Consider the following 72089-nt stretch of genomic DNA (forward strand, 5'->3'; position numbering starts at 1 on the left):
AGCCTTTTTGGAGTTAAGCAAAGATTTTCAGACAATGGCACAAAGCGGTCAATTTCGGGCCTTTGATGATGTTCCCAAAGATGGAGAAGCAAACCAAATAGCCCGGGGCAAAAATGGAGCTGAATAAGGCTTAAAGGAATTTGTCAACTCTGGGGGGATCGATCCCCAGGGTGGGGGATCGATCCCCCAGGACTTAGCAACATTACAGGTTTTATTTAATTTTTGGGCTCATTTTGGGAACTGTTGGGCTTTAATGAGATTGTTACTTAAGGCCCAGTGAGCCATTAGATTAGGGTTAGTTTTAGTTTTTATTTAGGTAAAAGATTATTAGAGAAAGGAAAAAGAGTTTTATTTTATTTTTTTTTTCTGTATCGTAGTATCGTATTTTCTCTCTGGAAAAACACGCGAAGAAAGGGAAAAAGAAGAACAGGCTAGGGTTTGGAAGAAAAGTTCAGAGAAGATGAAGCAGATGATGGGGATTGTCCTGTCTTCGACTCCATCAACCATGAGTGGCTGATTCTTCTACTTAGGGTTGGATAAACCCTAAGCATGTAACCTATTCTCTCTCTCTTTTCATACTTTTTGGGGATTAATTTATGTAATTAGTGTATAGTCTTGAATATTATGAATTAAATTCTTCCAATTGATTATCTGTATTAACCTCATATTGTCTTATGTGTGGTTGATTGATAAACAAATTTTACACATGAATTCTTTGTTAATTGATTCTTGTGATGGCTATGCATGGTATTGCTTAGTTGTAATTGTGTTTCAAATTGATGAAAAATGCTTCCATTTGATAGATGGTACTACATGTTTAGGTTAATTTGTTGTCTAATTAGTTTTAAATTCATGTTTAATTAGTTTAATTTAAGTTTAATTAATTTAATTACAATTCAATTATTATGTAAGTAGACCATCCATACTTATGTTTGAATTCCATACTTTTTGTCACAATTACATTATCTTCTAGATTAATGTGTGTTAAATTTGTAACTTGGATTGATAAATCATACTTTGAATGGGTGAATTGCACTACACTTAGTTTAATTGTCATTAGGTAGTTGATTCATGCTTGAAATTGATGGTTTACACTTTTCATTGCACTTGTTAGCCACATATAGATTACATAGTATTATTTCCCCAATTAGTTGAAAGTGAGTAAGTTAGGGAATGTGCTTAGTGGTGAATCCTACACCCTAAGTCTCTTTCCAATCTCTTAAACTATATTTCTTTATTGCAATCATTTAGTTTAAAATTAGTTTTAATCACAAACAAAACCCTTTTGGCAATCACATAAGCACTAAAGTAGAATTCAATTCTGAAAAACCTATAATTGTTTAGATCTCTTGGGACGATCCCTGCTCACTTCATACTCCATAGTATAAGTGTTTAGTGGTTTTATAAATTTTAAAATATGGTGCCCACTTGACATTATTTCTAAACCTAAAGTGTTGTGCATTATTTTGTGCACACGCTCGGTCGCACCAGCTTTACCCATGCCTCAAACTCAAACATGAAATTGGTCCAAAACACAAAATTTTAAGCTATATAAGCATGCCCGCAAGTGTACTTTATATATTGAAACATGTTACAATGGCCTATGGCCTCATTACATAACATTTACTCCAATTCACATGCCAAACCTCAAAGGTTGATGAAAGTACATTTCAAATGCAAAACTTAGAATTTAAATACATATACTTGAACTTTAAAGTTAGTGGCCCTTGGCCTCATATCATACATATCGAATAGGTTCCAAATAGTGTATCCAAGTACACTTTACATACAATAAGGCAAAAAGGGTATGTTGAACCCAACTAAGTGTTACAACATCAATAATGAGACTTAAACATGTTAACACTTGCATGTAAACAAGAATGCTTTAAAAGGAACTTCAATTCTCTGAACCACCCAAGGCAAGAGCAATTCTCCAAGTCTTAAATCCTGTACCTGAACAAATCCCCCAGTAACTTCGGGGTAAGTAAACAAGTTTACTCATAGAGAATGAGCATGCATCGACTCGATTTCTTATAGATTTTTAGACTATCATGAAACAACTCAAAAGGGTCATGCCACCTAACGTCTATGTCAAAGGTTAGACTCATGGAGCATCCTAAGCTATCTTAAATCATTTCTAGCATAAAACACATCCTTTATGCAATTTAAACCATATAGAAGCATGCTATACGAAGCAACACAATATAGATTCTCAAAGTCACCAACTTGAAATCTAAAATGCAATAACAACTAAATACAAAAATTTAGTACAATTAGAATTTCTAAACCACACATCAATACATAGATTCTCTAAATTATCAACTTGAAATCTAAAAGTGTGAAAACAACTAAATATAACAATTTAGTATGGATGTACTTAACAACATCAAATTGCCAATAGCCAAAACCACAAGTCAGAATTAAACATAGCAATATTCCAAAGAAGGTGAGGTTAACTGAGCAAGCAAGCGCTATCATTCAGCATGATACACCTCCAAAGTTTAAGGATTCGGGTGCCCCGACAATCTCGTTTGTCATTAGAGACAATGAGATAGAAAAGGCCCTCCTTGACTTAGGATAAAGTGAAAATCTAATTCCTTACTCAGTATACTTGCAACTTGGCTTAGGAGAACTCAAATCCACTTCAGTTGTTTTGCAACTTGCAGATAGATCTGTAAAGCAACCTCGTGGTATCATTGAAGATGTACTCATCAAGGTGGACAATTTCTACTTCCCAGTAGACTTTATGGTTCTAGATACTGAACCAGTCTATAATCCAATAAAACATATTCCAGTAATCCTTGGTCGGCCTTTCTTAGCTACAGCTAATGCTTCAATTAATTGCCGAACTGGGGTGATGGGTATTTCTTTTGGGAATATGAAGGTAAAACTTAACATCTTTAATGCTTCTCAACATCCTTAAGGGGAATATGAGTGTTTCTCTTTTGACATCATTGATGAAATGGTTGAAGAATCTCTCCCATTTATTTTAAGTCAAGATCCTCTTGAAACTTGCTTGGCTCATTTTGACTTTGAAAATTATGATATTGATCAATCCATTTATGAAGTAAACACTTTACTTGAAGCCAATGTAATCTCAGACTTTCCTCCTTGGAAAGTGCCAAAGGAACCTCTTCCATTAATTTCCAGCACTCCTTTTGTCCCTTCATTGAAATCTCCACCTTAACTTGAGTTAAAGCCGTTTCCGGTCAATCTCAAGTATGTATTTCTTGGTGTAAACAAAACTCTTCCGGTCATCATTGCATCGGATCTTTTAAAAGATCAAGAAAACAACCTTCTAGCAGTGCTATAAGAGCACAAAGAAGCTATTGGTTGGTCGGTGGCTGATTTAAAAGGAATTGACCCTTCCATTTGCATGCACCGCATTCTTTTGGAGGAAGAAGCTAAACCTTCCCGAGAGGTACAGCATCAGTTAAATCCAAATATGAAGGAGGTTGTCATGAAAGAAGTAATCAAGCTATTAAATGGGGGAATCATTTACCCCATCTCGGATAGCAAGTGGGTAAGCCACACTCAAGTTGTTCCAAAAATGTCTAGCCTCACTGTTGTTGAAAATTCAGCAGGAGAACTCGTGCCACAACGTACTACCACTGGTTGGTGTGTGTGCATTGATTACGAAAAACTAAACTCTGCAACTAGGAAAGATCATTCCCACTCCCATTCATTGATTAAATCCTAGAGAGGTTAGCTGGTCAAAGTTACTATTATTTTCTTGATGGTTATTCTAGTTATAACCAAGTGGCTGTAGATCCTCAAGATCAAGTGAAGACAACCTTCACTTGTCCTTTTGGAACTTTCGCTTATCATTGCATGCCCTTTGGGTTATGTAATGCGCCGGCCGCTTTTCAAAGATGCATGATGTCCATATTTTTTGATATGGTAGAAAACTTTCTTGAAGTATTCATAGATGATTTTTCTATCTTTGGATCTTCTTTTGACTTTTGTCTCCATAATCTATCACTCGTCCTTCAAAGATGCAAAGAAACTAATCTAATTTTAAGTTAGGAAATGAGTCACTTCATAGTGCAAGAAGGGATTGTCCTGGGACATATTATCTCTAAAAAAGGAATTGAGGTCGATAAGGAAAAAGTTGAATTAATTCATAGCCTTCCTCTTCCCTCTTCAATGAGACAAATTCCAGCCTTCCTTGGTCATGTAGGCTTTTACCGCTGTTTCATCAAAGATTTTAGTAAAATCTCTCAGCCTTTGTGCCACCTTCTTGAAAGGACACTAAGTTTAACTTTGATGAAGCATGTTTGGAAGCTTTTAAGAAGCTCCGTTCGCTACTCTTTTCTGCCCCAATCATGAAACCACCAAACTGGTCTCTTTCCTTTGAGATCATGTGTGATGCATCCGATTATGCATTAGGTGCTGTTTTGGGCCAGTGTGTGGATAAAACTCCTCATGTTATTTACCATGCTAGCAAGACTCTATCAGATGCTCAAATAAATTATACAACAATTGAGAAAGAATTGCTAGCAGTTATCTATACCATGGATAAATTCCGTTCATATCTTCTTGGATCCAAGGTCATCGTTTTCACGGATCATGCCGCGTTAAGACATCTACTTGCAAAGAAAGAGACCAAACCTCGACTCATTCGTTGGATACTCTTACTTCAAGAGTTCAATATTGAGATTAAGGACAAGAAAGGAACTGATAATGTAGTTGTAAACCATCTTTCTAGGCTTCTTATTGAGAACACTTCTAATTTTTATCCAGTTCATGACTCATTCCTGGATAAGCAACTGTTCCATATTTCTCATGAGTCGCTTCCTTGGTTTGCTGACATTGTCAACTATCTTGTGGTTGGAAAAATTCCATCAAAATGGTCTAAGCAAGAGAAAGACTGGTTCTTCACTCGAATCAAAATTTTCTTTTGGGAAGACCCTGAATTGTTCAAGTATTGCCTGGATCAAATAATCCGGAGATGTATTCCTGAATTCAAAGTCCAAAACATTTTGAAATTCTGCCACACTCTTGAATGTGGAGGACATTTCAGTGCCAAAAAGACTTCATCTAAAGTCCTTCAGAGTAGATTTTATTAGACTTCATTATTCAGGGATGCTTACAACTTTTGTAAGTCTTTTACGTGATGTCAAAATCTTGGGGCCATGTCTAAAAGTGACATGATGCCATTGAACTCCATTTTAATTATCGAAATCTTTGATGTCTGGGGGATAGATTTTATGGGACCATTTCCATCTTCATATGGTTATTTTTACATTCTCCTAATAGTGGATTATGTATTTAAGTGGTAGAAACTGAGGCAAACATAACCAATGACCACACTGCAATGGTCCAGTTCATTCAAAAGAACATATTCAGTCGGTTTGGCACACCTCGAGCACTCTTGAGTGATGGAGGATCTCATTTCTGCAATCGTTATCTTCGATCTATTCTCCTTAAATACTCTATCAGTCATAAGGTTGTCACGCCTTACCATCCTCAATCGAGTGGTCAAGTGGAAGTTTCCAGTTGAGAAATCAATAATATTCTTGAAAAAACGGTTCGACCAGATTGCAAAGATTGGTCATTAAGACTAAACGATGCACTTTGGGCCTACCGAACTGCGTTTAAGATGCCAATTGGCATGTCACCATACCGAATTGTTTACGGTAAGGTATGTCATCTTCTAGTTGACTTAGAGAATCGTGCATTTTGGGCCATAAAACGATTTAATTTTAATCTTGATTAGGCCGAATCTAATAGAAAATTATAGCTCAATGAGCTAAAAGAAATCCGGAATGAGGCTTATGAAAATGCAAAAATTTATAAAGCAAAGGCCAAAGCATTCCATGATAAACATATCATTAAGAAGTCTTTTGCTTCAGGTCAAAAAGTTTGGTTTTTCAATTCTAGATTGTAACTTTTCCCAGGGAAGCTTCGATCACGCTGGGAAGGTCCTTTTCTAATCACTTCTGTATTCTCTTATGGTGCAGTTGAGCTAAAAAACCCAAAGAATGGGAATCTTTTTATGGTCAATGGTCAGCGGCTTAAGCCTTACATTGATAACTTAGTCCCGGTCGGATATGTGGATTCTATTATCTTGACGGATCTAATTTATGAGGACTAAAAGGATTCCCATAATGTCTAGCTATCGACGTTAAATTTAGCATTCCAAGGAAGCAATTCTTTCTATTCTAAGCTTCCTTCTCTATTTGTTATCATAAACCAAAAATTCTCTACGAATGGCTAAATAGAATTCCCACTTCGCATTCTTCAAGAATCATTTACATGTCCATTCAAGTGGTCATAATGGGTCTCTATAGTCATTCAAAGGTTTGGTAACATTTTTGGGTGTCTTTAATCAACAATTCATAAAAGCTATAGCAGCACTCGCATCCAGAAGCCATCCCTTGCGTCCGAATGCCAATCATAGCCTCATCTGGCGTCTGGACACCACCACCTGGAAGCACTGGCATCCGGACGCCACCACCTGATACTTCTCGCGTCCGAATGCCAATCTACCACCTTCAGCCTCCAGTGCACCACGATCACTCATTTAGCGCCTCGCTACAGTTCGCGTCCGGACGCCATGGTTTGCATCCGGACATGAAAGCCCATGAAACATCCCGAGCCCATCTCAGGTTTTATAAATTTCAATCTCTCATTCCCCTCATTCACAACCGACACCTCCCACTTCCTAACCCTACCTTTCAAATCCATATCATAATCATATTTCACTCTCTCCATCTCCATTTATCTTCCATCCATCATCTATAATTATCTTCTTCCATCATAATCTTTCAATCAAAGAGGGCAAATTTTCAAACTCCAAATTAAGGTAAATTATTTTCTCTTCTATATTTCAACTATTGATTATTTCATAGAGATTAGAACTTGATTTTGTGGGGGATTAGTTTATTTATTGAGAAATTGGAGTGCTTCAATTCTAGATTCATGCTTGTTGGATTCAAATAGTCTAATCTTCACAAGTGTTCTTTACTTTTCAGTCTTGCACACCACATGTTCGATAAAAGTTCTTAACCAACTTTTTTCACTCAAATGGCTTTTTCTTCCGCTTCTAAGCGACCTCGCACTTCCGAGGAGTCTTCTGAGGACAATCCTACCCTGGATTAGACTGATTGGCCCATTGAATATGAAACTGAATTCACAATTGAGCATGAATTTCAAGACCATTTGGAAACGGTTTGGTCTGTTTTAGAGCTAAAAAATCGTGGTCTTGAAGCTTTATTTAAGCCATACGCTCGTGTTTTCTTTCCACGGACTGTTCGGCAATTCTATGCCAACATGTCACACTCCTGTGCTGAGCTAAATGTGATACGGACAACAATTGATGGCACGCCCTTCGCATTCACCATTACTGACATTGCCGAAGCTTGGGACGTTCCTATGACTTCTCCCTTGAATGATGATTATGAGTCCATTTATGGTGTTTGTCCGAACACAATTACTTTGGCAGACATTGTGCGTGAAATTTGTCACAACAGCTTCACATATCGTCGTACAACAAGCACCAATAAATCCTACATCAAATCCTACATCCCATGCTGGATTTGGTTCTTAGACTCTGTTATTACTCAAAGAAAAGGTGCTTTTCTAACTACCCTTTATGCTGTAGAAAGAGGTTTTTGGTTTTGCGTTCCACAGCTCATTTGGGATCAAATCCTAAAACTTTATCGTGATCTCATTGTCAAACAACTGGATAATGCTTTGACATGGGCATTTCCATTTCCTTATTTGATCATGAAAATGTTAAAGAAAAAGGGACTCAAAGTGTGCCAGAATAAGGAGAAAATGGAGGATGTGTATCTCTATAATCTCACTAAATGAAAGAAGAGTCGTTCTCAATTGAAAAAGGGTAGACAGCAACGCATTGGAGATGAGTTCAATTGGGGTGATGTGAATATTCCTCTGGAGGCTGAGCATGATGACCCTGTGCCTGCTAGTCTAATGCCACCTGCAATGACTAGGGCAGAGTATGACTCTCTTAGCACCCGGCTTGATGCTCTTCAGCTGTAGGTAGGTAACATGAAGGGAAATCTTACGAATTTTCGTAAGGAAACAAGGGAAGGACAACAACTTCTACAGGCTATGATGTAGTCACTTATTGACCGTGGTGGTGTCGCTCTGGGTCCATCTCCTTCCACCTTTATGGAGGATTGAGCATTGCGTTGCTCTTTATTTTTATTTAGTTCATACTATTTCATTCTGTTTTATGTGTTTTGAATAATTTTAGGATTTGGGCCATGTTTAGCATGACAATTGTGGGTGCACTTTTTGATGTGCATATATTTTGATTTTCTTTCCCAGTTTTAAATAAAGCATGACGTGGTACTTTATATTTATATCTTTATCTATGTCGATGCTTTTATGCTTGGTGTATAGTTTTCTGAGCAAATTATCAGATCCAAGTTTGGGGGAAGAAATTTCATTGTTTCATTACCACTGGTTGCACTGAAGTTATCATATTGCACTCAGTAGTCTCTCTCCTTTTACATCTCTTGGCATGCTTAATTTCTATACTTGTTTTCATACATTGAGGACAATGTATAATTTAAGTTTGGGGGTGTTGAGAGCTGGCAAATTGTCATTGTTTATTTATGGTTAAAAAAATATATATATATATAAAATAAAAATAAAAAAATGTGTTTAGGCAAATGACTTTTGGCGTTGTTGGAACTAAGTTTGGGGGGGGGGGGGGGGTTAATGTGATTAATATTACTTGTATGCTTATATAGGATATCAAGGAATGATTAAAAGTTGTCAGCATAATTGTTCAAAATGAAAAATGTCCATTGCATAATTTAAATGTTTTATTTTGGAGTCTTTCATCTCTGAGTGACTTCACAATGCACATTGAGCACACCGAAAAATTGCATTTTCTTTCTTGTGGTTTTACTTAATTGACTCGCTGAATTAGTAAGTCGAATGAATGAAATAATCCATGGCATACATAAAAAAAAAAAATAAAAAAAAATAAATAAATAAATGATGAATAAAACTGCATTCTTTTAACATGTCAACTGATTAAAAAGGAAGATAAGGAAAGAATGTAAGACGTATGATTAGTTTGAGTTTGTAGCCTAGCTATTCTGAGTTATTACGCCCTTAGGAGTGTCTTTACACTTAACGCCCTAAGACCATCTGGTTTGGGAGTTGTTGGCTCAACGCTTGTTACATGGGCTGGTTAGAAAGCTTAAGGAACTTAGACATTGCATATGGTCATACATATAAAAATAAATAAATAAATGTGTTCAAATAAATGTATATCTTGGACTATGATTTCAAAAGATAGATTAAGGATGTGGAAGACTTTGAATAAGCCATAAAAGGGTTAAAAGTGTATTCTTAAAGAAAATGAAATTTTGGTTCACTTCTAAGGATCTTGAGATGAAATTCTATTATAAATAAGATGTTGAAGATCATGTATGTGGACTAGTCTGTTGATGCATAATATTGTTTAATATTGTTTAAATATTGTTTAATATTGTTTAATATTGTTTTGAGATGTCATTATATGCATAGTTGTTGTAGTCTTCTTGATAAAGTCTTTCCCCAAAGTCATATGTTTCAATGTACACTAAAATGAGCCTTGTTGCTTAGTGTTTGTGGGTATCATTTCTGGTAAACCCTCACGAGACTTCACTCGTCCTCTAGGGATACCTAGGGGTTTAAAAGGCTTGTTGCATATGCTAAATACAATCGTCAATTCCACAAAAGAAGAGAAGTCTGTGTTTTAATTTTGTTTTGCTAAAGGACTAGCAAAATATAAGTTTGGGCGTCTTATAAGCATCAAATATTTCATATTTAAGCGCCCTTAATTGCATTAGTTAAGCCCATTATTTGATCTGTTTATAGAGATTAACTACATTTTTTTATGTTTTTATAGGTCTTATTGCTAAAAATGAATAAGAATAAAGTTTTAAAGGGTTTTGAAGTACAAGTCATATCAGGTTTACATTTCAAGTGATCATCAAAGAGAAATAACATGAAGAGGTGATGGATGTAACCGGAGCTTAAGAGAGAAGTTGATGTCAGAGTAGTATGCCTGGTGTCTGGATGCCATCCTTCAGAGCTCGCATCCAGATGCCCATTTTAGTGTCCGGACGCCATACCATTAGGGCCTCGTGTCCGGACGCCAGTCTTCACGTCCGGACGCGAGACTACAGGCCCCCATTATCTTTAAGTCCGATTTTGTTTATCCTGAGATGTAGTTTCAAATTTTAAATGAAGGATTTTGTATTTTTGAACTTACGGGAAGATAAAGAGGGGGCAAAGGCTGAAGGAAGGGAGCTCCGTTTTTGTTTTGAAAAAGATACAGAGAGTCTGATACCCCTCGGATCCAAGACACGGGTTGATCAGGCTCAGACCCAAACCCGAGGGATATCAAACAATTAATATGAAACCGAACACAAAATACAAGATGAAATAAATAATAACAATAAGCTGGAAGAATACTAATTGAAATCCTCAAAATATAATTAATGAAATCTGATAAATCCAAACTCCAAAACTCCATAAGTTACAACTCGGGAATCCATCTAGTGGATCCCTTATTATTAAAAATCCCAATTGAAACTAAAATATCTAAAATAGAAACTAAAGGTAAACATAGAAAAGATTCCTACGTAGTCGGAGGACTGAACGTCTGTATCTGCTTTACACATCCAAGCTCTAACCCTGGAACTGACGAACACCTGAAAAATAAGAGAGTGGGTCAGGCCCACATCCAAGTCCTATTCTACTACGATCCAAACAGTAATCCAATACGGAAATACATCCTAGGAAGACTTAACAATATCCAGAGTAGTCCATATGTATATATATAGTACACATTATAGGACGCTCACTAGTTCAGTAGGTCTGTCTCAGCCTGAGTAGAGATACTATGCAAATCGCACAATAATGTGGTCATGTGTACCTAGACCTACCACGGAACAACACCTATATCCAGTTATCCATCCTAGGTGATATACGCGCCCTAACCATGGTACTAAGACTCAAGCTCATACCATGGTACCATATAATAAATATATAAAGTCCGTACTCCTCTTAATACAAAATACCATCCATCTGTGTAGTGGTCTAGTATACATATAATCATCCGTCCTGAAACCATATTAAGTCATTCAACTATTTTGTTGACATGACACAAGTAGGTAATGGACTTAACCTATATGGTTAATCTGTACCTTAATCCAAATTAGGTAGGACTTAGGGTTTGATCCAGTCCATACCTAGTATGTCACCGTCCCATACCGGTACATACAATCCTCCAGTTTACACGGTTGACCAAACAGTGACAAATGCATATCAATTATACTCCAGAATAAGCACACATACAAATCTAATAAGTGTAAGATAAAATTATATATCCAGTATATGATCTAGAAGTCACATTCTAGTCCTTTAAAATGTACAGTAAAATACAGCATCTAACTCATCTAAAACAGTACCATAACTTGATGCAATAAATAGTATAGTTAAACATCAATTAATTTCCATTTAAGCATACCTATATTTTTTCCAGAACATATAATATATGCTTATACAACAGTTGAACCATGAACAACAGTTTAAAATTATGCTAGAAACCAAAGTGCTTTATAGAAACAGTAAGCAATGTCAAGGTATAATTCAACCTTCCACATGCAGTGTATTAATTAACTGTAGATTTTTTCATGCCTCAAAATTAATACTAACATGCTTCCCAATCCTTTTACATCTCTAGAATAAATTTTATAAACCATCCACAGCCCTTGGAACCACCCAGAAACCTTCCTACAGGCCAAACTGAACCCAAAATCACGTAGAAACCAAAAACAGAGGTTAGAGCCGCCTCCCTCCACATTGGAGCCACCTCCACTGCATGTGGAGCCGCCTCCAATGCATGTGGAGCCAGCTCTACCTCTTGTGGAGGCGGCTCCACCCTTGGGGTGAGCCGGCTCTACTCCACTATGAGCCGTTGCGCGTAATCTGATCATCTTCTTCTCCTCCAGTGAAGTTCAGAGGCTCTGTACAATTTTTATAACTTATTCTAGAGTTCGATTGATGTTCTAGAGTTAATTATAAGCATGATCACATCCCACATACGTGAAAGATTTTCAGGTTTAAACATTAATACAAACAGACTTTCGAGTGAGAACTACTTCCAACCAACGACAGAATTATGCAACGATTTAAAAAATTGATACAAACATAATTTCAAGATGAATTATGATATTTAATTAATCCATTTTAACGTTGGTTTAATCCCTGAAGTCATCCTAAACATGCACAGATCACGAATTAAAGGGAAAGAGAATAATAGTGACTTGCCTATAGTTTCAGAATTTGAAACTGTAATACACTGTCTCTAAAGTTTTCAACAACATCCTAGATTGCCGTCCCACTCCTCCGGTGCTCTTGGTTCAACCCAGAAGCAACCCCGTTCCTTTCTCCTTAAAGCTCCCTTTTAAACTCTCAGAACTCTCTCTCTATTGTTCTCTGTGTATCTCTCTGTTTCACAGTCGTGACTATGAGGACTAGGGTTTTGTTTCTAACCCTAAACCAACGTAAAATATGCATATATATAGACTTTTAAATCCTAAACCCTAATCCTTATACAACTCGGCCCATTGAACAACCTAGGTTTAAAACAGTGCCAGCTACATGAACTTACGCAAATTTATACGCACAAGAAATATAATAACAATGACTTAAATAAAGAAATAAAACAAACAACCATTAACAACCAATTAATAATTAAAAATTAATTAAATAATTAAAACAAATAAATAATTAACAATTAACAAATAATTAACAATTAAACAAAATACATGCAATTTAATCAACACAATAATAAAAACAATTAATCCAATAAAAAGACAATTAAATCAAAAATAAAATACCAAAAATATCCTTTTAAAATTAGGGGTATTACAGAGAGAGGGGGATTTTTAGGGTTCTTGGAGGAGGCTTGCAAAGATGGTGAGAGAGGGAATTATATTCTCTTCTTCAATCCTGGAGGGTGTAGCCATATTCGTGAGAGGCTAAATCCCTTTTCTAGGGAGTTGATATAACCTAGACCAAGTAAACATGGTTTGATTTGTATTTCAATTTGGGGATTCTTAATGTATATATTAGTTTCATAAATTAGAAGTGGTTACATTGATTTGGTGTTCTTTACATTAAATTGATACATGTATTTATCGTATGAATATATATTTGCGTTGATTTGTTATCTTATCTTAGAAATCATATTGATACAAGTATTACACTTGTTTTCCTATAGTGACAATAAGAAAGAATTTATGGAATGGTTATATTGGCATGAAATTAAGCATTTATATAGGTTATACCTAAGAAAGATGGATCATACTACACCCTTAGATTAATGTAGTTAGGTAGATGGTCCATACCAACTGAAAATAGTCTATGATACTTAGTTGATTTCATGTGCTATAACATATTATTGAATGACCTTGATAGGCCATGCCTAGGGAAGATGGTTCATACCACAATCTAGTTAAGTGGATGAGCCATGCTAACCAAAGATGGGTTATGCTTAGTCCTAAATGTATGATCTTCTTGACGATGTTGTGGAAGTTTTATGCTCCTACACATCATTATATATATATAAGTGTCAATCCCCAAGTTGAGTGCAAATTCTATATGTTTATGAGGTTGAGGTGAAGTCAATTCCCTAACCTTTTCTTTATAAGTTCAATCCATCATATTTACATTATTTACTGTTTCTGAAAGTTAAATTCGTAGGTTAAGTGAAAACCAATCGATGTATCATTTCTTTTATCAAATAAAAGAAGTAGTTTTTATAATTCTGTTTACCATAAACTAGCAATCCTAGTGGTTCGACAACCCCCTACTCTAGCATTAATCTGCAATGATAAATGTGCTATTGTTATAAGTGATATTTTTAAGTGGTACACATTTGTGCGCATCAACTAGACCAAAATGGTCTGTTACTGCTGTTTTTATTCTTTTAAACAAAGTGCCGTCCATGGTTAATCTTCAGAGAAGAAAGGTTTGCTTGGTGCTGAGATGTACCCTTTGTCACAATGCTATTGACTCCACTGAGCATATTGTTATTAAATGTAGTTTTTCTAAACATTTTTGGAGCTGGTTAGGGGAGCTGTTACAATGGAATTTACTTCAGTTAGCTTTTGTTACAAGTACTGATGAACTTTTTAACTGGTTTAAAGCTAATTCTACTATGGGATTTCATAAGACTCTGTTTGCAGCTTCTCTTTGGGGTATTTGGCATGAAAGGAATGTTAGGCTTTATAGACATGATACTGATCTGGAAGTTGTTGTTAGAAGTTTAATGTTAGAAGTATTGGATATACACAATACTTCTATTTCTAATTTTATTTGTTAAATTCTATGTGTTTTCTCTTTGCTCAGGTTCTAAGTTTATCTCTTTGTCCTTAGCTCTAGTTTTTTCTAGATTAGGGTTTAGATGCTTGTATCCTTACTCTATTAGGTGCTTTTAAATTTTCTGGGGGAATGCCCTCTGTGCTCCTGTACACACTTTTCCTTTTCTTTTATACAACCACAATTATGAAAGAAAAAAAATTTGAAGTTCTAGGATTATATTAGATGAATTTTGATTGTATCTATCCTAGGGTTACATTTTATACAAGTCTTCTATGTGAATATTCTCTTGTATAGTTGTTGTTTCACTTAAGTAGAAAATTGAGATATAGTATCTTGTTATTGTTGTTACTATGATGTTCTAAGATTATTTTTGTTATGGATTGTGTTGTGATATTTGACTATGTTGTTGTTAAGTTAGGAATTTAATGATTTCAATGTTAGCATGATTAAGTTTCCTATGTTGATAGCTTAGTAGTTGTGTTGTTGTATACACCTTGTGAACTTGGCATTGTATATGCCATTATAGCTTGAGGACTTAGGGTATATCTTGTGTGAGTTTCAAAAATTAGATGTGTATGACAGTTGATTAATTGCATTGTTTACACTATGTGATAGTTGTAACCTTCTTGATTGATTTTGGAAATACAAGGGGTAAAGAAAACGTGAAATGGCTATGGTAAGGCCCTAGTGCAGGAGGTGCAAGTTCTTCCCAATATAGTACGCACTTTGGTAGTTCCATGAGGGTTGATAACCCAAAATAACTAATTTTCTTGCGTTATGATGTTCATAACCGGACGCTACTCCTAAGTTTTCCACATTGTTGATTTTGCATTCATTTACAAGTTGACATTACTATTGAAGTTGTAGCTTGTTATTTTCATTGGAAGTTCCAATATTGTTGTACATTTTACCTTTATGAATTGCTTTCAAATTGTTTCATATATAGCTTAGGATGATCCCTTAGCTTCCCATTGAGACAAGACGTTAGGAGGCATGATCCACATGTGTTTCGTTTATATTACGTTGCAAAGAACCGTTGAAACTTTATGGTATACGCATGCGCTTCATCCTATGGAGTAACGTGTTTACTCACCCTAGTTGAATTTGGTTTTTCAAGAAAGGAGACCTTGTTTTTGGATGCTCACCATCCCTAACTTGGCTTGGTTGCATGTAGATTACTCTTGTGTACATTTGACATGCAAGTGTTAGTATGTTTTAACTAGCTTTGTCGTTGTAATTGTATAACTTGTTTAGAAGCATAGCTTGCTTCCTTTTGGGTGTGTAATGTATAGTTAAGTGACTTGTTTTGATTCTACTTTAACATATGTGTAATTAGGCCAAGGGCCAACACTTCAATGTATTGAAATTATTTCATTTTGTAGCATATTTTTATCTCTTGGGTATTGCATTCACTTGGGGGCAGTTACGTTATTTAACTTTACTTTTTAATCTTGGTTTAGACCATAGGTGATCTTAGAATTGAAATTGAATAGGGGATTTTTCACAAAAATTTTCCCAAAAATTTCCTTTTTTACCCTTGAATTTCAGACCATTTCGAAAATTGGGTTTTTTGGGCCAGTTTCCGCCATTCTGGTCAGGTGGAAGTGGTTCACCTTCCTTGGAACCGGTTTAAGGGTGATTTAGGGTCCAACATAGGCACTCTACCTAGGTTGAACCGGTTCAGGAAATCCTGAACTGATTTAGGTTCCACAGAGTTTTTTTTTTTTTTTTTCCTTCAAAATCTCAACTTTGACCTTCCGACTTTAAACAGCCATATCTTTTTCGTTTTAACTCCGAATTAGTCCGTTCTTGAGTCTAAACTGACCGTGTTGAGATAGGCTTTCTAATGGTGCTAATTTTAGTTTTAGATTCTACTCATAACTTAAGATATCCTCATTTTAGTGAGAGAGTGTCAGAATTCAGTTTGAACTGGGATAGGGTTCCATGGAATTTCTCTTCTTTTAGCCTTAGGACCTCATATGAGGTTACCAAAGGATGTTGTTGGGTATTTTTTTTATCTCATTTGACTTGTTGGAAGTCAACTTTAGCTTCCACATTCGTTTCTTTTAAATCTCATGGCTTATCGGGAAGTCACTTTGGCGTCTTAAAAATGATATTCATCTCTAAAGACCGCATCTATTTTATTGCTTCCGCGTTTGGAATCTGTTTTCAGGTCAGTCTTCGGGTTACTCGCTAGCGCACCAAGTTCAGAGAATTCGGGCCGTCACAAGTGGTATCAGAGCTTGAGGTTCGAAAACCTTAGGACGACGGGTTTGGGTTCATTTCATACTTCTCGTTGACATGCTTTGATATGTTCACATGTTTACGTGCTTATGTGCTTAAGTTTTTAAAGCTTTTATTGCATGACTCAATATGATTCAGGTGTTTATGTGTTTTGCCATGCGAGGTATTATCTGTGTATTCATTAGTGTGTTGTATTGGGTCGTGAGCACTTGAATTTGATTAACGACTCACGTCAACATTAATTGATTTTCTTAGTGCTTATTTATCTTTGACTTAGACGGATTAGTGAGGTGTGAGTGAGGCATGCGAGCTTCTCAATTTTTGGTCTTCATGCATTGTCAGGTGCATTTTGTAATAGAGCATCTTAGTTGATTACTTGTTTGTGCTTTGTGCGCTTACTATTTGTTTAGGATGATTTGATTTTAAATTATTAAGCATGACGTATGATGTATGCAAGATTGGACTTGTATATACATAACTGTTGTTGTGCATTTGACATGTCATGGGATTGGTCATTGAAGGTGTAATGACCCGGTCATTTTCTTCCTTTTCCCTTTTTCTTCAAATTTTGCGGATAAATTTTTTTTTCATTATCTTTTTCTTTTCGGGTTCGATTTCCCACCTCTTAGTGTCATCTCGAGTGCTCGGAAATGTTTTCTGAGACTCTTTCCTTTGGATTGACAACTTCCTTTGAGGACTGAGTCATTTCCACATTTTTTTGTTTTTTGACACTATTCATTTTTCGTCTTTTCCTTATTTCGTCCTCTTCTCGTTTTTCACTTTTACTTGCACAACATCATTTTTTGTGCTCAGATTTGATTCCGATTTTGCATACGTTCATGATATTTAAATTCCATAACATCTACATTTTTACTTTTGTAGAAATACATATTAAATGCCTACTTTCTTTGTAAAAGCCATGAAAACAAGACTTTTTGCAGTTATCCATAACTTGAGGGGTTTTTAGGTAATTAAGTAACGTAATTATTTTTCGTCTTAGGGACCATTTTGTAATTAAATTTGGAAGATATTTTTAAAAAGGACCTTTTTGTAATTTTTGAAAAGTGTGACAAATGTCACACTCTCATTGGTCCACTTGTTGACATTTGTGTGGAAACACTTTAATGCATTGGATGATGACATTTGGAGGGTGAGGATTCACCCATTTGTTGTCTTAGGATTGGTGCACTTGTTGGCATGGATGGTTGACAAGTGTAGGGTTAATATTTAATCTTGGAAGCTTACTTGGATTCATGACAAGTGTAGGACTCACATTTAGTCTTGCATTAGTGTGTGTGTGAGAGGTAGTGCAAGAGCACCTAGTGAGTGGAGAAGCCCACCAATTTAGTTTAGGGTTTATACATTTTAATTCATTCATCACTTTCCTCTCAAGAACCCTAAGGAAGCCACCATTGGAGAAAAGCTTGACTAGTAGCTTTGACTTCATTTTTGGTGCCCTTTCACTCACCTTAGAACTTTGAACTTTGAATACTTTTTGTTCCCCTCATCCTCCTCTTCAAAACCCTTGAAGGATCTAGCCTAACTCCTAGTTTTGCTTTGGTATCTAGAAATTCAATTCTCTAGTGAGGTATTGATCTATTATTTTGAAGTATTTTTATGTCATTATTGAGTGTTTTATATGCATGAAAGAGAAGGACTTGTATTTTGCCCTTAAACAGTTTTAACTTGAAATTAATCTTGTCAAATTAAATATAGAATATGAAAATATACTCAATTAGCTTTCATTTAGTTTTGGTTTCATGTAATTTGGATTTAAAATGAATTAGTTATGAATTTTTGAAGTTGCAAGCTAGTTGCTGGAAATTTGAAGCTTTTCCTTTTCAGTCCGGAAATGAATTTTTTATATGGAGCTGTGGTGCTTCAATTGCCTTGAAATTTTTACTGGAACTTCCCCCATAGGTTTTACACTACTCAGAATTTTTTTAAGATTTTAGAGCATTTTAAATTTTTTTAAAAATCCGAAACTATCTGCTGTCCATGTTTTTATTGTAGCTGGAAAACATATTTTTAGATGATTTATTTCACTAACCTTTTGACATTGGATCGTGGCTTAAATTACCAGTTTTACACTCTCATATGTTTACTTCCAAAATAAATTAGGTTTGCCCAATTTGGATGTCAAATGAATTTTTCATGAATTTTCAATGTTGGAAGCTACAAGCTGAAAATGTGTTTTCTGGGCAAAAATTGTTTCAAAGTTGTGGGGAAAAACTGTTTCAATTGGGAAAATATTTTGTTAAACTAAATTGATATTATCAAATTACAGTGTTTAAGCTTTCATTGGGCTTTGGATTTATTCAATTTGGGTTAAAATTGAATTTTTTATGAATTTTACAAGTTGAAGGTAGCAAGCTGAAAAATCTGTTTTGTGGACCGAAAATTTGGGGCAATTTCATTTCGGTGGTAATTGGGATTTTCATTCCAATTAAGGTAGGGAATGTTTTAGGATTATTTGTGTGTTATATTGTATGTTTGCCATGATTATACAACATATATGTATGCCTTGTATCAAATCTAGAAAGTTAGTAATTTTTATTTCTTTGTACAAGATTTAAAATTTATGATGATGTATAACTTTGATTTAAATTGTAACATGCAAGGAAATTATGCTTAGATATGTTGGTTAACATATATTAAATTTGGATCATTTGATTAATAATTACAACTTTTATTTAATATTTATCTTTAGTGAAAGTTTAATTCACATGGTTGTATCAAGCATTAAATCAAGTTGTAATGTGGTATTTAAATAGGCCTTGGCATGTTCTCTAATATAGATTAAATTGAGGGCATTTGAAATTGTTTAAAAATCTAGAGAAAATTAATTAATCACTTAACTTGTCTTTCAATATATATTAAATTGAGGTTATTTGGATTAATTTGGAATTTAGAGAATTTAACTATTTATATTTAATTAAATTCTACTTTATTACTCCATGAATTTAATTGCATTTTGGAAATTGTTTCAATATTTAAATCATGGATTTGGATTTGATGTATGTTCACTTGATTACTTTTGAGCATTGGATAACATAGTTGTTACTTTTTTATTCATGAGAATATGTTTTTCCTTATTGAATATATTGTTGCTATGTGTAAGAAATTGCACACTTTGTATTTGACGTCTTACATGCCATAGTACTTGTGAATTTTGAGCATGTATTGTATAAGTTTCCAAAATTTGGATTGTGCTTGATAAATAGTTGATATCTTGTATATACATGTTGATATATATACGTTGTTGCACAATTTGTTGATTTTAGAAACTTGGGGATGTCGTTGTTTGGCTACGGCTAGGACTTGGTTCTAGTACGGGGGATTGTCCCTCTATACAGTCTAGTGCGCACATAGGGAGGTTACCTATGGGCTAGTAACCCTAAAGTAACTATGTTGTCGGTCTGATCCGGCATGACGTCCAAGTATCCACTTTGTTTGATTTTGTATTTCATTTCAAGTTGATAACTAGATGATATCGTAACTTGTTGTTCCTTATTTGATTTTCTATTTTGAGCTTAAGATGTAGCTTTGTGAAAGCACACTTCATGCGTTGTATTGGAAGTTCCATTATTGGTTAAATTGCATCGATATCATAATTTGTGTTTTGATGTTCAAATGTAGTTTAAGAATGACCTTATAGATTTATTTTGAATATAGACGTTAGGTGGCATGACCCACACTTGTTGTTTTCGTATTTTGGATTTCAAGTTGAAGACTTTGAGAATCTATATCTTGTTGCATTGTATAACATGTTTCCATGGTGTTTGAATTGCATGAACAATGTGATTATGATAGAAATGATTTAGGTAGCTTAGGATGCTCCCTGGGTCTCATCTTGACATAGACGTTAGGTGGCATGAGCCCCTTTAACATGTTTCACCATAAGGTGATAAAATTGTAAAAAGCTAGGTCGATGCATGCTCATCTCCTACGAGTAGCTTTATATTACTCACCCCTACGATAATGGGGCATATTTCAGGTACAGGACTCAGGATTTGAAGATTCCATTGCTCCTTGGATGGCTTACAGTTTCTATGTTTTTATTTTATGCAAGTGTTAGCATAAGATGCCTCTTTATCGCCCTATTTGTTTAAACTTGTATTCGTTGATTCGTATATGTAAAGTGTACGTAAGTGCACTCTTTTCAATGTATTTAACATGCATGAGATGAGGCCGGAGGCCAATGACATGTATCTCATTTTCTATACACTTTTGTTTTCAAAGTTTATTATGAAAATATTAGAAAATGTTAAGTCATTACTTCATAACTTTCGCATCGGGTGTTGGAATTTCATATCTTTTCTGCCCGGACTCAGAATCAGAGGATTCTTGAGTCTAATTTTATTCATTTTTTGTTATCCTTCCAATGGTGTGCACGGTGGCACCCTTTTCAGTGAGAAATGACCATTTTGCCCTTAGTTCATCTCTTTTGGGGTTAGGCATTCTTTCTTCATTTGTTTGGCTCATTTAAGTTCCGTGGCTTTATGGAGAGTCATTTTGGGGTCTTAGGGATGACGTACATCTCTTGATGTCATTTAGTTTCTTTCGCTTCCGCATTTCAGGTTCGTTATCGGGTCAACTTCCAGTTCATCACTAATGCACCGGGTTGAGAAATCCGGGTCGTTACTGGTGATATCAGAGCTCCTAGGTTTGAATACCTTGGACGACGGGTTTTAGGTGCATATCATGCTTATATTTCCATGCTCTATATGTTTATATGCTTCATGATAATATGTTTTGGTTTGATAACATGTTTATGTGCTTACGTGTTACATGTGGTATGTCGTTTGTTTAGCGTGATTTAATTATTATGTAAAGAGCGTGACATATGATGTATTCTAGATCAGATTTGTATATGCATAACTGTATTGTATATTTGGCATGACACGAGATTGGTCATTGAGGCTCGAGTTGAGGTTGATGGTGATTGTAGTCACGGTTGTATTGTAGTTTAGGTTGTTGTTGACCTAGAGTTGGTTTTGAGGTAGGTGGAGAGACACCTTTTGTTTAGGCTCTCGTGGAGTGAGCAATTGGCATAACCGTAGTACTGGATTTGTTAATTTTAGGCCATGGTTAGGTTTTGGACCTTTTGGGATCCTTGGTTGTTTTGGAAGGTTCCTCTGAGATTGCAATTTTCGTAGGTGGGTACGTTGTGGGCGGGTGCATGGCACTGTCATGCTACCGTATTGGCAAGCTACGAGTGCAGTTCGGATGAAATCAACGTTGGGTTTTGTTTCGACAGTTGTAGTCTTTTTGATCGATAATGATAATGGTTGTTTTGGGGATCAGTCGTAGTGATCAATTTGGTTGTCTAATTGTATGGCTAGAGTAGCCATTTCATTTAAGTTCTCCTTGCGTGATAACACTTTTGGGATCAAGTTGATTGATTGATGTTTTGGGTAGAGAGAGCATTACACTATTAGTGTCACTTGTGGTGTCACCTTTAGATTCAGAGATGGATTGTAAGAGTCTTGCCATTGTGGTAAGGGCTCACGTTTGTTTTGAGACAGGTTGTTGTTGCATTGGTTTTTGGAGTCAGTGTATGGCTAGGACTGGTCCTTCCTTTTTACCTAGGCACTCTAGGACACGATGTCCATAGGGTTCATTGTTGCATCACTTTTGTTTTCTGCAGTTTCATTTACTACCATGTTAGTAATATGATTTATGATATTGTGATGCATGAGTATGTGGAGGTCTATCCACGTTTGTCTTCTTGTTATGAGGCAATAGCATGCCTTTCTTATATGCTTTGAGATGCCATGTTGTTACTGCGTTTTAATGACATGCTTTTGTGTTTATGTGGAGACGTGCAGCATGTGCTTTTGATTTTCATCTATGTAAGTAGATTTTCTTTCTGGTAGTTGCATTCCTTGTCATATGCATGACTTTCAGGTTTGGTTTTCCCATTCGTTTCCCTTGGTCGCACGTAGTCTGTATGCGGGTTTCCACAATGGTTTTGTGCTGGTTCGTGTTAAGGACTTCACAAGGAGTGAGTCTCTTCCCTCCGTTGTGTTGTGTACTGTTTTGGGGTTGGTTGGTCCATGAGGATCATCGTTGTTGTCTTGAGTCCTTGGTGAGGATTTGATAGATCTTGGTCGACTTACTTCCATGTAGGGGGTGAAGTTGTTGACTTTGTTGTCTTTCATTTCAGAGATGGAGTCGTGGTGTTGTCCTTTTTAGGACTGGTGGTCCCCTTTCTTTCGTGTCTTCCCTTGGGGAGTTCCTGCTGTGGTTGTTGACGGTTGTGGTGCTCAAGTGAGTTGATTGGTATGAGATCATTTTATGGAGACTTATGTCTATATCTTTGAGGATTATTTGATTCGTGAGGTGAGCTCGATGCTCTTTTGAGAATGTCTTTTGGAGACTTGTTCCAGTTTTGGAGGCCTGGATGTGGTTGACTTTTAGGAGGAGTTTTGGAGGATCGTTGTTGGATATGGCTTGCTTGTGGAGTTTTCTCGTCCTAGTTATGGCTAGGCATAGTTTTGAGGAATTGTAGTTCCAGTGATTAATTGTGAATTGAAATTAAAGGATTTTGATTTAGCTTGGTGATGCCAAGCACGGTTTTGAGAGATTCATTTTGTGACTTTGGTTGTCAGGACTTGATGTGTGTACCACTTAGTGGACTTGTATTTCGAGGATTTGGTCACCCGTAGTAGGGATTGTGATCCGATGTTTGATTTCGGTGTGGTTTCGTAGTTGATCTGTTTCAGGATGATATCTGGGATTTCGGAGATGATGTTTTGTTTGTTAGGCTTTGGATTCGTGATTTAGGTTGTTAACAGGAGTATTTTGAGGCCTTGGTGTGGTTGATTTTGTTATATTGAGGACTTTGGACCTTAAGCTTAGCGGTGCCTGTGACATTGTTGTCAGAGTTTTGGGATTAGCTACCCCAACTCTCACAAGATGCCTAGTTCCCGTAGTGCTTTTGGTAATGATGATTCACGACATTGATGTCAATTATATTGAGAGGTTTCATGGGTAGACCTAGTGGGGGGCAGGTTATAAATTAGTGCCTTATACTGTCATGCTACCTTACTGACGAGTAAGTGTAGACGGGTTCTGGTCGCTATTCGTACTGCCACGTTGTCCTTGTTTTGTACTTTGATTTGATCTGTGATAATCTTGGAGTTCTTTTTGGGTTATATTTGGATCGGTATGATGGTTCATCAGGAGAAATGCTTAGGGTCCGTTTGGATGGCGATAACATTATATGTTATGGTTTGGTATGATATGAAAACAACCGTTTTGGTATTGGTATGTTTTTAGTAAAAATCGGATCCATGTTTGGTAACGATTGTTTTGTTTTTGATAATTGTATATCAGAAACATGATAACGCATTTGGTATTGTCATGCGTTTTAAGGAATCCGAAAACAAAACACGTTTGGGAATAGTGTTTTGTTATTAAAAATTCTGAATCAATAACAGAATACCTGTTTGGTAAAGACTGTTTTGTTTTGTTTTGAAAAATTATATATATGAATACAATTATAAGTTTATATGTAAAATAGTTCATTTTTCTTTATGATTTGAGATAATTTGTGGAAAAAAAAATTCTGCATTAGAGTTGGGAATTTTTTTTTTTTTTGTTAAATTTACATGTATAATGGCAACCAAACTACTTTGTAATAATGAATAAATCTGCATAAACATGATTAATGGCAACCAAATTACAAATCTAACTTTGTAATAATCTTTCAATGAGAGTAGATCTTTGCACTCCATTTATCTTTTTCTTTTGGCTTGCATTCCATTTAACTTTGTTTTGTTTCATATATATATATATATATATATATATTCATGATGAATGTGAGAGAGAGAGAGATCCTTGTAATTGAAACAAACAAGAAACAAAGCCAAAACGTTAATCGTCTTGAATTGGTCAGAGTCGAAATTTGGTGAACATTGAAGCTTGTGAATAGTTTTACTTCACTTAGATTAGTTTGAAATTTTGTAGTGGAGGTCCTTCAAATTGATAATATTTTTTTTTTTTTGTTTAGTCATAAGACCATTTCCTCTTTTGTTGAGTATTTATTTTGATAACGGACTTGTGAATATTTCATACAATATCCAACCATAAGCAGAATTGATAAATATGAATAAAGATTAAAAGCAAGCAATCAAGGAAGATCCCTCTTACAAGACTGAACAACATTCACATATATAATAATTGTATAGTTTTGCTTTATACATCACAATCTTAAGAACTTGAGTGTTGCACCATTCACATATATACTTCCGTATATAAGGAGCTAGACATTCCTTTAAAATAGTATGTGTGTACACACACACTTCATTACATTTACATAAAATGTACACATAACTGGAGATCACTAATATTCATTCCATAAAATGTACACCCACTTTTTTATACTTGCATAGGCCTCCATTTGATAAACTTAGAGATCACTAGCTTTCTGGAGTTGCAGCAACTGGAGAATGCTTCCTATCAATCCCACTGGTGCCACTGCCTACAACTTACTGCCATGTCCTTTAATGTAGTAGCAAAAAATGAATTTGAATGTAAAACAAGACATTACCTATAGTAGCAAAATATAAAGCAGAGTTAAATTCAATTATTATTATTTTTTAAAAAAAAAATCCGGCATGACTTCCCCTTAAAAATGGACATTTCCAAAATTTCAAAACACAATAAACCCAAGGGACACCGCCCACAAAATTAATTCAATAAAGGACACCACCCACAAAATTCATTTAATAAGGGACACCGCCCACAAAATTATTTCAACAAAGGACACCGCCTACAAAATTCATTTAACAAGGGACACTGCCCACAAAATTATTTCAACAAGGGACACCGCCCACAAAATTCAATTAACAAGGGACACCGTCCACAAATTTAATTCAAGCAAGATATATCTAACCTTCTTTCAGGCTAAGCTGCAAATTTGGAGTGTAAATGACCTCATGCAAAACAAAACACATGAAGAACATTAGAGAAAAACAAAATAACACACAGTAGGAATGAAATAATTAGAAATAGTAAACAAGATATATCTAACCTTTTTTCAGGCTAAGCTGCAAATTTGGAGTGTAAATGACCTCATGCAAAACAAAACACATGAACAACATTAGATAAAAACAAAATAACACACGGTAGGAATAAAATAATTAGAAGTAGTAAACAAGATATATCTAACCTTTTTTCAGGCTTAGTTGTAAATTTAAAGTATAAATGACCTCATGCAAAACCAAACACATGAATAACATTAGAGAAAAACAAAATAACACACGGTAGGAATGAAATAATTAGAAGTAGTAAATAAGATATATCTAACATTTTTTCAGGCTTAGTTGTAAATTTAAAGTGTAACTGACCTCATGCAAAACAAAAGACATGAACAACATTAGAGAAAAACAAAATAACACACGGTAGGAATGAAATAATTAGAAGTAGTAAATAAGATATATCTAACCTTTTTTCAAGCTTAGTTGTAAATTTAAAGTGTAAATGACCTCATGCAAAACAAAAGACATGAACAACATTAGAGAAAAACAAAATAACACACGGTAGGAATGAAATAATTAGTAGTAAACAAGATATATCTAACCTTTTTTTTTTTCTCTAATGTTGCAAATAGAGTGTAAATGACTTCAGTAGCAAATTTTACAAATACCCTAAAGCTCACTCCCAAAATGACAGAGAAGATAACACAACAGCAACTAATACGCAGTTCAAAATATACCATTTAAGTATATATTACATACCGAATGAAACACGGGAAATTAACTAAATACGTATTACATGTCATATATTACAAAAGATGGAAGTTTATCTAACTTCATCTTTTAATAACAACGATAATGAGCAACAAGAGGACAATCACAATAAATATGATTGTGATAGCAAGACATCCACAACCTAGGAAGAGCATGTACTTCTGTCTACATTGTTCATTTTGAATCATTGCAATGACTCTGTCCAAGTCAGATTGAACCTATTCTTCAACTTGTGCACCTTGGTGCAACTCATCCACCCACATAAATGCATTCATATGTGACTACAAGAAATATAAATTATACAATTAGGAAACAGTAACAGAAATAACACCTAAAAGTAATTGACCATAGCTCCCGAGCTGGACACCTATAGAATTGTCGACCATCATTTTTTGGAGTTCGAACCCTATACAGATGCATAGGACCTCTACCACATGCACATTGTGGTCTCTCACCTTCAAGCCTATACATAAGTGCGCCTACAAGTACTAAAGCATTTAATATTTGATATCCTAATATAATTAGTTATTACAGTTATCCATAAATAAGGAGCATCTGAGTTTAATTTACGTAATATAATTAGTTATTATAGTCATCCATATTTTAATTCTACACACTATTAGACAGTTTTATAATTAATGATTACAGTGCTCCCAAATTAGGTTGGCAATACCATCACGATAAATATCCATCTGTCGTATCTGTGTATTAGTAGCACTGACCACCTGAACATCGTCATCCACATCAGGTTCATTTTGTGAAGATTAAGGGGTTTCAGAATCAAAAATTTCATCAGATTCACCTTGGGATCTTATGAAATTATGCAATGTACAACAGGCAATGACAATAAGAACTTGAGTGTCAAAGTGATAAGGGGGCATTTGCTTCAATATAGCGAATCTCATCTTTACTAACCCAAAACATTGCTCTATGATATTCCTCAATGACGAGTACTTAAAATTGTACACCTCTTCTCTACCACATGGTCCTCTAGTATGTCTATGATATTCCTGCATATAGTAACGTTGACCTCGGTAAGGGGCCAAAAACCCCGGTTGATTGGCGTACCCAGAGTCGACTAAATAAAACTTACCTGTCATGTTAAGTATGTTAAGTATTAAAATTAACGTATTTGTAATGTTAAATGCACAAATATGGAAACTTAATATTTTTACCTTCGGGTGGTGATGGAAAATTGAAATCCTCATTCTGAATGCACTCATTTAAAATCTTCGAATCATTAGCAGACCCTTCCCACCCAGCTAGAATGTATGTGAATTTCATATCAAATGAACACACGGCCATGACATTTTGGGTCGTATCACCCTTTCTACCACGAAAGGGTATTTGTTGGTCAACTGGCACTACAGCATGGATACGAGTACCATCTATGGCTCCTACACAATTCTTAAAGTATGGGTAAAACTTTGGATTGTTCTTTATCTCTTTAGGAATTTCATTCAAATCCGGGGGAACAATAATCTTAGTCCCTAACTCACAAATTAACTTTAATACAGTATGAAAGTGATACGAAATTGTGGATGTAGAGTGTTGGAATCTTTCAGCAACGACACGATTCCTTTCATTGTGAGACACGGTAAGTAGGAAAATTGCAACTTGTTCTTCTACCATTAGAAATTTTGAATCTTTCAATCCTAACAATTTCAACTCACGACACAATGCCCTAAAGGTGTTGGGGTACATCCGAAAATTTTCATAAAACCTTTCTTCATGTCCATTTAAGACCTCGAATATGTAATCTTCCCCTTGTAACATGGAATCCCTACAACGTTGTTTATCAAAATGTTTATAATAGTACTCATATACGGCTGCGATCAATACAAGAATTTCCTCCTCATCATCATCATCATAAATGGTTAATATTGTCCTTATATCCATAGCTACTATCCTATTTAAGAATAAATAGAAGCAGTTATTGTAACAAAAATTAAGGAAAATGGAAAAGACATACCAAATCATACAATTATCCAGCAATGTAAAAGCAATAAATGTAGAACATAAATAGTTTTCCAGCATTAATTTAAAAGCAGTAGATAGAGTAATTAAATACAGTCTTCCAAGAATAATGTAAAAGCAGTAGATAAGAAAAATTCATTACAGTCATCCAACAGTAATGTAAAAACAGTTATAAAACAGTCATCCAAAAGCATATAAAAATAAGATACCGAAGAAATCATAGAGGTTGATTCATCACCCACCCAACCTTCCTTTCATCAGGAATGCGAAGAAATATGTCCCTCCACACCTTATCCTCACCGAACATCCTTATGATCTTAGCATAATGGGTATCATCAATCCCCACTAATGTGTTGACAATCTTAACGCACTCTTCAAGCTGGGAATCCATTTCTTTTTCTTTTTTACTGGGAGATGTCACTTCAGGCATTTTGGTAAATCAAGATGGTTGACAACTAGAAGATGATCTGCTATGGCTTTTGCAATTTTATTAGCTTTCGCGTTCCCAATATTAGTCAAACATTCCATCACTAAAGACATTATTTCGAAAAAAGTTTCTTTCTTCTATTTCTTAGCTACAGGTTTGGGAGTAGGACTGAGGTCAATAGGTCCTTCTACATTAGGTCGTTCTACATCAGTCACGCCCACATTGCCCTCAGTGTTATAAATTTGAGCTTCATGTGTTGCCACTTGAGGCATTGTTAGCACTTGGTGAGGTCTAGGTGGCTTTGTAGAAGGATGAACATGCTTGCCAGTAGCATATGTATTCCCAAAAATCCTTACCATCTGCTCATAATTCTTACACCCCTGTTTTTTTATTTTTTTTCCATGCTTGAGAACCTACACGTTATCAGCTTACAATTATTGTTCATCAAACCCTTTTAATACTAAATCACTAATTACTTACTATATGTATGGTAAGTAGACACGTATTGAAATACTAACCTTGCACAATCGAACCCATCTTTCAGCTTCCAACTCAATCATTCTAGTTTCACTGTTGTACCCTACACCAGTCTCAAATAATATTTGTTTGCAATCTTTGTACAATGCTCTTATATTTTTGAATTTTTGTCTACATTGGTCCTTCGTGTACTTCTTTCCAGTTTCCAATAACATTGCGTCCACAATAAGTGTCCACCCATTTGGATTAAAAGTCGTGCCTGTACGATTTCCTTTTCCAACCTCTTCCTCCATCAAGAGCATGAATTTCTCTTAATAGGCATCACACCAAATAGCAGCATCAGCCTGTTCAACAACTACAACATCCTCACCATTGTCACCATCAAGAGAATGAATGTCTCTTGATGGGTATTGCTCAACATTGTCATTGTTCATGTCCATCTGATTATTATTAAGTAATTGAACAGTTTAGTACATTGAATTGTGTTTTGACTCATAATTCAACACGTCAATGATAAGTAAAAAAGGTACTGTCTATAAAACACTTCAATAAGGGGCAAAAAAGAAGAAAAAATGAAGTAAAAATGTGATAAAAATTAGTCTCCTTCCATTTTCTTCAGTTCAAATTCTCACCATTTTCTTCATTTTCTTCAGTTCAAATTCTATTTATCAAAATCAATTAAATCAACCACATGATTTTCTTAAAAATCAGTCTCCTTCCTCAATTTCAAAGGCAATTTCTATATTAGCTAGGTGATTCAAATTGGATAAGTTTCCATTTCTCTAGTTGATGTTCTCCTAAAGGTTGAGAAGAGCAGTGATCTCGAAGGCCCATATCTGTTAAAGTATATGATTTCAAATCTTAAAACTCTCTCAACGTATCAGATTCAAGGTAATGCAACTTATTCAAGGTAATGCAACTTATAATCTCACATTTTATTGTGCCTGGTAATTGCATAAAATATGAGGATACAAAAATCTCACATCTAATTACAATATAATAAGGCCGGATAGGGATTGTATGACATAAAGTTAGGTATTTTATTTTTAATCTCATGCTTATTTCTAATTTTTTAATTTAATTGAATCAAACAATTTATATTTCTAAATATCTCATATGATCTCAGTTACTAATGAAGGCTAAATTTCCAAATAATTGGTTTGAATGATACTTTATAAATTTTAATAAGTTGCTGAAATAGGCTTTACTTTTTAGCTATAAAATTAAAATTGAGTTATGAAATTATGCACTCCCATTTCTATATACACAGAATTATTCATCACTTTGCAGAGAATAAAACTATATCTAAATCTGGATTATGCTACTATATTTGCTACTGAGAGAATATGGAATTGTGGAACTATAGTTATGGAACTAAATCTGGAATTTTGTTAGTGTATATATATATATAGAGAGAGAGAGAGAAAGAGCACCTGAAAGAAGCGCCCTTGACGAAATCGATACATAGAATGTATGACCTACCGACGCTTCGTTCCGCTTTGCTAACGCTCGGCTAAAAGTCTTGAACCTTAGCGCGTTCGCTTTCTTAGTAGCAAACAACAGAAATTTCCAGAGAAGAAGTGTCGATCTGTGGTTGCGAAAAACTCTAGAGTTTCAGATTCGGGTCACACTCCATTTAACAGAGAGACGATTGAGCTGAAAACCAAGTACGGGAGGATTGATCGATCTGTAGCCTAGCAACAAAGGTGTAATGAAAACGAAGAACAATCGGCTTCAGAAATCGCATCCAAAGGAGTTGCGCGATGAGAGAGAAAATGATGATGAAGAACAATCTAGGGTTTCAGATTCGGGGTCACACAAATACATAACAGAGAGACGATTGAGCTGAAAACCAAGTATGGGAGGATTGATTGATCTGTAGGAACGAAGGTGTAACGAAAACGAAGAACAATCGCCCATGAAATCGCCTCCAAAGGAGCTGCGCGATAAGAGAGAAAATGACGATGAAAAATGGCTCGGTTCTGATATACGATTTTTTATACTTGATATCACCACTACAGTTAAATGAGGATTGATATGGTTTTGGTTTGGGTTGGTATGGCCGTTGCAATAAACCATATCACACAATATCACTAATTCTTTGATATGGGTTTTGGCCCAAATTTCATAATGTTTTTACACTGTTCAATACCACATCAACCCACTCCAAACATGATATTGGCCCAAAAATGAAACCAAAACATGAAAACAATAACAGATATGGGCCTCCAAACAGGCCCTTACGGTTGTTGTCTTCCGTCCCTTTGTCTGGCGTTGGGTTCTGTGAGTGACCTTTGACTTATCGTGTGGCCGTGCAGTCATTTTTCTTTTGAGAGGTTGTCCAGTCGTAAGCACGTGGGTGCAAATGTCATTGGCTTGAGCGTTGTCTTTCAGCCTTGGGGTTGTTTTCGTTGCATATTGTTTGGGGTACTCGGAGATGTACTCCGTAGTTATTCTGGTTTCGCCTTTTTATTTTGTTGGGACTAGATTTCGGGGACGAAATCCCTTTAAGGTGGGAAGGTTGTAATGACCCGGTCATTTTCTTCCTTTTCCCCTTTTTCTTCAAATTTTGCGGATAAATTTTTTTTTCATTATTTTTTCCTTTTCGGGTTCGATTTCCCGCCTCTTAGTGTCATCTCGAGTGCTCGGAAATGGTTTCTAAGACTCTTTATTTTGGATTGACAACTTCCTTTGAGTACTGAGTCATTTCCACATTTTTTGTTTTTTGACACTATTCATTTTTCGTCTTTTCCTTATTTCGTCCTCTTCTCGTTTTTCACTTTTACTTGCACAACCTCATTTTTTGTGCTCGGATTTAATTCCGGTTTTGCATACGTTCATGATATTTAAATTCCATGACATCTACATTTTTACTTTTGTAGAAATGCTTATTAAATGCTTACTTTCTTTGTAAAAGCCATGAAAACAAGACTTTTTGCAATTATCCATAACTTGAGGGGTTTTGGATAATTAAGTAAAGTAATTATTTTTCGTCTTAGGGACCATTTTGTAATTAAATTTGGAAGATATTTTTAAAAAGGACCTTTTTGCAATTTTTGAAAAGTGTGACAAGTGTCACACTCTCATTGGTCCACTTATTGACATTTGTGTGGAAACACTTCAATGCATTGGATGATGACATTTGGAGGGTGAGGATTCACCCACTTGTTGTCTTAGGATTGTTGCACTTGTTGGCATGGATGGTTGACAAGTGTAGGGTTAATATTTAATCTTGGAAGTTTACTTGGATTCATGACAAGTGTAGGACTCACATTTAGTCTAGCATTACTGTGTGTGAGAGAGGTAGTGCAAGAGCACCTAGTGAGTGGAGAAGCCCACCAATTTAGTTTAGGGTTTACACATTTTAATTCATTCATCACTTTCCGCTCAAGAACCCTAAGGAAGCCACCATTGGAGAAAAGCTTGACTAGTAGCTTTGACTTCATTTTTGGTGCCCTTTCACTCACCTTAAAACTTTGAACTTTGAATACTTTTTGTTCCCCTCATCCTCCTCTTCAAAACCCTTGAAGGATCTAGCCTAACTCCTAGTTTTGCTTTAGTATCTAGAGATTCAATTCTCTAGTGAGGTATTGATCTATTATTTTGAAGTATTTTTATGTCATTATTGAATATTTTATATGCATGGAAGAGAAGGACTTGTATTTTGCCCTTAAACAGTTTTAACTTGAAATTAATCTTGTCAAATTAAATATAGAATATGAAAATATACTCAATTAGCTTTCATTTAGTTTTGGTTTCATGTAATTTGGATTTAAAATGAATTAGTTATGAATTTTTGAAGTTGCAAGCTAGTTGCTGGAAATTTGAAGCTTTTTCTTTTCAGTCCGGAAATGAATTTTTTATATGGAGCTGTGGTGCTTCAATTGCCTTGAAATTTTTACTGGAACTTCCCCCATAGGTTTTACACTACGCAGAATTTTTTTAAGATTTTAGAGCATTTTAAATTTTTTTAAAAATCCGAAACTATCTGCTGTCCATGTTTTTATTGCAGCTGGAAAACATATTTTTAGATGATTTATTTCACTAACCTTTTGACATTGGATCGTGGCTTAAATTACCAGTTTTACACTCTCATATGTTTACTTCCAAAATAAATTAGGTTTGCCCAATTTGGATGTCAAATGAATTTTTCATGAATTTTCAATGTTGGAAGCTACAAGCTGAAAATGTGTTTTCTGGGCAAAAATTGTTTCAAAGTTGTGGGGAAAAACTGTTTCAATTGGGAAAATATTTTGTTAAACTAAATTGATATTATCAAATTACAGTGTTTAAGCTTTCATTGGGCTTTGGATTTATTCAATTTGGGTTAAAATTGAATTTTTTATGAATTTTACAAGTTGAAGGTAGCAAGCTGAAAAATCTGTTTTGTGGACCGAAAATTTGGGGCAATTTCATTTCGGTGGTAATTGGGATTTTCATTCCAATTAAGGTAGGGAATGTTTTAGGATTATTTGTGTGTTATATTGTATGTTTGCCATGATTATACAACATATATGTATGCCTTGTATCAAATCTAGAAAGTTAGTAATTTTTATTTCTTTGTACAAGATTTAAAATTTATGATGATGTATAACTTTGATTTGAATTGTAACATGCAAGGAAATTATGCTTAGATATGTTGGTTAACATATATTAAATTTGGATCATTTGATTAATAATTACAACTTTTATTTAATATTTATCTTTAGTGAAAGTTTAATTCACATGGTTGTATCAAGCATTAAATCAAGTTGTAATATGGTATTTAAATAGGCCTTGGCATGTTCTCTAACATAGATTAAATTGAGGGCATTTGGAATTGTTTAAAAATCTAGAAGAAATTAATTAATTAGCTTGATTAATTTTGTTTCAAGTGTTTTAATCACTTAACTTGTCATTTATTGTTATATATATGATGACCATGATATGTCTTTCAATATATATTAAATTGAGATTATTTGGATTAACTTGGAATTTAGAGAATTTAACTATTTATGTTTAATTAAATTCTACTTTATTACTCCATGAATTTAATTGCATTTTGGAAATTGTTTCAATATTTAAATCATGGATTTGGATTTGATGTATGTTCACTTGATTACTTTTGAGCATTGGATAACATAATTGTTACTTTTATATTCATGAGAATATGTTTTTCCTTATTGAATATATTGTTACTATGTGTAAGGAATTGCACACTTTGTATTTGACGTCTTACATGCCATAGTACTTGTGAATTTTGAGCATGTATTATATAAGTTTCCAAAATTTGGATTGTGCTTCATAAATAGTTGATATCTTGTATATACATGTTGATATATATACGTTGTTGCACAATTTGTTGATTTTAGAAACTTGGGGATGTCGTTGTTTGGCTACGGCTAGGACTTGATTCTAGTATGGGGGATTGTCCTACTATACAGTCTAGTGTGCACATAGGGAGGTTACCCATGGGCTAGTAACCCTAAAGTAACTATGTTGTCGGTCTGATCCGGCATGACGGCCGAGTATCCACTTTGTTTGATTTTGTATTTCATTTCAAGTTGATAACTAGATGATATCGTAACTTGTTGTTCCTTATTTGATTTCCTAATTTGAGCTTAAGATGTAGCTTTGTGAAAGCACGCTTCATGCGTTGTATTGGAAGTTTCATTATTGGTTAAATTGCATCGATATCATAATTTGTGTTTTGATGTTCAAATGTAGTTTAAGAATGACCTTATAGATTTATTTTGAACATAGACGTTAGGTGGCATGACCCACACTTGTTGTTTTCGTATTTTGGATTTCAAGTTGAAGACTTTGAGAATCTATATCTTGTTACCTTGTATAACATGTTTCCCTGGTGTTTGAATTGCATGAACAATGTGATTATGATAGAAATGATCTAGGTAGCTTAGGATGCTCCCTGGGTCTCATCTTGACATAGACGTTAGGTGGCACGAGCCCTTTTAACATGTTTCACCATAAGGTGATAAAATTGTAAAAAGCTAGGTCGATGCATGCTCATCTCCTACGAATGGCTTTATGTTACTCACCCCTACGATAATGGGGCATATTTCAGGTACAGGACTCAGGATTTGAAGATTCCATTGCTCTTTGGATGGCTTACAGTTTCTATGTTTTTATTTTATGCAAGTGTTAGCATAAGATGCCTCTTTGTAGCCCTATTTGTTTAAACTTGTATTCGTTGATTCGTATATGTAAAGTGTACGTAAGTGCACTCTTTTCAATGTATTTAACATGTATGAGATGAGGCCGGAGGCCAATGACATGTATCTCGTTTTCTATGCACTTTTGTTTTCAAAGTTTATTATGAAAATATTAGAAAATGTTAAGTCATTGCTTCATAACTTTCGCATCGGGTGTTGGAATTTTATATCTTTTCTGCCCAGACTCAGAATCAGAGGATTCTTGAGTCTAATTTTGTTCATTTTTTGTTATCCTTCCAATGGTGTGCACGGTGGCACCCTTTTCAGTGAGAAATGACCATTTTGCCCTTAGTTCATCTCTTTTTGGGTTAGGTATTCTTGCTTCATTTGTTTGGCTCATTTGAGTTCCGTGGCTTCATGGAGAGTCATTTTGGGGTCTTAGGGATGACGTACATCTCTTGAGGTCATTTGGCTTCTTTCGCTTCTGCATTTCGGATTCGTTATCGGGTCAACTTCCGGTTCATCACTAATGCACCGGGTTAAGAAATCCGGGTCCTTACAGAAGGCATGAGTTGAGGTTTGGTGCATGGTGAGTTAGGCACTTGGTGTCATGAAGGATGTGTTTAGTTATTGCTTCAACACTTTTCCTTGAGGATTGTTAGTGATTGTTGTCACAGTTTCGTGTTAGTGTGGGTTGTTGTTGACCTAATAATGGTTTTAGGATAGGTGGAGAGACACCTTTTGTTTAGGCTCTTGTGAGGTGAGTCGTTAGGCGTAGCCTTAGTACTTTATGAATTATTTACGAGATCGATCGTTTAGGATTTTCGGTATCGGGAGAGATTGTAGGTTTTGAGCCATTACGAGGTATGGGTATCTTGGGCTCATTATTGTTAACTAGCTACGGGTGCAGTTTGGATGTAATTAGTGTTGGTTTTTGTTTTGATAGGCGTAGTTCTTTTCATTGATGATGATGGCGATGTGAGTTTTGAGGTTGTTAGAGGCATAGCGTCTCTTGAGTTTTATTTCGAGTGTCCTGTGTTGAGGCATTGATTAATGGTTGATTTGAGGTAAGTTGTAATAACTGATTTGATTGTTTGATGGTATAGCTAGAGTTGCTATTTCTTTTAAATTCTTCTTGCGTGAAGACGCTTTTGGGATTGAGTCGATTGATAGATGTTTCAGGTAGTGAGAGTATTGCATTGTTAGTGTCACTTATAGTATCACCTTGAGGTTTAGAGATGGATTGTTTAGGTATTACCATTGTGGTAAGGACTCACGTTTGTTTTGAGACGTGTTGATGATTTGGTGGTTTTTGGAGTTAGATCGTGGTTAGGACTGATCTTCCCTTTTTTCTTTTACACATTAGGACATGATGTCCTTAGGGTTCATTGTTGCATCATTTTATACAGTTTCGTTTACCACCTTGTTAGTATTTATGTTTGTGACATCATGATGCATGAGTAAGTGGATGTGTGTCCACATTTCTCCTCTTATCGTATGGCATTCGCATTCCTTATTTATATGCTTAGAGATGCCATGTTGTTGTTTTGCATTGGAGACATGTTCTATATATCATTAATTTTACTTATACGAGTAAGTTTACTTGTTATATGCATTGATAGCCATGTTTAGCGTTCCATTGTTTCATTTTCGCATGACATATGGTGTTTAGGCAGGACTTTCCTTTTGTTCATTTTGGGAGAGCACGAGTTAGTATCGTGTTTCTTTTGTTTGCATGTAGTGTCTTTACAGGCTTTTGCAGTGGTTTCGTAGTAGAATTCCTTGTTAGGGAGTTACCACATCTTGTTTTCATTTTGGCTTGTCCACTTCCCTAAGGTAGGAAGAATGCTTCGTTTTTCGTATTTGTCTTATTAACACTTGTGGGAGAATAAGGTTTCTCCTCTCTTCTTGGTTCGTGTTAGGGACTTTATAAGGAGTGAGTCTCTTTTCTTCATTGCATTGTGCATAGTTGTGGGTTGTTTGATCTATGGAGATCACCATAGCCGTTTTGAGTCTTTGGTAAGGATTTGATTAATTTTGGTCGACTTACTTCCACATAGGGGGTGAAGTCTTTGACCTTAGTATCTTTCATTCAAAGATGAAGTGGTGGTGTTGTCCTTGTTGGGACTGGTGGTTTTCGTTTCATGTTTTCCCTTGGGGAATTTTAGCTGTGGTTGCTAGTGAGTTATTGTGATCGGTGTGAATGGAGTTTTTGTGAGGTCATTTTATAGGGACTTGTGTCCACATCATTGAGGATTTGTTTGATTTGTTTAGTGAGCTTGATGTTTCTTTAAGGATGTCTTTTTGAGACTTGTTTCGAGTTAGAGTCTTGGGTGTGGTTGATTTTTAGGAGATATTTCGAAGGATCGCTATTGGATATGGCTTATTTATGGAGTTTTCTCGTTCTAGGTATGACTAGCCGTGGTTTTGATGAACCGTTATTTCGGTAGTTGTTTATGGATTGATGATGAGGATTGATAGGGATATAAATGCACTTGGAGGAAATTAGTTCCAGCTCAGTGTTGCCAAGCATGGATTTGGGAGATTCGATTTGTGATTGTTATCAGATAAAGGTGTTTGTATTCTAGTCTTGTCAAGAGATTTTTGATAAGGATTCTTATTGAGATTTTTACGTAATGCTTATGGTTAAGGAGATTGTTGAGATTTATGGAGTTGGTGATGGAAATCGAGGTGTTTGTTTTGTGAAGGTTCTTATATGAGAACAATATTTGGAGTTCGATCTGATGACAAGAATGACATGGTTATTAGGGACAGATTGATTAATATAGAAATGGGCCTGATCAGACATTTCTTCTCGAATCAATTATACTCTAATAGATTGTCCGGTCAATAATCAGTGATGGTTTCAATTGAGTAGTGGTAAGAGTATGAGGTAAGGTATTGTGGTAGTTTGACTTGATTGTTTCCCCCTTTTGAGGTGGTTGTGTTTTCAGAGATTGAGATTTTTCATTGAAGATGTTGTGATAAAGAATAGTCGTGTGCAGACTAAATGATTTGTGATTTTGATGGTTTTGTAGGATTTTATCCGATCGATTTTCGGATCATGTTTTTGAGACATGTAGTTGTGTATTTGTTTGTACCCTTGGTTATTTAGGTGATCTTTGATCCACGATATTTTGATTGTGATCTTGGGAAAGGTTTAGCCTTCCTTTGATATTTTTGGAGTTGATATGTTCGGGAGATAGATCTTTTTTGTCCTTGAGGATTGATTGTTTAGTCATGTGGTGGTATGACTTGATTTTCACGGGGTTGGATTGAAAGAATGTGGTGTCTCAGGATTCGATGTGCTAGATGATGATGTGGTACTTCTTTTCTTAGGTTGTGTTCACCTTTGGGGTTGTGTTCAGTGTTTGAGATTTCATGTGTAGTATGACCATGTGGCCATTATTCTTTTGAGGGTGTGTTATGTCATGAGCACGTGGGTGCAAATGACATAGGGATGGGGCCACTCTTGGCAGAGGTTGTTATGTACATTGTGTCATGAGCATGTGGGTGCAAGTTGCATTGGTTTGTGCATTTGTGTTGTATAGGATGCTCAGAGATGTACTTCGTAGTTATCCATAGTTGGCCTTCTGTTTTGTCGAGGCTGGATTTCGGGGACGAAATCCCTTTAAGGTGGGAAGGTTATGAAGATTGTGTCTTCTTTTTTACCTTTTTCGATTTTTTGTCATTCATTTTTTATTATTATTTATTATTTATTATATTTATTTAATTATTTGATTTATTCTTTTTTCGCATTGTCTTAGGGTTTTGTTGCGCTCGAGGTAGGCTTCGGTATTCGGAACTGATTTCCAGCACCATGTGCATTGCATTATATTATCTTTTACTATCCGCATATGTTTTAATTTTAATGAAAAGCATGCTCGTTTATTTTTAATTTCTGGGTATGGATGTATAGTTTCTTCAGAAACATTTTCGTTTTTCGGGATGTTTTGCGTAATTAAGTTTTTGAGATATTTTGTCTTAGGGACCTTTTTGCAATTATTCTTTGAGATATTTAGTGAAGGGACTAAGTTGCAAATTGAGAAAAGAGTGAGAAGTGGCATTCTCCCATTGGCCCATTTGTTGACTTTCCATTGGGTACACTTGGAAGCCTAAATTGGTGACAAGTGTAAGGCTTGGATTAAGCCCAGTGAGGAGGCCTAAGATCATGACAAGTGGAGGGTGGATGTGTGTGTGTAAGAGAGAGGTAGTGTTGGTGTAGTATATTTAACTACACAAAGTCATTTAGTTAGTGGATTTTCTTGTGAAAAAATTGTCTTCCTCACTTGACCACAATTGTTGAACCTTGAAACCTTAGAGCTTGTAGCTCACATTCAAGCCCTTTCCCTTGGGATTTTGGTCTTCCACCTTAAAGACAAAAGTTTCATCTCTTCCTCCTCTAGAACACGTTTGCTTGGTTTCACCATTTGATTTCGTTTGCCTTGGATTCTAGAGGAACAATCCTCTAGTGAGGTAAGGGTTGTCCTATATTTATACTCTTGTTGTTTCTTACTTCTTTTGTTGTTGATATACATTGTATACATGTAAATTGAAGTTCTAGGATTGTATTAGATAAATTTTGGTTGTATCTAACCTAGGGTTACATTTTATACAAGCCTTCTATGTGAATATTCTCTTGTATAGTTGTCGTTTCACTTAAGTAGAAGATTGAGATCTAGTATCTTCTTCTTCTTGTTACTATGATGTTCTAAGATTATTGTTGTCATGGATTGTGTTGTGATATTTTACTATGTTGTTGTTAAGTTAGGAATTTAATGATTTCCATGTTAGCATGATTAAGTTTCCTATGTTGATAGCCTAGTTGTTGTGTTGTTGTATACACCTTGTGAACTTGTCATTGTATATGCCATTATAGCTTGAGGACTTAGGGCATGTATTATGTGAGTTTTGAAAATTGGATGTGTATGGAAGTTAATTAATTGCATTGTTTACACTATGTGATAGTTATAACCTTCTTGATTGATTTTGGAAATACTTGGGGGCAAAAACAAAAAAGGGGAAATGGCTAAGGTAAGGCCTTAGTGCGGAAGGTAAGAGTTCTCCCCAATACAATGCGCACTTTGGTAGTTCCATGAGGGTTAATAGCCCGGAATAACTAATTGTATTGTGTTATGATGTTCATAACCGGACGTTGTTCCTAAGTTTTCCACATTGTTGATTTCGCATTCATTTACAAGTTGACATTACTTTTGAAGTTGTAGCTTGTTATTTTCATTGGAAGTTCCAATATTGTTGTATATTTTACCATTATAGATTACTTTAAAATTGTTTCATATATAGCTTAGGATGATCATTTAGCTTCCCATTGAGACTAGACGTTAAGAGGCATGATCCACATGTGTTTGGTTTATAATATGTTGTAAAGAACCGTTGAAACTTTAGGGTATACGTATCTGTTTCATCCTATAGAGTAACTTGTTTACTCACCCTAGTTAAATTTGGTTTTTCAGGAAAGGAGACCTTATTTTTGGATGCTCATCATCCGTAGTTTGGCTTGGTTGCATTTGGATTACTTTTTTATACATTTGACATACAAGTGTTAGCATGTTTTAACTAGTTTTGTCGTTGCAATTGTATAACTTGTTTAGAAGCATAGCTTGCTTTCTTTTGGGCGTATAATATAAAGTTAAGTGACTTGTTTTTTATTCTACTTTAACATATGTGTAATAAGGCCAAGGGCCAACAGTTCAATGTATTGAAATTATATCATTTTGTAGCATATTTTTATCTCTTTGGTATTGCATTCATTTGGGGGCAATTATGTCATTTCACTTTACTTATTAATCTTGGTTTGGACCATAGGTGATCTTAGAATTGAAATTGAATAAGGATAGCTTCATAAAAATTTTCCCAAAAAGTTTCTTCTTACCCTTGAATTTCAGACCATTTCGAAAATTGGGTTTTCTGGACAATTTCAACCATTCTGGTCAGGTGGACCCGGTTCACCTTCCTTGGAACCGGTTCAAGGGTGATTTAGGGTCCAACTTGGCCACTCTGTCCAGGTTGAACCGGTTCAGGAAATCCTGAACCGGTTTAGGAATAGCCATAACTCTTTCGTTTTAACTCCGAATTTGTCTGTTCTTAGGTGTAAACTGGCCGCGTTGAGATAAGCTTTCTAATGGTGCCAATTTCAGTTTTATATTCTACTCCTAGCTCAAGATATCCTCATTTTAATGCGAGAGTGTCATAATTCAGTTCGAACCGGGATAAGGTTCCCATGGAATTTCTCTTCTTTTGGCCTTAGGACCTCATATGAGGTTACCAAAGGATGTTGTTGGGTATTTTTGATCTCATTTGACTTGTTAGAAGTCAAATTTACTCCATTTAAGGTAAAATGACCATTTTACTCCTATTTCCATATTTGGTCCATATTAAAACTATAGCTTTTTCATTCATTTCTTTTAAGTCTCATGGCTTTTCGGGAAGTCACTTTGGCGTCTTAGAGATGATATACATCTCTAGAGACTGCATCTCTTTTATTGCTTCTGTGTTTGGGATCCGTGTTTGGCCCAATCTTCGGGTTAATAGTTGGCGCACCGGGTTCAGAGAATTCGGGCCGTCACATAAAGCGGTGGTTGTGGCAATGGTGTGTGGGTGTGGCGATGGGTGTGGTGGGGGTGTGGGTAGGTATGGTGGTGGTTGTGGTGCTCTGTGTGTGTGGCGGTGGTTGTGGTGCTGTGTTTGTGGCGATGGTGGTTGAGAGGGGATTTGTTGGGCGAATCTGGAGGCGTGTTTAGTGTGACGGTGGTTGTGGTGGTGGTAGGTGGGTGTGGCGGTGGTGTGTGTAGCGAAGAGAGGATTATAGAATAATATGATAGAGGGCTATTTTTATCAATTTACAAACCTGAGGGTAAATATGACTTTTGAAACTTCAAAGGTTATCAACGTAAATTTGTGGGCTAACCGTCCTCTAAATGGCGTTGAATGAAAATTCAGGAGTATGAGTGCAATTTATCCTAAAATATTCAGGAGTATAGGTGCAATTTATCCTAAAATATAAAGACCGAGGTAGGGAGACCATATTGTTGAAATGTTAAGAACAACGCTATTTTTTAAGTAAATACTAATCAGGATCTTAAAATTAGATTAGGAGAAAATTTAAATTAAAAATTTAAATTAAATTTTGTTTAATTTTAAATCGTCACCACGGAATCCCGGATTCAAATAAAATATAAAACATGAGTCATAATTATCAATTCAGTTTCTCAGTAAGGGCTTTTACCACTTCTTTTCAAAAGAAAATTGGGGAATCCACAAGTCATGAACGATATAGACTACATTAAACCAAAATTTCGCCAACCCACAAATAATAAATATGAAATTATATACTAATTCATAGATTCTCTTTTAACATGTGCAAATTAATAATTTTCTAACAATTATTTAAGCAAAACAAGATACTACAAAACAATAGAGGCTAAAATCAGCCCACCTCTCTCAATTATCGTCGTCATCATCAATTATACAGCTAATATCTTGCGCAAACCATCATACGTCACGCCCTCCTTTTCATCACCACCGCCCAATTTGATCATTGCCTTGATATCATCGTCAGACGTCTCAAAACCAGCCCAGCTCAGGTAGCTCTTCAGATCCTCATGCCCCACCTTCCCATCCCCATCTCTGTCCATAACCCTAAACACATCCTCCATCACACCACCTCCTCCTCCGCCGCGGCCGTTTCTCTCTCCTCCCCCATTCTTTCTCTCTCTACCCTTCTTTATCAACAACACCCTCTCGAACTCATCGTACTCCACGTACCCGTCCTTGTTCTCGTCCGCCACCGACATCATTGTCCCAATCACGTCCTCGCCGGAGGAGGCCTCGCCGCCGCCAAATCCGTCATAGAACGTACGGAGATCCTCGCGGCTGATCCTCCCGTCGTGGTCGGCGTCGAGCACGTCGAACGCCGGCCGGAAATCTTTCTTGACGGTGGTGTTAGAATACCGCCGCACATCGCTTCCGGTGGGACACATTTCTGTTTGTTTTTGTATCACAAATGAGAAAATATATATGTATGTGTGTCTATATAACTATATATATCGCTAGGCCTATATATATAGGGAGAGAGTCTTGGAGGACAAGATATTTGGGCAAAGGGTTTGGGAGGTTCGTGTGTTCTTCCCACACATTTTGCAATTCTTTTAGACGTGTGGGGTGACGTCATGGGGGAATAAATTGGCGGTCGTGGTTGAAAGTTCTGTGAAGGAGGCCTGGTAGTTGTGGACCCACACGCGGTCCAGACTGGTTGAATGGTAGGTTTTGTTTTGGAGCTGTGAAGGTGAAATTATAGAATCTTTCCAAATGGGACTGAAACCGACTTGACTTTGGGCAAGTTTGTCATTCAATTGCAACTGGCAATGACATTATAGTGAGTACCATACAAAATACGGTACTAGTACATCCAAAAAGCGAGAATCTTGTTTACAAACTATTTCAAATGAACTTTTTTTTAAAAAAATTCATAAGATCAGTGAATTTTTTATTTTTGCATTTTATATTTTAAATTTTTGAAAATTTATAAAAATGCCTCCTAAAATTACAATTCACCCGTGCTGAAATTATTTTTTTGCATATTACATTTCAAATTTTTGAAAATTTATAAAGTATGCCTTCACTAAAATTACAATTCAGCCCTCTGAAATTCCTTTTTATTTTTATTTATTTATTTTTTTTTGCATTTAATACTTCATTTTTTTGAAAATTTACAAAGATGACACATTGAAATTATAAAAATAAACTTATTATATAAATTTGCTCCTACAAATTAAAAGTTTGCCCCTCTTACAAAATTTTCTGTCACTGTCCATACCAACCTTTATAGACTTACAGTACAGTAGTTTAAGTGTTGCCATACACTTATATTTACATAATTAATTCAACTCTACAAAATATTTGAATTATTTAGAGTCAGCTAAATAAATTATATTTTTATCATTTTAACCTCACTTCTTACTCCTAACCATATTGTTATATATTTATAATAATAAAAAAATTCATTTAAAAAAAATATATATTATATTCTTATCATCTACCATTTTGTAACTGCTCCTTCTAATCGATTCAACTCTACAAAATATTCCAATTAATTGTTTAGGCACATTTTCAACCTTTGATCTATTAAAAATTGGACAAGTCATTGTCTTTTCAAGTAATTGATGTGGCACAATTTAAGCCTTAATTTGATCTATAAAAAATTAGACATGTTATTGTCTTGATTCTTGTGAATTCTACTTAAGCTAATTTAGACTAAATTTTTTTTAAAAGAAATAAAGATAACGTGGAGATTTATGGTGCATGCATTTTAGGATGGAGACAAAGACAGAATGTGGTGGCATCCATTATCCTAAGTTTGTGATTTACATGTGCACTTTGTTTCCGAGTATCATTTTTGAATTTAAGACCGGGTATTAACTTTAATAAAGCAATCCTTAATTGAAGTAGTAAATACAAAAATATCTGTACGAATAGGCAAACTATGTTCTGTGTTGTGAAAACCCTTGTCTTGACTTAAGTCTCGACATGAATTATCTTCGATTAGCATATGTTTAAAATCCATAATTCTGATATAAACATATGCAGTTCTTTAACAACATTATTAACTGAAGCAATGATAAAATTTTGAAACAAAAGAAATCATAAACATGATAGCTGTTGTAAGATTTATATATAACCAGTTGTAAGCGTACGAATCTTTATAAATAAGGCTTCCTTGCAAGAGTTGTCATATCCAAAGAACTTGTGTTAATAAAGTTGTCAACAGGTTTTTCAAATTCTCAATTAACTTAAATTAAGATAAACAAGTTTGAATTGGTTTTAATATAGATGAACTAAGTATAAAATTAAATAAAACAATGATTAATTTGGAGAGAGAAATTAGGGACATGACTTCATCACTAACGTCGCATCACCAGTCAATTGCATTAATTTATTAGAAATATATATATAACATGTATAAGGAATTAATCATGGTTATAAGCACATATTAATTTAGCTAAAAGATAATATAAATTAAAACTAAGCATGAATTATTTTCGATTAGCATAAACTATCTACCTAACTACTTCACTCTAGGGTGTAGTATGGTCTATCTTTTCTTGGCATAATCCATCAAATCTCTAATATTATATTAAGAGAGAAACCCATTGCATAACCATCTCATTTACAGCTACAAAAAGTAAATTAGTTGTGTTCAATCACAAGATTCAAATATTTAAGACAAGATAGAAAAATACTTTGTAATTGAATTAAAAATTTAAAACCGATTTTTATTGAAAAATCAATTAAAAATCCTATAGGTTACACAATCATGCATGAATAATAATTGTTCTCCAATAAATAAATACAATCAAACTAGTGGTGTTAAGTTAAGGCTACATCACAGCCCTAACAAAGCGTTTAGCCGAGCATGACTAGAATGGAATTCTTCATAGTTAAATAAGACATCTTCGCCGCCATGAATTGGTCTCTTCTTTTTTCTGAATGCTTCTCCTCTGACCTCAGCCTCAATCTCCTTTGTATGGTGATCACCATGATGTAGAAAACTCCCTTTAAATAAGAAAATATCAGCCTCAAATTTCCATATAGAAGACATATATGGAAATTCTGCCAAACAAGGACTACAAAATTCATACAAACTTCCAACCTAGTTTTGACAAGGTAAATAGTTGTTTTATAAAATCCTCTTGAAATACAAAATTGTAGCTCTTCGAAATTTCTTTCAACTAAAGTGAGAATTTAGTTGTTTTGACACTTGAAGAGAGAAATACAGATAGAGTATCAAAACAGGTTCAAGTTACCAACTTTGGAGAAAGTTTTCTAGTTGGAGAATGATTCTTCCTTTTCTTCTTTTTTCCATTCTCACCAATTTGGGTCTTTTCTTGGACTTTTTTCTAAGTCTAATTAAACTCGGATCTTCATTATAGCTCGTTTCAAGGAATGCTATCTTTTAAAGTTCGAAATCATTAGTCTTGACTGATATTATAATTAAAGCTCTGAAATAAATAAAAATAATAAAATAATATAAAATCATAAATAAAACTACTACTAAGAGAATAAAACATGCAAGTTAAGGGGCTAAAATGTACAACATTCAGCGCCTAACAATAGCTGACTTTCCTTTTCTGATTTTCCTTGCTAAAGAAAATTCTAGTGATAGATCTATTAAAAGAACTCTCATTTACTTGACAGTAGGTATGTCATGCATTCACTAGCTATCCGACTTCATTCACATGATATTAAGGCAAGGATATATTAATGATGACAGGGAGTACTTTATGGTATATATTAGTGTTAGATTATATTGTCTATTGTATATTAGGGTTAGGGTTAGCCGCCGTCTCCACCTACCCTTGCTACCATGTATAGAGTTACCTTATAAGGTTTAGGTTTACTTATTCACCATATATAATGTAATGACCCGGTCATTTTCCTCCCTTTCCTTTTTTTCAAATTTTACAGATAAAAATTTTCCGTTTAATTTTCTTTTCTGAGTTCTGTTTCTCGTTACTTAGTGTCGTCTCTAGTACTCGGAAATGGTTTATGATTAAGACTCTTTCGTTCGGATTGACAATTTTCTTTAAGGACTGAGTTATTTCCACATTTTCACTTTTCGGACACTATTCACTTTTCGTCCTTTCCCTATTTCGTCCTTTTCCTCGTTTGTCACCTTTTGGCACAACCTCACTTTTCATACTCGGAATTGGTTTTTGACTTCACGTGCCTTTATCCTAAGTGGTTTCCACGAAATACGTATCTTTACTTTTGTAAGAAAGTACTCTGGTTGCTCCCGATGTCCATAGGGGTATGGATGCACAATTCTTCAAAACCTTTTTCTTTTCTTTGGGTTTTTTCGTAAATATTTTTTGAAGATATTTTCATTCTGGGGCAGTTGTGCAGTTTTCACTTTTTGGAGGGGCCATTATGCAATTAACGAAAGTTATTGCAAAAATACCTCGTTTTGAGCCTAGATCCTCGTACGGGATTCATTTTCACTTTTCATCGAGACATGTACTCTTAGAATTTTCTTCTGGTTGTTTTTCTCTAGTTTCAGGGTTTTTGGCCCCGGTTGCCGCCGAACTTGTTCGGGGCATATCTCTCTGCTCGGGACTCAGTTTTTGACGTCGTTTCTTCCGTTATTCATATTTTCTCATTTTGAATCTTTTGTGTTCACAGAGTTTTTCCGTTTGAGCACGTTTGCTTAAATCCACTTTTCCGGACCCGACGGGACCCGTTCGAGGCAATTTTTGAGATTTTCTATAAATAGGGGAGTCTCAAGTCAAAAAGTGAGATTTCTTTATCTTCTTCCCCCTCTTGGCCGGAAGCTATGGGAGCCCAAGGGGCTGTCTTCATTCTTTCTTTTTCTCCACTTGATTTCCTTAGTGAAAAGTTTTCGGCCTTAACGTTTATTGTTCGCCTTGTCGTGCTCTACTTTTTCCCCTTATTAGAATCCATTTCTGACCATTTCTTGAGTTTGGGTTTGAAGTCAAGTTGTGATTTTCATGGGATTTCCTTGGGATTCTTGTTCACCGTGTTGTCCCTGACAAAACCCCGTGGTATCGTCGAATTCGGAGCACTTTTCTTTTGGTGGGGATTTGAGATTTTCATCTCAAAATTAAGGTAGGGGGTGTTATAATTTCATTTTCTTGTTATATAGCATGTTATGGATGCATATACAACTCATTTACATGCTTGGATATCAAATTTAGAAACTTTAATTTATTATTTCTTTGTGTAAGATTTAATTTTTCCCGGTTGTCCATAGCTTGTTTTAAACATATGGCATGATAGAATATTGCCTCTCAATATGGTCATTGACATATATTAAATTGAGGGCATTTGAATAAGTATTAAAGTTTTTATTTAATATTTTTCTTGAATAAATGTTTAATTCATGTGGCCTTAACTAGCTTGAAATCAATGTTTGTTAATATATTATATTAGGTCCTAGCATGCTCTTCAACATAGGTGAATTTGAGAGTAATCGGAGGTGTTTTAAAATCTAGAGAATATTTAATTAATTTGATTAATTAATTTATTCCATGTATACTATTCACTCCATTAAAATTCCGACTAGATTTTATTGATGTGCATGCCATATACATTCACATATATAATTTTGAGAATTTTTGGACCACTTTGATTTCTAGAGAAATTAATTAATTAGGTTATTTAATTTCTACTTAGGGTTCTAATGAGTTAGACTTGTATTTCATGAGACTTTTGCCTTTTTATCATGTATCGTGACTTGTTGTAACTTAGCTTCATTGATGCAGTTAATGAACTCGCACCCTTATATTGGAATGATTTAATTGTTTAAGAGTTGTTAAACAAATGATTAAATCGTTAATCTTATACTAGTGGTACGTTTGCATCAATGGATTCCTTGTGTTTCAAATCCTAATTTGTAGTCTATGGAGATGCATACCATGATTTCTTGACATTTCACATGCCATCATAGTTGAGAACTTAGGGTATGACTTGTGTGTTCCAAAATCTTGGTTGTGCATGAAATGTGGTTTAATGCATTACTTGTATCTTGATATATATTCTTAGTTGCACAACTTGTTGATTTTGGGACTTGGGATATCAATCAAGAACTAACATGGCTAGGACTTGGTTCTAGTACGGGAGATAGAGAGCTCCCTACACTATAGTGTGCACTAGGGGAAGGTACCCTTGGGTTAGTAGCCCGAAAGTGATCCCAAAAGAATGATTTTCTATGGTGCGCACTAGGGGAAGGTACCCATGGGTTAGTAGCCCTAAAGTGATCCCATGAGTACGGTTTTAATCTGGGCGATATCCAAGTATCCACATTGGTTGATTTCACTCTTTAAATTTCAAGTTGCTATTCTTTGAAGATTTAAAACTCTTTTCGTGTTATATGTATTGTTACAACCTTGTTCAATTGCATTGATACTTTGACTTATCTTTGATTTCGCGCCTTGTCCTTGTCATGTTAATTGAATTGTTTCAATCTTGTTACTTTTCTTAGTTATCTTGTTTCATGTGACCTTATGCTATCATGACTTAGGAATGATCCTCTATGTGTAACTTGACTTAGATTCTAGTTGGCATGGTCCACATGTAATGATTTATATCAATATGCAAAATCTCTAAACCCTTAAATTTCAAGTGATATCTCTTGAAGATATATGGACCTTGTCGTGTTATATGGAGTATTTCCTACCTTATTTAATTTTCATAGACATTATGCTTACTTCGTGTAGTTTGACCTCATTCTGTATACTTGAAACTGTGCACTTGCTTCTTGCATCTAGATTCCATTTAGCATACTCGTGTCTTGTATACTTGCTTTGTGTGTTTCCAATCTCATTAGTATACCTGTGTTTTGTATACTTACCTCGTATGTTTTCATCTTCGTTTAGTACACTTGTAACTGGTATGATTATATGTTGTGTATCTCATTTCAATTGCATGAGTAGCTTAGGATGCTCCCTGAGTCTCATCTTGACATAGACGTTAAGTGGCATGACCCTTTTGAACTGTATCATGTTAGTCTAAAAATCTGAAAGAAATCGAGTCGATGCATGCTCATTATCTACGAGTAAACTTGTTTCCTCACCCCAAAGTTACTGGGGGTATTGTTCAGGTACGAAGACTTGGTTCGTGATGCTCATCGCTCCGTGGATGACTTGTAGCTTTTAAGTTTCCATTTCATGCAAATGTTAGCATGAAATATCATTTCATAGCCTTATGTATTAAAACTTGTATCTTTGATTTCATATATGTAAAGTGTGCATAAGTACACTCCTTTTACTGTATATGACATGTATGGGTTAAGGCCATAGGCTAATGACATGTATCTTGTATTCAATGCACTTTTGTTTTCAAGGTTCACTATGAAAATATTAAAAATTCACAAGTCTTTGCTTCATAACTTCTGCATCGGGCGTGGGAATTTCATTCTTTTTCTTTCATAAGGTTTCTATGATCGTGTATGAGGTGTGGACAAGGGCCAAACACCATTTCATCCTAGGTTTTGCATCATGGTTTCATTTATAGCATTTTAAGGCATTTTTGGCCGTTGAGAGGTCATATTTTGCATTTAGGATATTTTAAGGCCACGGACCATTGGGACGCGTCTTAAATGTCTTTTTACGTAGCGGGCATGTTCACATTTTGCAAAACTCTTGAGTTTCAACTTTTGACCTATTTTTAGGCGATTTTATCAATTTTTATGAAAAATTCATCCATGGGGTGTCATTTTGAGTTCCTCCTTGTTTTGGCATGTTTTAGATGATTGCATGATGCTAGGGAATGTTTTGAAATGTGTTTGGATCATGTAGAAAGCATGTAAAGCCTTAGAAATGAACCTAGCACCATTTTCACCATTGCAGCAGATTTTCATAGCAGCAGCAGAGGGTTTGGTCGGCTGACCATTGAGGTTCAGCCGGCTGACGATTCCCTCGAGACCATTCCAGTAGCCTTTTATTAAAAAATGGAGTTTCGATCGGCTAACCATGGGGGTTCGGCTGGCTAATGATGCACTTTTGGTCGGCTGATCCTTGCCGTCGGTCGATCGATCCTCCCTGGAATCCTATTTTTTCAGCTTCTCTTGGACAGTTTTCTTGCATCATCTTCAGAGGGTCATACCTCTTTCATTTCAAATCCAAATCTGGTCATTCTTAAGTCTAAGTTTAAGAGCTTGAAGTTAGCTTTCCAATGGTACCAACCACACACCAAGACTCCAACTGTAGTGGGAGTTGTTCTGGTTCTAGTGAGATAGGTTCGTGGTAACTCTAAACGGAGAAGGCCACTTTGTTTTAAATTCATAACTTTTCCGTCCGGACTCAGAATTAGGCAATTCTTGAGTCTAACTTTGTGCATTTTTTGTTGTCTTTCCAATGGTGTGCGTAGTGGTACCCATTTCAGTGTAAAATGACCATTTTTCCTTTAGTTCATTTCTTTTCGGGTTAGGCATTCTTGCTTCATTTACTTGGCGCATTTGAGTTTAGTGGCTTTATAGGGAGTCACTTTGGCATCTTAGAGATAAAGTACATCTCTAGAGGCCTTTTTACTTCTTTTGCTTCCGTATCTTAGATCCGGTTTGGGTCATCACAGAACACACTAGGTTGAAAAATCTAGGGTCGTTACACATAACCTCTCCTATATAAACCTGTCTTGTATTCTTTCTCATACACATCATTTCAATACAATATATAGTGTTCTATACTCTCTCTCTCTTTGTTTCTAACATGGTATTAGAGTTAGGATTTTTTCTTACTCTTTTATTTTTTATTTTTTTCTTAAGATTTGGTGTCGTTCCAATACTTTATCAAGAATACATTCTGTTTGGTGTTTGAAACAGGTCTTCTATAAGTCCTTTCTCAATTCAAATCATAATAAGAGAAAAGTACAGACTCAAACCGACACACCATCAAGAAAAGTAACCAAAAATGACCTCGCACGCGCCGCCACAATATATGGCCTGTTACTTCATCCATTTTGACATGCGCTACCACAAGTCTTCACGTACTCCGACGTGTTTTCACGCGCCGACATCAGCTTCCACGCATCAACATGCGCTTAAGGACATGTACTCTCCTTCTCAATGCTCACACGTGCCAAACACCCCATGTGCATCCAGATCCATCGTCATCCGGTTATGTTAGCATCACATTAGCTGACATGTCATTAACCAGGGCCCACTTTCAGGAAAACCAAGCTACCATATCATCATACACGTCAACAGTAAGACCCATTATGCCACTTCAGCTGCCACGTCAGCAACTGGGACCCGTTCTGCCATGTCATCAGTCTAAGTCAGTAGCCACATCGCTTGCCACATCAAACAGACGTCAGCAACCACATCATCTGACACGATAGACAGGTTGCCACGTCATCACTATTGATATATAAGCACTACGTCAGCATTCTTAGAATTTTTTTAAAAGATACTATTCTAGCCCAGTTTTTCACATTGATTCCAAATTTGCAATCCATTTTTGCATTTGAAATTTCTAAATAGCACAAAATGGGATTATTCCTATTATGAAATAGCTTGACCAAAGGAGGACATGCTTGCAGACTTCTATAATGGCTTTTCAATTGACATCTTCTTATCACGACGGACAATACAATTGCTATGGTCACTCTCTTTACTGCTTTTTTTATTAGATTCGAGGACATTCTTTTTAGGAGTGCCGCACTTCTGCTAGACTGACTTCACCTACTCCAATTATAGCTACCTCTTACACTGTGCCACTACAGTCATGAGCTCTAACTCAAGTACCAGTGTCTAGCACTCCTAGCATGCAATTGACCTCGAGGCAATCATGAATCAGGTTTTGACTAGAATACAAGGTGCATCTTCCTCTTCTCTTTCTACCATATCAGGTAAGAATACATGTTGGTATTTTTTATTCTTCTTACTATAATCACATGACATCTAATTCCACTGTTCTTACCACTCAAACTCCTGTACCTCACACTACAACAAATTTGGCTTTTGGCAACAAAACAATTTGTCGCTGAAAGTTTTCTTTTTCACGAAAAGATTATCGCGACTACGGCTGTAAATGAACCAAACATTCAACAAATAGCTCCAGCTCTACTCATTAAGAGCTCGGTTCGTGTTCATTTGTTTAATAAACGAACCAATCTCAAATAATCTCCTACTCGGCTCGTTTGTTCATGAACATGTTCGTGGCCAAAGTTCGTAAACGCTTTCGCGAGCACATATATTAATATATATACCTAAAGACACACACACACACACACACATATATATAAATTATAATTATGAGTTCAAGTCCAATAAAATTTTCAAAGAACATTTAGTTTCATTTCAATTCATAAGTAAACAACCCAAAACGAGTCCAACCCAACTAGGTCCATATATTTTTGGACTCTTTTAAAATGAAACAGCTAGCCTATCCAATTAAAGGCTTATAGTCCATTTACAAATTGGTAACCCTAATATCTATCCCTTCCTCACTTCCTCATTCACAAGACTCTCACGATTTGAACATTCCAAGCAAGTCAGGTATGCAGTGATGAACCGAGCAACAACAATATCAAAACACAAAATCAAGCAACTATTGTGAGTATTCGAAGGCGATGATGACCAAAATGCCTATAAAACTCCTTCTATTAGATTTCTAGTTTGGTTATTGATTATTTTTTCATTTTTCTCTGTGTTTCAAAATTTCTCTAATCGTTCTTTTTCCCTCTTTTGCTGTTGTATTACCATAATCATATAATATATATATGCCATAACTATGTGCGTGTATATATATATATATATATATATATCTATGTAATGTGTGCGTATATATATTGTGTATATATATTGATGGCTCGTAAACGAGTATGTCGAGCCAAGCTCGAGTTTAGCTAAATTTTGTTGAGCCGAGCTCGATCAACATTGGGCTAGGCTCGATCGAGCTCGAACTCCTTCAGAAACAAGTCTAGCTGAGCCCAAACACCTCTAAGCTGGGCTCGGCTTGGCTCGGCCCATTTATAGCCCTAATCGCTACAAAGAACAATTTGTCACCAGGTTGTCACTAAAAGCCCATCACAGTATGTTTTTCGTGACAAATTTTGTTTCGTCACTAAAGGTAAAATATATTGCGACAAATTCTTTGTCATAAAATATTCGATAATTGTCGTCTTACACACTCCAACACTTATGAAATTTGTCGCTATTCATCATTATTTTGTGACCCAAAAAAAATTGTTGCTATATGTGAAATATTTTGTGACAAAACATTGTCGCTATAAGCTATTTTACTGTGACAAAATATTTTGTCGCAATATATGTACCATGTTACGACAATTAAGTTGTCATTATAACTTATTGTCCTTATAAGCTATTTTATTATGACAAAAGTTTTTGTAACAATATTTGTACCATGTTGCAACAACTATAAGGTGCACAAGGTTTTTTCATCAGAAAATTAAAGAGCATACGGCTTAAACCAATATCACTGTCATTCAGGATGCGAAAGGGAATTTTATAGATGATTATGGGCATATGAAAGACAATGAGGAACTTCATTTGGGGGCATGATGAAAATATTATGAGGATACGAGAAATTTAAAATGGAAGAAGCTTGCTGCTCCTAAAGAAGAAGGTGGTTTTGGGGTGAGAAAAGTTTTGGATATTGATTTACCTGAAAACTGTGTATTAACTTCGGATTTTTTATTGTCCAAAGAAAGGATTTGGGTGGTTGGGTATAAACATTGTTTATGTTACCTAAGGAATACATCCAAATGTTTCAGATTCTTCTATATGAAAGAGTATAGTTGCATTTTGGGGGACTTTATGAAGACCAACTGTAAGTATGTGTTGACCTTAAGGATTTCATCCAACAATAATCTAGATGTTTTGATAATAACAAACCATTAATGGTGTTGAAGGACTAATGTTTACATTGAGTATTATATAGATTATTCACACTCAAAGAATGGCCTCAATGAAGCACAAAAGATCATTTCAAGTATTCCATTATTAAATATCACATCAATGAAAGAAATGGATACAAAGAAGAGTTGAAGTTGCAAGGAAAGATAACTTGGACTACAATGAGGAAGAAAACAACTCAAAGAAAAGATGAAAGCAAGGATACCTTAAAGCCTAAATGATCATAGACAAAGAATGAAGAAAGGGGTAAATAGGATAGTGAGTATTTAGGATTTAATGTCAAAGTATTTATGAATCCATTTGAAGCTCATCTCTATAGGACCACACATATCATATCATCATTCATGTGTTCCTATATATATTAGCAATAGACTATGCACTTCATTCATATATAATTGCACATGAAGTCATTGCTAAAGAGTGAGTTAGTTCAAGCTTGCAGAAGTTTTGAAGAAACTCATCACTTGTGCTAAAAATATTAATACCATGCACATCAATCATATAATTCATATTGGTCAATAATTAAGGCATGAGAAGCCTTCATTACCATGAGTTGGTAAAGGACATTAGGACCCCAGAATGCGCATCATGAAAAACTGTGTTTTTGGCTAAGTGTGAAAAATGGATTTTTGAAATATTGATTATTTCAAAATAATTTTTCCCGGTAATAACCCCTTATACTTCAAATAGCCTAAATTGATTTTATAAGAATTTATGACCAAGTCTACATTGGTCTACATAAGGATTCATTTTTACCAAAACTGTCAGAAATCCAAATTTGTACTAAAACTGAATTTTTACATTTTAATTTAATTGGATTTCAATTTTCTTATATTATTTATTGAAACCAAATAGGGGGTACTTCCTTATTTACTTAAATGTTTTAAATGAAAATAAGCCGTGTGCAGATATCCTGTACTGAAAGTCCTATGCATAAGCTATCATCTGTCAAAACTGTTAATGCTCCAGGTTTCACGTCGATCGGTTCTAACTTCACGTTGACTGGTATCTAGTCCGTACTGAATTTCAGGAACATAACTTTCACATCGATCGGTTTGGATTTCACATCGACCGATTTGTACAGACGTCGATCGATTTGAGCGAAGACGTCGACCGGTTTCTACTACACGTCGAGTAGTTCCTGTCGAATTTGTAGATTTCAAATTGTAACGGCTCTTTAACCCTTTGACTTCATAGGACTTTACCATTATGCCCCCAAATGGCAATATTCTTCAATAGGGCTATAAATATACAATGTTTGGACATTGTAGGTATGCAAGAAAGCCAAAACTTGAAAGACCTCATTAGGCATCAAAGAGAGCTTTTGTTCTCACATTTTGTCTTCATCTATCTCATTCATTCAAATACTATACTTGAGAGATTTAACCAAGGATTCAAAGAGCTTTTGCTCTATTCTATACTTGAGAGATCCTATTGAGTTCATAAGAGCTTTTATTCTTCACTTATATCATCATCTCTCATTAATATCATTCATAGAGTTTGAGTTTCACTTATATTCATCAATACTCTAGTTGTGAGATAAAATTTGTACATTTATCTTTGAGAGATTTCTTATACTTCATTGTTCTTGTTACTATTTATTGTAAGGGTTGGTTTGACCCATCAGGTTGGTGTGACCCAAAGGAAGACTAAGGGAAGGTTGTTCTCTTAGAAAGGTGAAGCAAGGAGTTACTTTATGTAAATGTTTGCTCTCCACCCGTAAGGAGAAGCGATAGTGGATTGGAAAGTCTCAAGAGGTGTCTTGAGCTGAGGAGTAGAAGTTTCCAAACCTCGCAAACATCACTGTATTATAGTTTGCAATTTCTCTTCCCTTATCTCTATTATAATTGTGTTATTTAATTGCTTATTTCATATCTTTATAATTGCACAATTGTGTTAAGTACTTTGCTTGAAATTGCTTTTCTATATTGCGAAAATTGTCCATTGTTTGTCATTGACTCTATTCACCACCCCTCTAGAGTCAATACTTGGGTAACAATTGGTATCAGAGCTTAACTCTAATTAAAGGACTTAATCATTTTAGAGTGTACGATCATGGCCAACAATGTTAGTATCACACACTTAAAAGGACAATCAAATGATAAACCTCCTTGTTTTGATGGAAATGATTATATCTATTGAAAAATTAGAATGAGGGGCTTTCTAAAAAGTATTGGTATTGATTTATGGAAAGTTGTAGAAAATGGTGGTCATATTCCAACCAAAGTTATTGAAGGGAATAAAATTCCTAAATCAAAAAGAGGAATGGGATGAAAATGACCATAGATTAATTAAATGTAATGCTTTAGCCATATGTTATCTTTATTGTGCATTAAACAAAAATGAGTTCAATAAAATTATCTTTTGTAAAACGGCTAAAGAAATTTGGGACTTGCTCGAATTAGCCTATGTTGGATCAAGTCATGATAAGGATTCAAATATAAATGAACCCTCTAGCATAAATGAGATGCAATTTAGTTTTATTAACATTACTAATCATTTGAATGTTATTGATAGAACTGACTCATCCACCTATAGTGAAGAAACTGACGAAATGCAAAAGAAGAGTATAGCTCTCCAAGCTTTTAGCAAAGAAGCAAGTAACATCAAAGAGGTGGTTAACCTTTGTCTCACGGCCAATAAAGATGAGGTAAATTCTAATCATGAATCCTTTGATTTAGAAACTTCCTATTATGAATTAGTTGATGAGCATAATGATTTGCATGATGTGTCTAAAGAGTTACATGGTGTGCTAGAAACAATGCTTGTGAAATGTGCTTCTTTTAAAAAGGAAAACCACGATCTCTCTCAAAGACATGAAAAAGTTCAAATGGAAAATGACTATTTGAAAAAGGAAAATCATTATCTTGTGCAAGAATTAGAAAAGATTCAAATTGAAAAGGAGTCATTGAAAAATGAAATGAAGTGTGTACTTTCTAAAGAGTCGTCATCAATTGATCTTATTTCCGAAAATGAGTCTTTAAAGAAAATCATTTGATGATCAAAATGACCTTTTAGTAAAGTTTACCGAAAAAAAAGAGAACTTGAGTATTATGCTTCGTAAGCAAAGAAATGTCATTTTCAAAAATTGGATAGGATATGATTCTTACAATAAAGATGCATGTTTATTGAAAAAGAGAAAGTTCTTAAATGATTCATTTGACAATAGTTGTTTTCAATATCCTAAATGTAATTATTATAAAAAGTTAGGACACATAATTCAAAATTGTCCATTTAGAAAGAGGATAAGGACTAAGAGAATTTGGGTTCCAAAAGGAACTTATGACCCATTATTTAACTCTCATGAACCTAAGAAAATTTGGGTACTAAAAGAAGATTTTCTAAGTTTTCTTTGTAGGGTTGCTTGATGGCATCCTATTTATTCAAGGATTATGAATGAAGCATCACACCTTGGAAAAACTCTAAGGGCAAGGTAATCGGTAAATGCTAAAGGATATTTTCATGCTCAAAATTACTTGACTATATACTTTCATGATATGCTGAAATAATCTATGAGCATCAAAAATGAAAATATATTCTCATGACAATGATCATTATATATGAAGAATCCTTAAAATAAGAATTATGCTAGACCAATAAGATGATATACATCGTAGATTTTTTATTTTCTTGGTACAATTACTCATTGTTTATGCAATTTGTTTAAATACATACCTTCATTGATTGAAAAATAATTCTCCATGTATTACATTACTTGAAATTACATTTGAAGATTTTCACTTGAATTAGAAGAAAATCGCTCTAAAAATAAGTGTAAGTCTTGAGAAGGAAATTACTTTCCAATGAACTAACATTCTTTGAAAATAAAATTTATTTTTGGAAAGGAAAACTTTTCCTTAATTGTTGAATCCTTCAAGGATTTAAAAAATGGGGCACTTAATTCATTTTTGCCCACTTAAGAAGAATCTTATTCTTCGTATCAATTTTTTAATTTGATCATGAATAATGCACATGGAATTACATTATGATCGATATATGAAATTATGTTTTCCACTCAATTTGTTACTCATTTCATATTGGTTCATTTGGTTGTATTTTACTATAAGCATACATACTTATTGAATTGACAAATGCTAAAGACATTTAAAATTCTAATTTTGCTTGAAGCATGTTAATTAATGAGAGTACCACATTTGTGCTTTATTAAATTAAGTTTCAAAAGGAACCATATCATGTGTACTAACTAGTGAGGACACTAAAAGAATTGGATACCAAAGAATGCCACTTGAGTATGCTTTATAGGTTAAAGACCTTTTCTTTCAAGAACAAGTAGATTCACAAATATGGATGGCTAAAGCACATGAACAAAAATTAAGTCATGATTTCCCATTGCTAGCAAAAGGATGAAGGATACACTATATTGAGAAAACATGCCAAAGCTAATGCAATTAATTACTTTAGTAAATATCTCTTTCTTCATCACAATTGTGCTTTTAGTTAATAAGCTTGAATGTGACTTGATTATGCTAGATAAAAAGTAGTACATGATTATTTTTATAGCATAATTAATGTGGTTGGTGATATTACATAAATGCTACTTGATGTAAAAATGTCTATATTATAGATTTTGATATTTTTGCATGAAAGTAGTTTGTTTTGGTATATGAGTTTCGAACATACTAGCACAAAATGATTTTTTATCTTTTAAATGATCTTTAGATTAACTATGCCCAATCTTTGTTAAAGATTTGCTTTTTGAAAGATATGTCATCAAAGAAAAGAATACACTATCTTATGTAGACCATCAATGCTATTTCATTTGAACCTTATCAAATCTATCAAAGAAGCAATGTCTAAAAAGTCATCTATATGCTTTTGTGATCTTAAATGCTTAATCCACTTTATTGGGTCACTTCCAAGCATATAGAAAATGAGGTTGTTCGTCTTGAAAAGGTTAAGATGGACTTAAGGTAATGAAAAATCAAATAAGTCCTCACTTGAAAACCTAAAGGAATAAATCTCATTGGAAAGAGCCATCTCATGAAAATGAAGAATGAGAATTTATGATGCCTTCCTAAGAATTGAAGAATTGTTCACTGTAACGACCCAATCATTTGCCTTCCTTTCCCTTTTCCTGAAATTTTATGAATGAATTTTTTTCGTTTAATTTTCTTTTCTGAGCTCTGTTTTGTGTCGCTTAGTGTCATCTCGAGTGCTCGGAATTGGTTCTTGAGACTCTTTTCCGTGGATTGACAACTTCCTTTGAGGACCGAGTCATTTTCACATTTTTCGTTTTCCGACACTATGTGCTATTTCGTCCTTTTCCCTATTCTGTCTTATCTCCGTTTGTCAGTTTTTGGCACAACCTCACTTCTCATGCTCGGAGTTGGTTTTTGACTCACGTACCTTCATCTTGAGTGGTTTCCTCAAAATACGTACCTTAACTTTTGCAAGAAAGTACTCTGGTTGCTCCCGGTGCTCATAGGGGTATGGATGCACAATTCTTTAGAATCTTTTTCATTTCTTGGGGTATTTTTCATAAATATCTTTTGAAGATATTTTATTTTAGGGGCATCTAAGAAAATATCTTTTGGAAGATATTTTCATTCTGGGGCAATTTCGCAGTTAACTCTTTTTGTAGGGGCCATTGTGCAATTAATGAAAGTTACTGCAAAAATGTCTCGTCTGGAGCCTGGATCCTCGTACGGGATTAATTTTCACTGTTCATTGACTCATAAATTCATAGAATTTCCTTTTGGTCATTTTTCCCCATTCTCAGAGTTTTTGGACCCGGTTGCCGCCGAACTTGTTCGGGGCATAACTTTCTGCTCGGGACTCATTTTTCAACGCCGTTTCTTCCATTATTCATATTTTCTCATTTTGAATCTTTTTTGTTCATAGAGTTTTGCCGTTTGAGCGCGTTTGCTCAAAATTCACTTTTTCGGACCCGGTGGGGCCCTTTCGGGGCAGTTTTTGAGACTTACTATAAATAGGATGCCCTAAAGTGAAAAATCAGATTTTGGTCATCTTCCCCACCTCTCTTGGCCAGATCTCCTAGCAGCCATGGCTGCCACTTTCTCTGTCCTCCTTTGGTCCACTTTTCCTTGGTAGAAATCCTTCGGCATTAGCATTTATTGCTTCCCTCGACGTGCTCTACCTTTTGCCCTTATTAGAATCCATTTCTGTCGATTTTTTGAGTTCGGGTTTGGAGTCAAGTTGAGATTTTCATGGGGCTTCTTGCGGATTCTTGTTCACGATGTTGTCCCCGACAAAACTTCTCGGTATCGTCGAATTCGGAGCACTTTTATTTTGGTGGGCCTTTGGAATTTTCATCTCAAATTGAGGTAGGAGATGTTCTAGGTTTAAATTCTTGTTATATAGCATGCTTGTGATGCTTATACTACTTGTTTGCATGATTAAATATAAAATCTAGAAATTTTATTATTTATTTTTCTTGTACGGGATCTAATTTTCTCGGTTGCTCATGACTTGGTTTAAACATGTAGCATAATTTTATATTGCCCCTTAATATGCTCATTGTCGTGTATTAAAATTGGAACATTTGAATAAGTATTAAAGATTTTATTTAATATTTATCTTAGGTGAAAGATTAATTCACATGGCCTTAACTAGCTTGAAATCAATATGTGTTAGCATATTAAATCAGGTTTTAGCATGCTCTCCAACATAGTTGAATTTGAAAGTAATTGGAGGTGTTTTGAAAATTAGTAATTATTAATTAATTTGATTAATTAATTTGTCCCGAGTACACAATTCACTCTATTTAAATTCTGACTTGATATTCTTGATTTACATGCCATATGGCTTCACATATATTTGATTTAGAATATTCGGTTAGGTTATGAAACCTTTTATTTAATTAAATTCCATGTTTAAGATTTAATCCTCATGATGATATACAACTTGGAATTGTATTGTGGCATACTAGAAAATTAAGTTTTGGTATAATTGTTCACATGTATTAAATTGGGATTTATGGCATGAGAATTGCAACTTTTGTTTTATATTTAATTTTAGTGAAAGTTTAATTCGCATGGTCGTAAATTGAATGAAATAAACTTATAATGTGATATTACATTAGTTATTGGCATGCTTTCCAACATAGGTTAATTTGAGAGCATTTGGTTAAGTTTGAAAATCTATAAATTTGAATTAAAAGAATTAATTAAAATCTATTTTGTGGTCCCATTAGCTTAATTAAGGTTTTAACTTGATATTTGTATTGGCCATGACTTGTTTACTATATATATTAATTTGGGACTATTTGAAGTCGTTTTAGAACCTTGGGATTTAAATTAGCATGATTTAATTAAAGTTCTACTTTGTTGTTCCAACAACCTAATTGAGTTTTAGAATGGATATAGGTGATGACCATGCCATGTCCTTTAACATGTATTAAATTGAGGTTATTTGGAATTGAACCGGAATGTAGAGAATTTAATTGTGTTTATCTATTTAAATTCTATCAATTTGCTCCATGATCTAGTTGTGTTTTAGAAGTGGTTTCTATATTCAAATCATGGACTTGGACTTGTTGTATATTCATTTGGTTATGTTTTGAGCATTGGATAACATAGTTGCTGTGTTTATACTCATGAGAATATGTTTTCCTTATTGAATATATTGTTGCCTTCTGTAATGATTTGCACATTTCATATTTAACATCTTTCATGCATAGCGTGTAACGAATCGCACACTGAAGATTCGACATCCATCATATCATATTAGTTGTAGACTTAGAGCATGTATTGTATAGGTTTCCAAATTTGGTTGTGCATGGTAGATAGTTGATTATCTTGTATATACATACTGATATATACGTTGTTGCACAACTTGTTGATTTTGGAAACTTGGGGATGTTGTTGTTTGGCTACGGGTAGGATGTGGTTCTAGTACGGGAGATAGTCCCTCTATATAGTCTAGTGCGCACATAGGGAGGTTACCCATGGGCTAGTAACCCTAAAGTAACCACATTGTCGGTTTGATCCGGCGTGGCGTCTAAGTATCCACTTTATTTGATTTCGCATTTCATTTCAAGTTGATAACTAGATGATGTTGTGACTTGTTATTTCTTTGTTGATTTCCAATTTTAAGTCGCAAGATGTTAACTTAGAGAAATCATGCTTTACACGTTGCATTAGAAGTTCTAATGTTGGTTAGATGGCATTGAAATTGTAATTTGTGTTTTGATGTTCTAATGTAGTTTAGGATTGATCCTATAGATTCAATTGGAACATAGATATTATGCCCCATTTGTGATTTCAAGTATACTCTTTGTCATGTTAATTGCATCGATAATGTAATTCTTATTAACATATGTCCGAGCATACTTATTGTCATGCTATATGGAATGTTCCATCCTTGTATACTTGGATAGATACTATGCCTTATTCTTGATTCCGTGTATAATTCTTATCATGTTCTTTGGATTATCCCAAACTTGACTTGTTTCATATGTGTATATCATGATTCTTATTGCTTATGCTCCATGATAACTTAGGATGCGCCCTGAGTCTCACTTTGACATAGATGTTAGGTGGCCTGAACCCCTTTAACATGTTTCACCTTAAGGTGATAAATTTGTAAAATGTTAGGTCGATGCATGCTCATCTCCTACGAGTAACTTTATGTTACTCACCCCTACGATACTGGGCATATTTCAGGTACGAAGACTTGGTTCGTGACGCCTAACATTCCTTGGATGTCGTAGCTTTTAAGTTTCCATTTCATGCAAATGTTAGCGTGAAATGTCATTTTGTAGACTTATATGTCAAAATATGTATACTTTATTCCATGTATGTAATGTGTACTTAAGTACACTCCTTTCAATGTATATGGCATGTATGAGATGAGGCCGGAGGCCAATGACCATTATATTGTATCCTATGTATCTTTTGATTTCTTGAAAAGCTATGAAAACCTTGAGAAATCGCAAGTCATTGGTTCACCATAGTTGCATCGGGTGTGGGAATTCCATTTTCATTCTTTCATAGGGTCTTATTAATCTTGTATGAAGTGTGGCCAAGGGCCAAACGGTCATTTGACTCCATTTTATATTTTTGGATTCCGAGTTTTCATTCCAAGTTCCATTTTTGCCTTTTTGCCCGTTGGGGGGTCGGATTTTGTATCGGTGTTATTTTTAAGTCATGGACCATTGTAGCATGTCCAAATAGGTAAGTTACGTTTGCATGCATGGTCGTTTCCGGGTAAAACCTTATTGTTTGTGTTTTGAGCCTCTTATGAATTCATTTCGCACTTTTTTTGCATATTCTGATCTAGGGGCATTATAGACTTTTCACGGGGATTTTATTTTCTTCTTTCAATATGGTTGAATAGAAAACATGATTTTATGAGGGGTTTCTTTTCCGTGTTTTTCCAGAAAATGTCGTCTTGATATCGGAAATCGCTTACGAAGTTCAGCTCTCAGTTTTTCAATTTAACAGCTTTTTTGACCTCCATGACCAGATTTCATGGAGGGGCATTTCGGGCATTCTACATTGCATTTTTTTTTTGAATTCTTTCACGTGTCATGTAGAAAACTCAATTTTGAGGGGGGTTTCTTCTTTGTGTTTTTGCAAAAAAATTCATCTAGGCCTCCAAATTCAGCCTCTATTCTGGATTTTTCTGAAAAAAAAGCAACCACCCAGCAGCTTTATAGGCTGCTGCCAGCCATGGTGCACCCAGCGCTCGCGTGGCGTGCATGGGCACGCGCATGGGCGTGCGCATGGGGCTGTCATGGCCCCTCGTCGGGCCGCCGTGACGTCAATTCTTCTTTTAGGCTTTTCTCCTTCGTCCGGACTTCGATTCAAGTGAATTTTTTTTTTAACTTGACTAATTTTTCGCTGTCTTTCCAACGGTGTACTCGGTTGCACCCGTTTCTTCCTGGATAATTATCAGTTTACCCTTTTTGCCTTAAGTGCTCGTTTTTCTTCGTCCGGACTCTGAATCATGCGATTTTTGAGTCTATCTTGATTAGTTTTTCGTTATCCTTCCAGCGGTGTGCTCGGTGGCACCCGAATCTACAGTTTTCAGAAATGACTATTTTGCCTCTAGGGGCTTATTTGTCATTTTTTTGATCTTTTGCTTCCGCATCAGTTCTTGTTGAGTTCCACGACCTCATGGAAGGTCACTTTGACTTCTTAGAGTCTTGTTTTCTGTTTTCGCTTCCGTATTCGGATCTGTTATCAGATCATCCTATGGTTCATCACAGGACATGCTGGCCTAAAAACCAGGGTCGTTACAGGTGGTATTAGAGCTCCTAGGTTCGAAAACCTTAGGTCGACGGGTTTTGGGTGCATATCATGCTCATGTTGTTTTTCTTTGATATGTCATTTATATCTTGATAGCATGCCTTGTATGATAACATGTTCACATGCTTAGGTGTTTTGAGACATCTATTATTTGTTAAACATACTTTATGTGTATATGTGCTTCTTGATAAAATGTTTTGATTTGATAACATGTCTGTTTGCTTATGTGGCACCTTGAGTAGATAGTCCATTGCTATGATGCATGCTAGCTGTTTACTTTTATGTTTAGTTTTGGCATTGTCTCTAAGGATCTGTCGTATTCCTTAGATGCATTCTTGTTTCACGAGTTTCTTCCTTGGATAGGAGAAATTCATTCTGTAAAGACCCACGTCAGGAACCTTCTTGTCTATTTTGTTGATGCGAGTAAGGCTCATGTGAGCGTAGAATCGCAATCCTTGTCCGGTGGAGTGAGACGTGTGCCAGGGAGACACCGTTTCATTTCCTTTTCCTTTGTGGCTTCTAGATCTAAGGCCTTAAGCGTAATGGTGCCAGTGTTATTGTTGTCAGAGTTTTAGGATTAGCTACCCCAACTCTCGCAGGTGCCTGGTTCCTGCAGTGCTTTTGGTAATGATCATTTCTGACATTGATGTCATTTGTATCGAAAAGTTCCCTTCTGGGGCACGTTATAAACTAGTGCCTTATACTGTCATGCTACCTTACTGACGAGTAAGTGTGGGTGGGTTCTGGTTGCTATTCGTACTGCCTTGTCACTCTCTTCTTTCACCGCGTTTGACGTTTCATTGTCTTGGGATTCTCTCGGTGGTTGACGTTGAGTTAACGTACCGATTCGTATGAGGTGTTGCCTCAGTTCATGGTTTCGCGTTCCTTCAGTTGATCTTTAGACTTCAGGATTTGTCCTTCAGTGCATTGTAAGCTGTCCTTTGATTTAACCTTTTATTCGGTCATTATTCTGTTCTCTCTGGTATGTTCTTAATTTCAGGGACGAAATTCCTTTAAGGATGGTAGGTTGTAACGATCCAGTCATTTGTCTTCCTTTCCTTTTTCCAGAAATTTTACGAATGAATCTTTTTCGTTTAATTTTCCTTTCTGAGCTCTATTTCGTGTCGCTTAGTGTCATCTCGAGTGCTCAGAATTGGTTCCTGAGACTCTTTTCTGTGGATTGACAACTTCCTTTGAGGACCGAGTCATTTTCACATTTTTCGTTTTCCGATACTATGCGCTATTTCGTCCTTTTCCCTATTCTGTCTTATCTTCGTTTGTCAGTTTTTGGCACAACCTCACTTCTCATGCTCGGAGTTGGTTGTTGAATTCACATGCCTTCATCTTGAGTGGTTTCCTTGAAATACGTATCTTTACTTTTGCAAGAAAATACTCTGGCTGCTCCCGGTGCCCATAGGGGCATGGATGCACAATTCTTTAGAATCTTTTTCATTTCCTGAGGTATTTTTTGTAAATATCTTTTGAAGATATTTTATTTTAGGGGCATCTAAGAAAATATCTTGTGGAAGATATTTTCATTCTGGGACAATTTCGCAATTAACCCTTTTTGTAGGGGCCATTGTGTAATTAACAAAAGTTATTGCAAAAATGTCTCGTCTAGAGCCTGGATCCTCGTACGGGATTCATTTTCACTTTTTGTTGACTCGTAAATTCATAGAATTTCCTTCTGGTCATTTTTCTCCAGTTTCAGAGTTTCTGGACCTAGTTGCCGCCGAACTTGTTCGGGGCATAACATTCTGCTCGGGACTCAATTTTCAACGCCGTTTCTTCCATTGTTCATATTTTCTCATTTTGAATCTTTTTTGTTCACAGAGTTTTGCCATTTGAGAGCGTTTCTCAAAATCCACTTTTCCGGACCCGGCGGGGCCCTTTCGGGGCAGTTTTTAAGACTTACTATAAATAGGATGCCCTAAAGTGAAAAATAAGATTTTGGTCATCTTCCCCACCTCTCTTGGCTGGATCTCCTAGCAGCCATGGCTACCACTTTCTCTCTCCTCCTTTGGTCCACTTATCCTTGGTAGAAATCCTTCAGCCTTAGCATTTATTGCTTCCCTCGACGTGCTCTACCTTTTGCCCTTATTAGAATCCATTTCTGTCGATTTTTTGAGTTTGGGTTTGGAGTCCAGTTGAGATTTTCATGGGGCTTCTTGCGGATTCTTGTTCACGGTGTTTTCCCCGACAAAACCTCTCGGTATCGTCGAATTCGAAGCACTTTTATTTTGGTGGGCCTTTGGGATTTTCATCTCAAATTGAGATAGGAGATGTTCTAGGTTTAAATTCTTGTTAAATAGCATGCTTGTGATGCTTATACTACTTGTTTGCAAGATTAAATATAAAATCTAGAGATTTTATTATTTATTTTTCTTATATGGGATCTAATTTTTCCGGTTGCTCATGACTTGGTTTAAACATGTAGCATGATTTTATATTGCCCCTTGATATGCTCATTGTCGTTTATTAAAATTGGAACATTTGAATAAGTATTAAAGATTTTATTTAATATTTATCTTAGGTGAAAGATTAATTCACGTAGCCTTAACTAGTTTGAAATTAATATGTGTTAGCATATTAAATTAGGCCTTAGCATGCTCTCCAATATAGTTGAATTTGAAAATAATTGGAGGTGTTTTGAAAATTAGTAATTATTAATTAATTTGCCCCGAGTGCACTATTCACTCTATTTAAATTCCGACTTGATATTCTTGATTTACATGCCATATAGTTTCACATATATTTGATTTAGAATATTCGGTTAGGTTTTGAAACCTTTTATTTAATTAAATTCCATGTTTAAGATTTAATCCTCAAGGTGATATACAACTTGGAATTGTATTATGGCATGCTAGAAATTTAAGTTTTGGTATGGTTGTTCACATATATTAAATTGGGATTTATTGCATTAGAATTGCAACTTTTGTTTTATATTTAACTTTAGTGAAAGTTTAATTCGCATAGTCGTAAATTGAATGAAATAAACTTGTAATGTGATATTACATTAGTTCTTGGCATGCTTTCCAACATAGGTTAATTTGAGAGCATTTGGTTAAGTTTGAAAATCTAGAAATTTGAATTAAAAGAATTAATTAAAATCTATTTTGTGGTCCCATTAGCTTAATTAAGGTTTTAATTTGATATTTGTATTGGCCATGACTTGTTTACTATATATATTAATTTGGGACTATTTGAAGTCGTTTTAGAACCTTGGGATTTAAATTAGCATGATTTAATTAAAGTTCTACTTTGTTGTTCCAACAACCTAATTGAGTTTTAGAAAGGGTATAGGTGATGACCATGCCATGTCCTTTAACATGTATTAAATTGAGGTATTTGGAATTGAATTGTGTTTATCTATTTAAATTCTATCAATTTGCTCCATGATCTAGTTGTGTTTTAGAAGTGGTTTCTATATTCAAATCATGAACTTGGACTTGTTGTATATTCATTTGGTTATGTTTTGAGTATTGGATAACATAGTTGCTATGTTTATACTCATGAGAATATGTTTTCCTTATTGAATATATTGTTGCCTTCTGTAATGATTTGCACACTTCGTATTTAATATCTTTCATGCATAGAGTGTAACGAATCGCACACTGAAGATTCGACATCTATCATATCATATTAGTTGTGGACTTAGAGTATTTATTGTATAGGTTTCCAAATTTGGTTGTGCATGGTAGATAGTTGATTATCTTGTATATACATGCTGATATATACGTTGTTGTACAACTTGTTGATTTTGGAAACTTGGGGATGTCGTTATTTGGCTACGGCTAGAACATGGTTCTAGTACGGGGGATAGTCCCTCTATATAGTCTAGTACGCACACAGGGAGGTTACCCATAGGCTAGTAACCCTAAAGTAACCACATTGTCGATTTGATCCGGCGTGACATCCAAGTATCCACTTTATTTGATTTCGCATTTCATTTCAAGTTGATAACTAGATGATGTTGTGACTTGTTGTTTCTTTGTTGATTTCCCATTTTAAGTTACAAGATGTTAACTTAGAGAAATCAAGCTTTACGCGTTGTATTAGAAGTTCTAATGTTAGTTAGATGGCATTGAAATTGTAAATTGTGTTTTGATGTTCTAATGTAGTTTAGGATTGATCCTATAGATTCAATTGGAACATAGATATTATGTCCCATTTGTGATTTCAAGTATACTCTTTGTCATGTTAATTGCATCGATAATATAATTATTGTTAACATATGTTCGAGCATACTTATTGTCATGCTATATGGAATGTTCCATCCTTGTATACTTGGATAGATACTATGCCTTATTCTTGATTCCGTGTATAATTCTTATCGTGTTCTTTGGATTATCCCAAACTTGACTTGTTTCATATGTGTATATGTATCACGATTCTTATTGCTTATGCTCCATGATAACTTAGGATGCGCCCTGAGTCTCACTTTGACATAGATGTTAGGTGGCCTGAGCTCCTTTAACATGTTTCACCTTAAGGTGATAAATTTGTAAAATGCTAGGTCGATGCATGCTCATATCCTGCGAGTAGCTTTATGTTACTCACCCCTACGATACTGGGGCATATTTCAGGTACGAAGACTTGGTTCATGACGCCTAGCATTCCTTGGATGTCGTGTAGCTTTTAAGTTTCCATTTCGTGCAAATGTTAGCATGAAATGTCATTTTGTAGACTTATATGTCAAAATATGTATATTTGATTCCATGTATGTAATGTGTACTTAAGTACACTCCTTTCAATGTATTTGACATGTATGAGATGAGGCCGGAGGCCAATGACCATTATATTGTATCCTATGTATCTTTTGATTTCTTGAAAAGCTATGAAAACCTTGAAAAATCGCAAGTCATTGGTTCATCATAGTTGCATCGGGTGTGGGAATTCCATTTTCATTCTTTCATAGGGTCTTATTAATCTTGTATGAAGTGTGGCCAAGGGCCAAACGGTCATTTGACTCCATTTTATATTTTTGGATTCCGAGTTTTCATTCCAAGTTCCATTTTTGCCTTTTTGCCCGTTAGGGGGTCGGATTTTGTATCGGTGTTATTTTTAAGTTGTGGACCATTATAGCACGTCCAAATAGGTAAGTTACGTTTGCATGCATGGTCATTTCCGGGTAAAACTTTATTGTTTGTGTTTTGAGCCTCTTGTGAATTCATTTCGCACTTTTTTTGCATATTCTGATCTAGGGGCGTTATAGACTTTTCACGGTGGTTTTATTTTCTTCTTTTAATATGGTTGAATAGAAAATATGATTTTAGGAGGGGTTTCTTTTCCGTGTTTTTCCAGAAAATGTCGTCTTGATATCGGAAATCCCTTATGAAGTTCAGCTCTCAGTTTTTCAATTTAGCAGTTTTTTTAACCTCCATGACCAGATTTCATGGAGGGGCATTTCGGGCATTCTACATTGCATTTTTTTTTGAATTCTTTCACGTGTCGTGTAGAAAACTCAATTTTGAGGGGAGTTTCTTCTTTGTATTTTTGCAAAAAAATTCATCTAGGTCTCTAAATTCAGCCTCTATTCTGGATTTTTCTGAAAAGAAGCAACCACACAGCAGCTTTATGGGCTGCTGCCAGCCATGGTGCACCCAGCGCTTGCGCGGCGTGCATTGGCGCGCGCATAGGCGTGCACATGGGGCTGTCACGGCCCCTCGTCGGGCTGCCGTGACGTCAATTCTTCTTTTGGGCTTTTCTCCTTCGTCCGGACTTCGATTCAAGTGAATTTTTTTTTAACTTGACTAATTTTTCTCTGTCTTTCCAACAGTGTGTTCGGTTGCACCCGGTTCTTCCTGGATAATTACCAGTTAACCATTTTTGCCTTAAGTGCTCATTTTTCTTCGTCATGCCGTTTCTCCTTCGTCCGGACTCCGAATCATGCAATTTTTTAGTCCATCTTGATTAGTTTTTCGTTGTCCTTCTAGTGGTGTGCTCGGTGTCACCCGAATCTACAGTTTTCAAAAATGACTATTTTGCCCCTGGGGGCTTATTTGTCATTTTTTTCGATCTTTTGCTTCCGCATCAGTTCTTGTTGAGTTCCACGACCTCATGGAAGGTCACTTTGACTTCTTAGAGTCTTATTTTCTGTTTTCGCTTCCGTATTCGGATCCGTTATCAGATCATCCTTACGGTTCATCACAGGACACGCTGACCTAAAAACCAGGGTCATCACATTCACTACCATCCAATTGATCATTCATTGGTGAACACTCCATTGTGCAAATTAAATGAATTAATTTGTTCTTAAAAGTTGATATACTTTTAACCATATTTCTTTACCGTGTAATCTCATCATAATAAGTATCTTGAGTTATCATTGGTAACTAAGATAGAATACTCCTAAAGGTTACACCAAGAAGAAGATATTGAATATATATCTTTGCGCATATGACTTTATATCTAAAAGATCTTTTGAGGAAAAATCACCCAAATTTGAAATGCATAAATTTTGAACTACATTTTTAAAATTATCTATAGCCTTATGTGCTTAAAAATAAGCTCCGAAGAGCTCTTTTCAAAAGGGCTTTATGGTTTTCTCAAGAATGATGGCTTTTGACAAACTTGATATTTTTGCATCTCATCAATTTCAAAACCATTGTTGACATTATGTTAATTGCACTTACATGGATGATAATGTCTCTAAATCAACATATATGTTTTGTACAAAGAAGTTTACCCCAAGTATGCAAAATAAATTGAAATTAACATGATAAGTAAACTTAATTTCTTCTAAGGATTAAAACTTTTTAAGTGTCATAAAAATTAAAATTCATATATTTATTTGACACTTTAATCTTGGGATTATGATTCTTAATGAACATTTTTGTTCTACCTTAGATGACTAATGTGATTTTACAAGTGTTATTTTATTTCATGTATCCATTCTTAGCACTTTAGTACTTCAGGTGATGTTTCTACATCACTTCTTATAGAATGTGTATAAAAGAGATAGTTTGCTTATCCATATGAAGAGTCAGTAACCATTCTCTAAACACATCTCTTAAAAAAGATAACTTGGTATCATGGTCTTAATCT

At 35.2% G+C, this 72089-nt stretch overlaps 2 protein-coding genes and 1 long non-coding RNA gene across 3 annotated transcripts; all 3 read right to left on the reverse strand.

The window, feature by feature from the left end:
• Positions 1–24785: 24785 nt before the first annotated feature.
• Positions 24786–25706, reverse strand: LOC132304343 (uncharacterized). Its single transcript, XR_009481606.1, has 2 exons — positions 25511–25706; positions 24786–25116 (listed from the first exon to the last, which is right to left on the reverse strand). It is a non-coding gene; the product is annotated as an uncharacterized LOC132304343 (long non-coding RNA).
• Positions 25707–27130: 1424 nt separating this feature from the next.
• LOC132269327 (uncharacterized) lies at positions 27131–28773 on the reverse strand. Its single transcript, XM_059770482.1, has 3 exons — positions 28586–28773; positions 27542–28275; positions 27131–27459 (listed from the first exon to the last, which is right to left on the reverse strand). The coding sequence occupies exons 1-3, from the start codon at positions 28771–28773 to the stop codon at positions 27131–27133; spliced, it is 1251 nt and encodes a 416-aa protein (XP_059626465.1).
• A 13957-nt stretch (positions 28774–42730) lies between these two features.
• LOC132290513 (calcium-binding protein CP1-like) lies at positions 42731–43537 on the reverse strand. Its single transcript, XM_059790122.1, has one exon. It carries the CDS (start codon positions 43397–43399, stop codon positions 42884–42886), a length of 516 nt encoding a protein of 171 aa, XP_059646105.1. The 5' UTR covers positions 43400–43537; the 3' UTR covers positions 42731–42883.
• Positions 43538–72089: the final 28552 nt, after the last annotated feature.

Source organism: Cornus florida, unplaced genomic scaffold (genome assembly GCF_030987335.1).
Source record: "Cornus florida cultivar Cherokee Brave unplaced genomic scaffold, ASM3098733v1 CherokeeBrave_3.0.0_Hap2_Chr01, whole genome shotgun sequence".
NCBI lineage: Eukaryota > Viridiplantae > Streptophyta > Magnoliopsida > Cornales > Cornaceae > Cornus > Cornus florida.

Excerpts from the sequence above, each read along its gene's own strand:
- LOC132269327 (XM_059770482.1), bottom strand. The coding sequence starts at position 28,773 with ATGCCTGAAGTGACATCTCCCAGTAAAAAAGAAAAAGAAATGGATTCC. Across the intron at positions 28,276-28,585 it reads CCTGATGAAAGGAAGGTTGG|GATAGTAGCTATGGATATAA; the intron begins GTGGGTGATGAA and ends ATTCTTAAATAG. Across the intron at positions 27,460-27,541 it reads TTTTCCATCACCACCCGAAG|GTAAGTTTTATTTAGTCGAC; the intron begins GTAAAAATATTA and ends TTAACATGACAG.
- LOC132290513 (XM_059790122.1), bottom strand. The coding sequence starts at position 43,399 with ATGTGTCCCACCGGAAGCGATGTGCGGCGGTATTCTAACACCACCGTC.